Below are 72,089 nucleotides of genomic sequence, written 5' to 3'. Positions count from 1 at the left end.
TCCCGTAACGGGCTTATATTTCTTTACCATTGGGCCGGGCATGCCACGAGGGTGCGTCCTTTTCGCCTGAACAAGGGGTTGGGTGGAAACCGGTGGTTCCCAGCGAGCTGCCTGAGTTTTCCAGGCGCTTTCCATTGTGCAGTACTTGTGTACTATGGTTGCCAAGTCTGCGAAGCGTGATACGCGACGGCGGTTGATGGCGTTGAGGATTCCTTCATCCGTGCAATTGTTGCGGAACGCTGAGACCGCGTCTCCGTCGCGGCAATCTTTAATCTTGTCTTTGACAAGGAGGAATCTAGCCCAGAAGTGGTGGACCGTTTACTGAGACTACTATCGTATGCCCATGAGAGCATTTATATCTGGGTGGGTGGGTGGATTTAAATCTGAATCCTGACCCAACTTGGTATCCGGAGTCTGAAGAACTTCCGAACTTAATAGTTCGGGCTCTGGGATGTCAACTGATTTTTTAGGCTTGTCGTCCGATTCTATGTTCGGAGGACAGGACGTGTCTTTCAGCAGGTAGGTGTCTGGCCCTTCAAGCTCGGAGATCCGAACATAGTTCGTCCTCAGTAGGGAGGAAGAGTTGTCGTCTTGCTCTTCAACTACCGCTATTTGATGGGTGATCGGTGGAGTTTTAATTTCCCTCTGGTCGGGTTTAAGCCCAATCCGATCATAGTCTGTGCCGACCCCCAGGGCGGCGATGCGATCTAGGAGCTCCTTTAAAGACGACAACTCCGCCAGATCCATCTGCTTCGAGTATTTGGAGTCAACATGGAGGAAATTTTTGATGACCTGAGAAGTCATCGCCGGCTTAATGGCCGAACGGGCGGTCATGGTGAAGCTGCCCAGCCGGAGGGTTTGGCCTGGAGCCAGTGCTCCTCCGGAGGTGATATTGTCCTTGAGAACAAGGTGAGCCATCGATCATGTCTTCGACGTCACAGCGGAACTCTCAATGAAAGCACCAATGTCGGTGTCAAAACCGGCGAATCTCGGGTAGGGGGTCCCGAACTATGCGTCTAAGGTCGATGGTAACAGGAGACAGGGGACACAATGTTTACCCAGGTTCGGGCCCTCTCTATGGAGGTAATATTCTACTTCCTGCTTGATTGATCTTGATGAATATGAGTATTACAAGAGTTGATCTACCATGAGATCGTAATGGCTAAAAGACAAAGAAGTTTGAGTCGACTTGACGGGAAAAGCACCGGATAAAAGAGGATGGGCAACGAACGAAAAACACCTGTGTGATCCTAAAGAAAAATTAGAAGGGGAAGAGAAGTAAGTCGAAACACCTACGTCAAGATTTCTCACCAGAGAGACGAAGGGACTGAGGAGTAAAAAGAAGTCCTACTCTCCGTTATAACTAGACTCCGAAAAAGTTTTCTTGTAGACTCGACATCGGCCAAACTATACGATCAATCAAGGGGGCTCCTATGGTCGGTCGAGGCTCAGATACAAACTTGTCACGCCCAATATGCGACCCTATCTGAGAGGAACTCGAAGTTCCCACCAAGGATAGACCCGCATATTGAAACGCTTTTGCAAGGTGGATATCATTACATCGTACCATTACATAATAGTTGGGGATACATACATAAGGCACAAACGCCCCAAGAATACATCAACATCATACAAGAGAACAACATCCGACTACGGATGAAACACAAACAGAAAGTCAAACGACATCCACCCTGCTAGCCCAGGCTGCCGACCAGGAACCTAACCCAAGATCGACGAATAAGAAGAACAACTCCAACACGAGTAAACATCGCTCTCACGTCATGATCATCGCATAACCTGTACCTGCAACTGCTGTTGTAGTAAACTGTGAGCCACGAGGACTCAGCAATCCCATTACCATGGGTATCAAGACTAGCAAAGCTTAATGGGTAGGGAAGGGGTAAAGTGGTGAGGTTGCAGCAGCGACTAAGCAAGTATGGTGGCTAACTTACGAATACAAGAGTAAGATGAGAAGCTACGCAAACAGTCGCAAACTAGAAATGATCAAGAAGTGATCCTGTACTACTTACGTTCAAACATAACCCAAACCGTGTTCACTTCCCGGACTCCGCCAAAAAGAGACCATCACGGTTACGCAACGCGGTTGGTGTATTTTAAAAGGGGTTTACTTCAAGTATTCTACTACTGGATATTAACAAATTCCCATCTGCCACATAACCGCGGGCACGGCTATCGAAAGATCAAACCCTGCAGGGGTGTCCCAACTTAGCCCATTATAAGCTCACGATCCACGGAGACAATCCTCCATCGCGGGACACCCGATCAGACTCGGAATCCCGGTGCACAAGACATTTGGACAATGGTAAAACAAAACCAGCAACACCACCCGGATGTGCTGACAAATCCCGATAGGAGCTGCACATATCTCATTATCAGGGCACACCGGATGAGCAATCCGTACAACTAAAACCAGACCTCAAGTTTCCCCGGGGTGGTGTTGCAAAGGGCTCTAGTTTGGACCAACACTCCGAGGAGCACTGGCCCGGGGGGTAAAATAAAGATGACCCTCGGGTCTGCCGAACCCAAGGGAAAAGGCTTAGGTAGGCAAATGTAAAACCAAGGTTGGGCCTTGCTGGAGGAGTTTTATTCAAAGCAAATTGTCAAGAGGGTCCCATACCCCTCATCGTGTTAGGGATGCAAAATCAAGGAACATAATACCGATATGACGGAAACTAGGGCGGCAAGAGTGGAACAAAACACCAGGCATAAGGCCGAGCCATCCACCCTTTCCCAAGTATATAGATGCATAAATTAAATAAGAGACATTGTGATATCCTAGATAAACAGGTTCCAACATGGAGCAATCTTCAACTTCACCTGCAACTAACAACGATATAAGAGGGGCTGAGCAAAAGCGGTAACATAGCCAAACAACGGTTTGCTAGGAAGGTGGGTTAGAGGCTTGACGTGGCAATATGGGAGGCATGGTAAACAAGTGGTAGGTAGCGCGACATAGCGATAGAGCGAACAACTAGCCAGCAAAGATAGAAGTGATATCGAGGGTAATGGTCATCTTGCCTGAACCGCAAGGAAGAAGAACGAGTCCATGAAGAAGACAAACGGACGTAGTCGAACGGATCCCCACAATCGCAATGTAACCGGAATTAACAAGAAGAAGCATCACCGGAAAGAAGCAAACAACATGGTAAATAACCATCACATAAACATGGCATGATGCACAGTCAAGTATGATGCATGTCCGGTTTAATGGGGCATGGCATGGCAGAGTGCACATACAATACTACAAGTTAAGTGGAGCTCAATATGAAACGAGTTGCATAACGATGAAACCCCACATTCCAAAAGTTTAGTTCGCTCCCGTTTATGTACCCAACAATATTAAATGTTGTTAAACATGCCAAGAGGTGAAGCATAAGTAAACTAACTATTTAGGCAAGTTTAAATGAGGCCGGAACAACAAACAACAATTCCGGAAAATCCTCATATGCATATTTTGGATTTGGTACTGTTCTGCCCTATACACAATTTTAGAGTTATTAAACATGAAAATTAATGCCACCATGTTATACTATGCATTTTTTACCCCGTTTACATATAAAGTTTATTAAATTCAGAGCTACGGTTAATTAGTTATGGAATAAATCATTTAACATGGCATTTGAGCAAAATAATAGCAAACAGCAAGTTACACATTTTTAACATGGATGAAAATAGCATATTATGAAAGTACATGAAAAACTGAGCATCTTACATATATAGTTTACTTAATCCTGATGCAAGGTTTGTGAATTGTTGATGCATGAACATTAAGGGGTTTTCTGAAAAATGCAGTCTCTGGATAATGCTAAATTCGCAGATCTGGGATAAAACCTACACGGGCCGAAACTGGCTGGGCCAAAACAGAGCAGAGGGCTGGAGAGGGGCTGCTCACCCATGGGCTGAGGCCCAGGCCGATGGAGGAGGCAGCTGGGCCTTGGCGAGGCCGTGGTGCTCGTCCACGCTCGTGGGATCGAACGAGGTGGAGGGGCGCGGTCAACGCTCCAGAACGAGCGGGACTTGGCGCTGGTCGTCGTCCCCGCACGCAGAAGCAGGGGAGGCCCGCAGTGACGGCTTGGCGGAGGCAGCGGCAAGGAGAAGGTCTACAGCGAGGGTGATGCTCCTCCTGTGGACGCATCAGAGAGAGAGGGGACGTGTAAGAGATAGAAGGTGAAGGGGAAGGAAGAAATAGGGGCACGGGCGCGGCTTGGCTCACAGGAGCTTCGCCATAGGCGTGCGGGCATGGCGGCGCTGCCGGAGGAGATGCAGGCGACGGGGAGGGTTCGTGGCGACGGCAGGACGCGCAGGAAGGCGGCAGCTGGGCTGCGGCTGCGATGCCCACGTGCACGAAGCAGGGGAGGCGAGCGAGCTATCTGCCTCGTCAACTCCTGACGAACAGGAGCAGCGGTGGCTGCAACAGAAGCTTGGCGCGCGGACAGAGCTTGGCGTCGGCGAGGGACGGCGGGGAAGGCGCGAGGCTGGTCCAGCCCAAGCTCAATGTGGTTGCTGAGGGGAACCAGATCCGATGGCCGGAGCCTTGATCTGAAGAAGAGGACGGCCATGGCGTCCCTGCTCGACGGACTGAGAGAGAGCAGAGAGAGATGTGAGAGAGAGAACAAAAGAGGAAAACAGGAGCGAGAGGGTGGAGACGAGCGACGGGACCTGGGGGTTTCGGGCGATGAAGACAGGCGCCCACGTCCTGGACGAAGCAGAGGACTTGGCGCGGCTACGACGACGAGGAATCGAACAAGGAGGTCGGGGATGGACGGATCCGGCCGTGGGGCACCCATTCCCGGCCGGAGTTGGCGTGCACGACCGACGAAGCGTTGGCACGGGCGCCGGCGGAGCTTGGGGTGGCGGGGTCCTGCAGGAGAGAGAGAGTGTGTGAGGCAGGGGAAAGAGAGGGAGGGGGAGAGGTGGCGCGGCGGCGGGGCTCATCTGCGGCGGCGGGGACATGGTCCGTTAGCCCCTCTAGCGAGGCGGGGCGGCCAACCAGTGCGGGGCGGAGGGCGGCGCTAGGGGGAGCGGGCGGCTCGGACAGGGAGGCGAGCGCTGCGGGCGGCGGCGCAGAGCGGGCCTTGGGGCCCAGATCGGCCCGGGGCGGGCCAGCGATGGGCCTCGGGCGGGCCTGCAGCGGCGGGAGGCGCTGGGGACGCGTGGCAGTGCAGGATTGGAGGAGGAGCGGCGGCTTGGCGACGTGGAGGCCCCGGATTGGCCATGGGCGGCGGCACAGGTGGCGGCTACTCGCTCGGGCGATACCTAGTGGCGGCGGTGGAGCGGCTGCGCACCGATTCCGAGGAGGGAGGTGGGAGGCTAGAGGTAGGGGAAGCTAGGCTTCCAAATCTGGCAAGGGGAGGTGTTTAAATAGGAAAGGGGAGCTAAGGTTAGGGGATTAGCTCCGTTTCGGAGCCGTTCGATCTCGATCGGACGGTCCGGAGCGGAGGGCGTTAGGTAGGTGGGCTAGTGGGCTGTGATGAAGGGGGGCTGGGCTGCAAAGAGAGAGGGGTTTCAGGGTTGCACGGTTAACCGTTAGGGCGTCAAACGAACTCCAAATGGAACGAAAATTTATAGGCGGTCTACCTACTCTAAAAAACACCGCACGCCAAGTTTCATCCCATTCCGAGAACATTTTTATGTCACTCACGAAACGAGGTCTGAGAGGTGCAACGGGTGCGTGTGAAAGTGTCGGAATGTGAAACGGACAACGGGGAAAATGACCGGATGCATGTTTTGAAAATATGAGGATGCAATGCATATGATGACATGGCAAAATGCAACACGCAAGCAAAATACATGGCAGTGTCAGCGAATAACTGGAAGACACCTGGCGCATCGGATCCAGGGCGTTACAACTCTCCTCCACTAACAAGAGATCTCGTACCGAGATCTTAGGACCGAGGCAGAAGGGAAAAGGGATGAGGTGCAACAAGAGCGAAGAGAGACGATGAACAAAGTTGAGAGCACTCGGGTAGAACAGAGGAACTGCGAATGTGACGAGAATCCAAAAGCTCAAGGGATAAGATAGACTCTGAAACCACTCCGGTTAGAATAAGATAGAAACGGAATAAGAACGAAAGAATTTAGGCAGCACTCCGCCTGAACCTGGAAAGAATTGGACCTGGGCTTGACAAGATGGAACGATAGTTGATGAGAGGAACCACACAATGCCTCCGGAAGAATTGAAAGAGTTGAATGAAAAGGAACGGAGAAGAAGATGACAACTTCTACCACGAATGAATTTGAAAAGCATCCTTACGAAGAAAAGATTGAACGAAGTTGTTGAGAAAATCAACAACAAAAGAATAAGCTTCTTGTTGTGGACTTATGGAAAACATATCAAAATTGTGAGGTGATAGCCGACCACAAGCGGAAAAGATTGAATAGCTGAGAAGAATGAAGAAATGCAAAACTCCACTTCAAAAGAATACGGAGAATTAATTGCACTTCGAGAGGCAAGAAGGAAAGATACTTGAGCTCCTCAAAAAGAATCTTGATGAACACTTGAGGAATGAATTAAATCCTTACGAACCACCATAAGAACTCCGGTAACAAAAGGATGACGAGATAAAATTGAAGGATGAAAAGAAATAAGATTAAAGCCTTGCGACGATTAAGATGGAGCTTCGTGACGAGACAAACGAGAAAAACTTGGAAACTCCGGAGAAGAAAGGATTAAGGGTAGATATAGCACAAAACTTGAGAAAGTCTTCATGCACCACCGGTACGATTGGAAAGAACGAATGAATTGATATGATAAGAATAGAAGTGAAATTCTCAAACGAACAACCGTGGCAAAGAAAACGAATGAAGAGAAGAGAACGAATTGCCGGAAAGAATTAGAAACGAACGAAGATACTTGAGTGAAATGAGATGCAAGAGAACGAAGAGATCGCGAACTGATTAAAGAATGCTTGAACGAAGCACCGCTACAAATATAGGCACCAATGGAGCTGAAAACTTGGAAGGAAGAAATCTTCTGAAATGATGGCTTCCGAATGATCGAAATGGAAGACAAATCCTGAGATACTCCAAATGGGTAAGAAAAGAATTTCTGACAAACGGGGTAATTTGCGAGGATAACAAGACGTAGAACCACGAACCCTCGAGTGAACGGGCATGATTTAGAGGAAAAACTCTTCTTCGGTCTTCAAAATTGTTGAGGTACTCCGGGAGAATGAAAAGAGGGAAAGTTGAACCGAACATGAAATAATTAGCAAGCGATCTTACCAAAGGCATATGATTGATGGAATCCATACTTACGTCATACTTCGAAAAGAATTTTAGAATGGCTGCGGGAAAATTAGAAGAGTCAGGTAAGATCCTAGAAAAAGATTTGTGGGTTAGGGCCCACTAAAAAGAAACACCGTTGGAAGGATTGTTTGAATGAGAAATGATGCACCGGAACGATTGAAAGATTTGAATGAGGTGACAACCTCGAAATAATTGAATGCAAACACGAATTTCCTGAGATGTCTTCATCACTCTAGAATGATTAAATGGCGAGAGTTGAACGAGCAAAGGAAGCACTTGAGTTGATGAAAAGAATATGACCAGCAACGAAAACTTGAATTGGATCCACCGGAAAAGAAAACAAGACAAACAATTATGAACTAGACGAGACTTCACCAGTTGACATAATTGAGGAAAGACTGAAGAGGCTCCGCACGAATGAAATAGCTTCTGGAATAGAGGCTCAGACTCCGGGAATTAAAGGGGTGGGAGGGCGGGAAAAGCAAGGTAACTGGAATGACGAATAATTGAATAAAAAGCGTCGGTTGAAATAATTGAGAGAATGCAAAGGCTTCGCACGAGTAAGAAGGATACTCGATTACGGACTCCGGTTCCGAGAAGAAAAAAGGTGGGCGGGTGGGAAAAGAAAACAACTCCCGACGGGGAAAACAACGTCGATTGAAAAGAGCTGAGGATTGATCTCCCAAAAGACAAATAGGTTTGAGTCGACTTGACAGGAAAAGCACCAGATAAAAGAGGATGGACAATGAACGAAAAACACCTGCGTGATCCTAAAGAAAAATTTGAAGGGGAAGAGAAGTATGTCGAAACACCTACGTCAAGATTTCACACCAGAGCGACGAAGGGACTGAAGAGTAAAAAGAAGTCCTACTCTCCGATAGAACTAGACTCCGAAAAAGTTTTCTTCTAGACTCGACATCGGCCAAACTATACAATCAATCAAGGGGGATCCTATGGTCGGTCGAGGCTCTGATACCAACTTGTCACGCCCAATATGCGACCCTATCCGAGAGGAACTCGAAGGTCCCACCGAGGATAGACACGCATATTGAAACGCTTCTGCAAGGTGGATATCGTTACATCATATCATTACATAATAGTTGGGGATACATACATAAGGCAGAAACGCCCCAAGAATACATCAACATCATACAAGAGAACAACATCCGACTACGGATGAAACACAAACAGAAACTCAAACGACATCCACCCTGCTAGCCCAGGCTGCCGACTAGGAACCTAACCCAAGATTGACGAATAAGAAGAAGAACTCCAACACGAGTAAACATCGCTCTCACGTCATGATCATTGCATAACCTGTACCTGCAACTGTTGTTGTAGTAAATTGTGAGCCACGAGGACTCAGCAATCCCATTACCATGGGTATCAAGACTAGCAAAGCTTAATGGGTAAGGAAGGGGTAAAGTGGTGAGGTTGCAGCAGCGACTAAGCAAGTATGGTGGCTAACTTACAAATACAAGAGTAAGATGAGAAGCTACACAAACGGTCGCAAACTAGAAATGATCAAGAAGTGATCCTGTACTACTTACGTTCAAACATAACCCAAACCGTGTTCACTTCCCGGACTCCGCCGAAAAGAGACCATCATGGTTACGCAACACGGTTGGTGTATTTTAAAAGGGGTTTACTTCAAGTATTCTACAACCGGATATTAACAAATTCCCATCTGCCACATAACCGCGGGCACGGCTTTCGAAAGATCAAACCCTGCAGGGGTGTCCCAACTTAGCCCATTATAAGCTCACGATCCGTGGAGACAATCCTCCATCGCGGGACACCTGATCAGACTCGGAATCCCGGTGCACAAAACATTTCGACAATGGTAAAACAAAACCAGCAAGACCATCCGGATGTGCCGACAAATCCTAATAGGAGCTGCACATATCTCGTTCTCAGGGCACACCGGATGAGCAATCCGTACAACTAAAACCAGAACTCAAGTTTCCCCGAGGTGGCGCTGCAAAGGTCTCTAGTTTGGACCAACACTAAGAGGAGCACTGGCCCTGGGGGGTAAAATAAAGATGACCCTCGGGTCTGCAGAACCCAAGGGAAAAGGCTTACGTAGGCAAATGTAAAATCAAGGTTGGGCCTTGCTGGAGGAGTTTTATTCAAAGCGAACTGTCAAGAGGGTCCCATACCCCTCATCGTGTTAGGGACGCAAAATCAAGGAACATTATACCGATATGACGGAAACTAGGGCGGCAAGAGTGTAACAAAACACCAGGCATGAGGCCGAGCCTTCCACCCTTTACCACGTATGTAGATGCATTAATTAAATAAGAGATATTGTGTTATCCCAGATAAACAGGTTCCAACATGGAGCAATCTTCAACTTCACCTGCAACTAACAACGCTATAAGAGGGGCTGAGCAAAAGCGGTAACATAGCCAAACAACGGTTTGCTAGGAAGGTGGGTTAGAGGCTTGACATGGCAATATGGGAGGCATGATAAACAAGTGGTAGGTAGCGCAACATAGCGATAGAGCGAACAACTAGCCAGCAAAGATAGAAGTGATATCGAGGGTAATGGTCATCTTGCCTAAAATCCCGCAAGGAAGAAGAATGAGTCCATGAAGAAGACAAACAAACGTAGTCGAACGGATCCCCACAATCGCAACGTAACCGGAACTAACAAGAAGAAGCATCACCGGAAAGAAGCAAACAACATGGTAAACAACCATCACATAAACATGGCATGATGCACAGTCAAGTATGATGCATGTCCGGTTTAATGAGGCATGGCATGGCAAAGTGCACAAACAATACTACAATTTAAGTGGAGCTCAATATGCAACGAGTTGCATAACAACGAAACCCCACATTCCAAAAGTTTAATTCACTCCCGTTTATGCACCCAACAATATTAAATGTTGCTAAACATGGCAAGAGGTGAAGCATAAGTAAACTAACTATTTAGGCAAGTTTAAATGAGGCCGGAACAACAAACAACAATTCCGAAAAATCCTCATTTGCATATTTTGGATTTGGTACTGTTCTGCCCTATACACAATTTTAGAATTATTAAACATGAAAAGTAATGCCACCATGTTAAACTATGCATTTTTCTACCCCATTTACATATAAAGTTTATTAAATTCAGAGCTACGATTAATTAGTTATGAAATAAATCATTTTAACATGGCATTTGAGCAAAATAATAGCAAACAACAAGTTACACATTTTTAACATGGATGAAAATAGCATATTATGAAAGTACATGAAAAACTGAGCATCTTACATATATAGTTTATTTAATCCTGATGCATGGTTTGTGAATTATTGGTGCATGAACATTAAGGGGTTTTCTGAAAAACTGCAGTCTCTGGATAATGCTAAACTCGCAGATCTGGGAAAAAACCTATGAGGGAGTCCTGGATTAGGGGGTCCTCGGACTGCCAGACTATATACTTTGGCCGGACTGATGGACTATGAAGATACAAGATTGAAGACTTCGTCCCATGTCCGAATGGGACTCTCCTTTGCGTGGAAGGTATGCTTGGCAATTCGGATATGTAGATCTCCTCCCTTGTAACCGACTCTGTGTAATCCTAGCCCCCTCCGGTGTCTATATAAACCGGAGGGTTTAGTCTGTAGGACGAGGAACAATCATAATCATAGGCTAGCTTCTAGGGTTTAGCCTCTACGATCTCATGGTAGATCAACTCTTGTAATACTCATATCATCAAGATCAATCAAGCAGGAAGTAGGGTATTACCTCCATCGAGAGGGCCCGAACCTAGGTAAACATTGTGTCCCCCGCCTCCTGTTACCATCCGCCTTAGACGCATAGTTTGGGACCCCCTACCAGAGATCCGCCGGTTTTGACACCGACATTGGTGCTTTCATTGAGAGTTCCACTGTGCCGTCACCATAAGGCTTGATGGCTCCTTCGATCATCGGCAACGATGCGATCCAGGGTGAGATTTTTCTCCCCGGACAGATCTTCGTATTCGGCGGCTTCGTACTGCGGGCCAACTCCCTTGGCCATCTGGAGCAGATCAAAAGCTACGCCCCTGGCCATCAGGTCAGGTTTGGAAGCTTGAACTATACTGCCGACATCCGTGGAGACTTGATCTTCAACGGATTCGAGCCCATGTCAGGTGCGCCACACAGTCACGACGAGCACGACTTAGCTCTGCCGTCGGACAGTGTTCGGGAGATCACACCTGCGGCTACTCCGGCTCTCAATCCGGAGCAGATCGTGCCATCCGAGGAAGGGTGGATAGACCCCGCCACGGAGGCCGCACACTCAGCGGCGATAGAGCCGAATGCTGACTTCACCCCCTATGAGACTTGTGCTGCCGGACACCTGGATTCGTCCTTGGCCACGGGCTCCGAACCGCCTGCGTTCGTGCCTGTCGAATCTGATTGGGCACCGATCATGGAGTTTTCCTTCGCGGATATCATTGAGCACTCGCCACTGGGCGACGTGCTAAATTCATTAAGGTCTCTCTCCTTGTCTGGAGACCCTTGGCCGAACTATGTCCAGCTTGAGTGGGAAGCGGACGACGAAGAATTTCGTTCCCCACCCACCACCCACTTAATAGCCACTGTCGACGACTTAACCGACATGCTCAATTTTGGCTCCGAAGACATCGATGGTATGGACGACGATGCATGAGACGAACAGGAACCACCGCCCACAGGGCGCTGGACCGCCACCTCATCATATGATATATACATGGTGGACACCCCTAAAGAAGGCGATGGCGATAAGGCAACAGAGGATAATCCCTCCAAGAAGCAATCCAAGCACCGGCGTCAGCGGCGCCGCTCTAAGTCCCGCCATAGCAAAAGGAGCGATACCGGCACAAGAGACAATAACGCTCAGGATAGTGCCGAAGACGATGACAATCCCCTCCAGCCTAGCCTCGAGCGGGAGGATGGGCGAGCTAGCCCTCAGGAACAGGCAGCAGACGGAGAATGAGAGAATGACAATTACATGCCTCTCTCCGAAGACGAGATGAGCCTCGGCAACGAAGAATTTATCGTGCCTGAGGATCCCGTCGAGCAGGAGCGCTTCAAGCGCCGGCTTATAGCCACAGCAAATAGCCTGAAGAAAAAGCAACAACAGCTTCGAGCTGATCAAAATCTGCTAGCAGATAGATGGACCGAGGTCCTGGCGGCCGAGGAATACGAACTCGAGCGCCCAACCAAGAATTACCCAAAGCGCAGGTTGCTACCCCAACTCGAGGAGGAAACATTAAACACCACACTACCAGCATATGATGCGGCTGATCGACCACCCCGTGGCCGAGACAGAACGACATATCAACCCGAAGTCCAGCCCGCACCCCATCGCTAGTCAAACAAAAACACCAACGCCCGGGGCAACACGCAGGACCTGCGAGACATATTGGAAAATAAAGCAGGACATAAAAGATCGATCTACGGATCATGAGGGTGCCCCCCAACGCGCGACGACGACCGTCGCGCCGGATATATTAACAAATCCGGCCGGGCCAAATACAGCAGACAAGACTCGTACGAACTGCGTCGTGATATAGCCCGGCACAGAGGCGCCGCACACCCCCTATGCTTCACCAATGAAGTAATGGATCATGAATTCCCAGAAGGGTTTAAACCCGTGAACATTGAATCATATGATGGTACTACAGACCCCGCGGTACGGATAGAGGACTTCTTCCTCCACATTCACATGGCCCACGGAGATGATCTACACGCCATCAAGTATCTCCCGCTAAAACTCAAAGGGCCGCCCCGGCATTGGCTGAATAGCTTGCCAGCAAACTCCATCGGAAATTGGGAGAACCTGGCAGACGCATTCCTGGACAACTTCCAGGGCACTTATGTGCGACCACCGGATGCTGATGATTTAAGTCACATAACACAACAGCCCGGAGAGTCAGCCAGAAAATTCTGGACTCGGTTCCTAACTAAAAAGAACCAAATTGTCGACTGTCCGGATGCCGAAGCCCTAGCGTACTTTAAACCTAACATACGTGACGAGGGGCTCGCCCGACATCTCGGCCAAGAAAAGCCAAAATCCATGGCAGCCCTGACGACGCTTATGACCCGCTTCTACACGGGCGAAGATAGCTGGTTGGCCCGTAGCAACAGCACACCAAGCAAACCTGGCACATCAGAGGCCAAAGATAGCAATGGCAAACCCCGACGCAACAAACACAAGCGCCGCAAATATGGTGAAAATGCCGAAGATATGGCAGTTAATGCCGGATTCAGTGGCTCTAAGTCCGGTCAGCGGAAAGGGACACTCAAAAATAACAATTCGGGTCCATCCAGTCTGGACCGCATACTCGACCGCCAATGCCAAATTCATGGCACCCCAGGAACGCCAGCCACCCATACCAACAGAGAATGATGGGTCTTCAAACAAGCCGGCAGGGCAGGCGACAAAAACAGAGATGGGGAGTCTCAAAGCGATGATGGCGACGAAGAGCCCAGACCACCAAGCACAGGAGGGCAAAAGAAATTTCCCCCGCAAATCCAAACGGTGAACGTGGTAAACAACACCCACATTCCCAACCCAGACCGGATGCGCACCCTTAGGGATGCAGGCTTAACGGAACTAGTCGTCCCACAATATAAGCTAGGGCCAGTCACCTTCAACTACACGGATCGTCCGGCTAACGTGAATCAGGGAAATCCAGCCGCACTAGTCCTCGACCCAATAATTGATGGGTTCCACCTCACACGACTCCTTATGGACGGAGACAGCAGTCTACACCTGCTTTACCAGGACACAGTGCGCAAGGTGGGCATCGATCATTCGGCGATCAAACCCACTAAAACCACTTTCAGAAGCGTTATACCAGGTGTGGAAGCTAGCTGTACAGGCTCCATCGCCCTTGAGGTAGTCTTCGGATCACCAGACAATTACCGTACCGAAGAGTTAATCTTCGAAATCGTCCCTTTCCGCAGTGATTATCAGGCACTGCTCGGACGAACTGTGTCCGCTCGATTCAACGCGGTGCCACATTATGCCTACCATAAGCTCAAGATGCCTGGTCCACGCGACGTCATCACGGTTAATGGCAAGGCCGAACTTTACTTCGGCACCACTGATTACACCGCTCCCTTAACAGCAAAAGCAACGAGCAGCACCTTGCAGCCGAACCTCGAGTCGATGGCCAGGCTCCCGGACACCGTCAAAGGACTCTGAACTACTTCGCGGCAGCATAGCCCGGCTCGTCCAGAGCTCAATTAAACACTCCGGCGAAGGCCAGGACAGGCCGTACACAGCGGCTCAACCGCTCTCCGGCACACAAACATTTCTTACATTTCCTTTGCAGGTTCACCTTTGCGCCGACCAGGATGGGCAATATGGAGGCAGCTCGAACGCGCAAGGGAATCCTTGGATATTCCCCGCGATGACCATCCGACTATACTCCGGATCCGCACACAACTTCTTCCCCCATGGTCTCAGCAGGTTCCACAGTCATATTTCCTTTTTATCACATGACCTATACTCGTACGCATCAACGTACTATTCAAATACAACACGTGGATTCACATGACGCTTATCTGCTGTTATTTATTATTAAAATTCTTTTGTCAAGTGGCATCCGTACACCGCGATATGCCTTCAAATATGCCAGGGGCTTCATTTTACCCATAATACGGCAATAAAGTCCGAACACCTTCACGGAAGTTCGTCACCCCGAACCTATAGCATTATATGCATCAGCTCCGAATCATGTCTTGGGTCAATAGTTGGGTTTGCCCGGCTCCCATGTTTTGGTACCTTATGTTCCGCTATATCGGCTAAGGTAGCACTGGGAGAACTACTGCGATTGTGTCCCGGTTCTTCCGGACGAGCACCTCAGTAGAGAAAGCCGAAAACTGACTGTCATGATACGGCGAGAGCTGGTCAGCTGTTCGAGAGGTTGTAAAATCTTTAAGGATTTCTCCCGCATAATGCCATAACCAATGCAGCGTGCGATGGATCGGTTTTTCATCCGATCAGGTGCTTATAGAGCCCCTCGTACGGTCTTCCAAACACCAGGGGCTGCGCCTACATTCCTAAAGCTCCTATGGCTAAGTGAGAGTGATAAAGCCCTATAGTCCGATTGCCTCGTTCGTTGCGCTGAACACCTCCTTCGAAGGACCCAAAACTGGGATAAAGAGTGATCAGGTTTATCCCGAACACCCCCGTACTTCTTACGTGAGGGCAGAAGCCGACGACTGGCCAACTCTCAGGATTAATATATAAAACGGCAGCGCAGGAGGATAAACTTTTATATAACAGGCAATAAATAATATAAATGACCTTGTTTCAACATTACAAAGGACAACATGATTTTCATTCATGGAAATATAATGTCCTTGGTGCATAGCTCCGCTGGAAGGTAGGATCCTTTCAGGACACTTCCATAATATAATTCGGGCTTGCGGTTCTCCTTGCCCTCTGGCGGTCCCTCGGTCATCAGCTTTTCAGCATCCATCTTCCCCTAGTGCACCCTTGCGCGGGCGAAGGCCATTCGCGCCCCCTCTATACAGACCGACCGCTTGATGACGTCAAGTCGAGGGCAGGCACTCACAAGCCGCTTCACGAGCCCAAAGTAGCTGGTTGGGATCGGCTCGGCAGGCCATAGCCGGATAATCAAATCCTTCATGGCTAGTTCCGCCGCCTTATGCAGTTCGATCAGCTGTTTCAGTTGATCGGCAAAGGGCACCGGATAATTCGGTGCCAAATACTACGACCAGAAGAGCTTATCCGCAGTGTTCCTTTCTTTGGCTCGGTATAATTGGGCGGCATCCGATATACTGCGGGGCAGCTCCGCAAATACCCCTGGAGAAATCCGAATTCAAAATTAGAAAAATAATTTTCTCCTCAAATACTTGCTTTACATGGAAAAAGCCTTACCCACCGCGATCTTCCTTGCCTCTTGGATCTCCTGCAGGGCGCTTCGGGTTTCCCCCCGGGCATCGCTCGTGGGCTGATGAGCCTTGGTGAGTTCGGATTGCTTCTCCGTTAAACTCTGCTCCAAGGTCTCGCATTTCTTCATGGCCTCTTGAAGCTCCTGCTCAGCTTCAATAACCCTGGCCTCGTGTTTCTCACGAAGAGCCTGCTCTATGGCTGCCTTTTTCTCGGCCTCGGCCACAGCCGTCTTAAGAGCCTCGACTTCGGTCATCATCCCTAGCGCAAATTATGAAACATATTTTATCATATTGAAAAATTCATTCGCAATAAACGCGAACTATCCTTGCGCATACCTTGTTTATCTCCCAACTGCATTTTCAACTGGCCAAGTTCTTCTTTGGCCCACTCCAGACTTTGATTCAGTCCAGATACCTCTGAAGTATGAGAGGCAGCAGCTGCTATAGACGCCTGCTTATAAAAAAAATAGAGATAGATGTCATCAAGTGAGTCTTCCTGCGAACATAAATTTGATCCTCTGTCCGGTTCTTTCTTTCACCGAACAGTGTATTAGGGGCTACTATCCATACCATGACACTCTTCGAAACCTCATAAAACATACCTCAAAACCTTTTATAAGGCTGAGACAGGCTTCATTCAGTCCACTCTCAGCAGACTGAATCTTCTCAATCACCGCACCCATAAGGGCACGGTGTTCATCGACGATGGAGGCGCTCTTCAGCGCCGCCAATAAGGCATCCGACACCTCTGGTTGGACAGAGGTTGCCGGTGGAACAGCAATGCCCCCTCCAGCCGAGGGAGGCCGCCCGCTTGATTCTGGAGCCGTATTGGTCTCTGGAATTACATCCGGCTGGGAGCCGAATTCAAGATGGCCTCCGCCGTCACTCCCATGGGAATCTTCTCCCCCATGTGTCTGGCCCCCGAAGTTTGACCTCTAGGCACCGCCTTCACGATCTTTTCCTCCCCTCCTTGGTTGAGGTCCTTCTGGGACGAAGCCTCAGTGTTATCCACTAGTTTGGGGGAAGGGGCCTTCGGGGGCGTCCCGCTCTCCATAGCATCTGAGCTCAGCAAATCCTCTGATGAGGATTGTCTGGTGCGGGACCTCGCCGGACTACATAAAATATGGCTCAGGTTAGAATATTATGCCATGATGAGTCTGGACGCATAAACATATTCGGACTTTATATACTCACGAGTTCACCAGGGGCTGGGCCCTGGGATCCCACGCTGGGCCCTGGGATCCCACGCTGGGCCGCTGTCGGCGGCGGCAGTGGGCTCTTCCAGAAGAGGAGCTTTTCCCCTTTTAGGCGACTCGGCCTCCAAGTCTGCGGAGTCCATCCTCTTTTTTCTCCCCCCCGGGGATTCATCTTCCTCCTCCTCCTCATCCTCTTCGGAGGCGGAACGGGCATTAGAACCTTCGGATATTGTGTCCGAAGTGCCGCGGCGACGAAGGCCACCCCAGGTCTTTTTGGCCTCCTTCTCGGTCGTCTTCTTCGGCACCTTGTAAGGTGTCAGGACCAGCATCTTCGTCAGAAGTGGACGGCTAGTTCTTCGGGCAGCGGGGCCGGACAGTGGATCCGATCCGCCTTGAAACACATTAAGCATTTCCTTTGGGTTGTGCGGATAAAATATATGATGACTTACCAAGCTTGCAGGGCGGGATAGTTGGTACCCGCGGTCCTCGGCTGAGTCCGGCCATGATTTGTCAGACTTAAAAAGCACCTTCCAGATGTCTTTGTGCGAGGAACCAAAGAGCTCTCACAGGATTTGGTGCTTGGCCAGATCGTATTCCCATAGATTGCAAGTCCGGTGTTGACAAGGCAGGATCGGGCGAACTAACATCACCTGGACTACATTGACAAGTTCGATGTTCTTGTCTTCCATGTCTTTAACGCGCGTCTGGAGCACCGACAGTTCGTCGGAAGAAGACCAGTTCGGGCCCTTTTTGACCCAGGATGTAAGCCGCAGAGGGGCTCCGGATCAAAACTCGGGAGTAGCGGCCCATTCCGTGCCGCGCGGCTCGGTGATGTAAAACCACTGTTGTTGCCACTCCTTGACGGAATCATTAAAGGTGCCTGTTGGCCATGTGATGTTGGGCATCTTGCTCACCATAGCACCCCCGCACTCGGCATGCTCACCGCCCACTACCTTGGGCTTCACATTAAAAATCTTCAGCCATAAGCCGAAATGTGGCGAGATGCGGAGATGTTGAGGAAGGAGTTGGGGGACAGATCGTGAAGATCGATCCCGTAATAATACATGATGCCGTGAACGAACGGGTGGAGGGGAAACCCTAGCCCGCGGACAAAGTGAGGGAGGAATACAACCCTCTCGTGGGGTTCCAGAGTAGGAACGATCTGTCCCGCCGTCGGGAGACGGTGGCTGATTTTCTTGGCCAGATACCCGGCCTCCCGAAGCTTTTTGATATCCTTCTCCCGAACGGTAGAGGCCATCCACTTGCCTCCTGCTCCGGATCCGGACATTTTCGGAAGGCCTTTGTGGGCGGAGAATATGAACGCTTGGGCGCTGGAGCTCGAGCGAAGGGGAATGGATCGGGAAGAAGAAAGCGTGGGTGCGAAAGGGAGTCCTTATACCCTTATAAAGGCAGCAGGGATTCTGCGCCTCCCCACTTGCCTGGTAAACTCGCTTATTCCCCAAGCGCCGTGATTGATGGCACGGTTGGGTTACCCACACCCGTATTGATGAGAATCCCGTGATAAGGGGACACGATCTCTGCTTCGACAAGACGTGCCAAGAAAACTGCCTCGCAATATGTGCAGTAGCTGGTTGAGAAAAACGGTTCGGATAAAGACCGGGCCGTGGCGTGGTGTCATGCTATGAAACTTGTCAGCAGATTAGATTTGTGGAATATTATACTCTCTACGGTGGTATGTGGAATTTGTTTTGCAGAGCCGGACACGATCCTTGTGTTCAAAATCTTCCAGGGAGTATTCGGAGGAGGAACCCGCCTTGCATTGTCGAAGACGATCTGTGCGCCGGACTCATCGTCATTGAAGCCTTGTTCAGGGGCTACTGAGGGAATCCTGGATTAGGAGGTCCTCGGACTGCCGGACTATATACTTTGGCCGGACTGATGGACTATCAAGATACAAGATTGAAGACTTCGTCCCGTGTCCGGATGGGACTCTCCTTTGCGTGGAAGGCAAGCTTGGCAATTCGGATATGTAGATCTCCTCCCTTGTAACCGACTCTGTGTAACCCTAGCCCTCTCCGGTGTCTATATAAAACAGAGGGTTTAGTCCGTAGGACGAGAAACAATCATAATCATAGGCTAGCTTCTAGAGTTTAGTCTCTAGGATCTCGTGGTAGATCAACTCTTGTAATACTCATATCATCAAGATCAATCAAGCAGGAAGTAGGGTATTACCTCCATCAAGAGGGCCTGAACCTGGGTAAACACTGTGTCCTCCGCCTCCTGTTACCATCCGCCTTAGACGCACAGTTCGGGACCCGCTACCCGAGATCCGCCGGTTTTGACACCGACAACCTACACGGGCCGAAACTGGCTGGGCCACAACAGAGCAGAGGGCTGGAGTGGGGCTGCTCACCCATGGGCTTAGGCCCAGGACGAAGGAGGAGGCAGCTAGGCCTTGGCGAGGCCGTGGTGCTCGTCCACGCTGGCGGGATCGAACGTGGTGGAGGGGGCGCGGTCAACGCTCCAGAACAAGCGGGACTTGGCGCTGGTCGTCGTCCCCGCACGCAGAAGCAGGGGAGGCCGGCGATGATGGCTTGGCGGAGGCAGCGGCAAGGAGAAGGTCTACAGCGAGGGTGATGCTCCTCCTGTGGACGCATCAAAGAGAAAGGAGACGTGTGAGAGATAGAAGGTGAAGGGGAAGGAAGAAACAGGGGCACGGGCGCGGCTTGGCTCACCGGAGCTTCGCCATAGGCGTGCGGGCATGGCGGCGCTGCCGGAGGAGATGCAGGCGACGGGGAGGGTCGTGGCGACGGCAGGACACGCAGGAAGGCGGCAGCTGGGCTGCGGCTGCGATGCCCACGTGCACGAAGCAGGGGAGGCGAGCGAGCTGTGTGCCTCGTCAACTCCTGACAAACAGGAGCAGCGGCGGCTGCAACAGAAGCTTAGCGTGCGGACAGAGCTTGGCGTCGGCGAGGGACGGCAGGGAAGGCGCGAGGCTGGACCGGCCGGAGCTCGATGTGGTTGCTGAGCGGAACCGGATCCGACGGCCAAAGCCTTGATCTGAAGAAGAGGACAGCCATGGTGTCCCTACTCGACGGACTGAGAGAGAGCAGAGAGAGATGTGAGCGAGAGAACAAAAGAGGAAAACAGGAGCGAGAGGGTGGAGAGGAGCGACGGGACCTGGGGGTTTCGGGCGATGAAGACAGGCGCCCACGTCCTGGACGAAGCAGAGGACTTGGCGCGGCTACGACGACGAGGAATCAAACGAGGAGGTCGGGGATGGACGGATCCGGATGTGGGGCACCCATTCCCGGCCGGAGTTGTCGTGCACGGCCGATGGGGCACTGGCGCAGGCGCCGGGGGGTCCTGCTGGAGAGAGAGAGTGAGGCAAGGGAAAGAGAGAGAGGGAGAGAGGTGGCATCATGGCGGGGCTCATCTGCGGCGGCGGGGACGTGGTCCGGTGGCCCCTCCGGCGAGGCGGGGCGGCCGACCAGTGCAGGGCGGAGGGCGGCGCTAGGTGCAGCGGGCGGCTCGGACAGGTAGGCGAGCGCTGCAGGCGGCGGCGCAGAGCGGGCCTTGGGGCCCAGATCGGCCCGGGGCGGGCCAGCGATGGGCCTCGGGCGGGCCTGCGGCGGCGAGAGGCGCTGGGGATGCGTGGGAGTGCAGGATTGGAGGAGGAGCGGCGGCTCGGCAACGTGGAGGCCCCGGATTGGCCACGGGTGGCGGCTACCCGCTCGTGCGACGCCAAGTGGCGGTGGTGGAGCGGCTGCGCACGGATTCCGAGGAGGGAGGTAGGAGGCTAGAGGTAGGGGAAGCTAGGCTTCGAAATCTGGCAAGGGGAGGTGTTTAAATAGGAAAGGGGGGCTAGGGTTAGGGGATTAGCTCCGTTTCGGAGCCGTTCGATCTCGATCGGACGGTCCAGAGTGGAGGGGGTTAGGTAGGTGGGCTAGTGGGCTATGATGAAGGGGGGCTGGGCTACAAAGAGAGAGGGGTTTCAAGGTTGCACGGTTAACCGTTAGGGCGACAAACGAACTCCAAATGGAACGAAAATTGATAGGCTGTCTACCTACTCTAAAACACACCGCACGCCAAGTTTCATCCCATTCCGAGAACATTTTTATGCTAATCACGAAACGAGATCTGAGAGGTGCAACGGGTGCGTGTGAGAGTGTCGGAACGCGAAACGGACAACGGGGAAAATGACTGGATGCAAGTTTTGAAAATATGAGGATGCAATGCATATGATGACATGGCAAAATGCAACACGCAAGCAAAAGACATGGCAACGCCGGCGAATAACTGGAAGACACCTGGCGCATCGGATCCGGGGCGTTACAACCCCTTAGTCCAGGACTCCCTCAGACGCCACCGTTGACTGCTACGTCGCAGCGCCACGAGTTGTCGTCCTTCCACGCCGCGCCTGTCGATCGCGCGACGACAATGTCTTTGATTTCCAGGTGAAGAACATTCTGATCTGGCTTGAAGACTTCAAAAACGGTGTCCCGGAGGACGACAACAACAACACCGGCGCAGCACGCCGCCTCTGCCCCCGCCGCAATTAGTATCTCGATCATATGAATATAAAGTCATAGCGTTACTTAATGAAACCTATGGTTTGAATGTACAGACTTATCAAATAACTTCAAAAACATGAATGGTTTTCAAATTTGAAACACTCATCACAAACGATTTAGATAGAACACCCATATGCAAACCGACAACATCCTCAGTAAGCCAAGGGAAAATGTGCCACGTAGGATTTGTGCATCTATTCATCGCAAACATTTTAGATAGAACACCCGTATGGAAAGCGAGAGCTATGGTCCTTCCCCACTAAGCCAAGGGAAAATATGTCATGCAGGATTTGTGCATCTCTGCATCGCAAACAGTTCAGATTGAATATGGTATGCAAAGCGAGAGTTATGGTTCCTTCGCAACTAAGCCAAGAGAAAATGCGGTGCGCATGATTTGTACATCCCTTCAATGCAAACAGTTTTTTCTGATGACCCGTGTGCAACCACGTACAGACAATTTGGTAAGATTTGCATCTGTCATATTGGGTATATTGCCATTTGTTATGCTGGAAAGATTGACATTTGTCGATCTAGTAACATTGCCCTTTGTCAACCTTGTAACCCTGCCATTTGTCAAAATTTGCAGCTAAAAATCACTAGCACTATCTAATTTTTCAACTGAAATTCAGTAAGCATAGATTTCATTCATAGATTAAGCAGTCGTTCTTTATACAAACAGTTCAACTCGGCAGCTGAACTGACCAAACTTTGCCCCAATTGGTGCTAACCACGTACTGAAATAGCTAGTTCAACTATATATACTAGCTAACTTTAAGTACGTAGTACAGTTCAACCACATCTATAGTCAGATGAACTGAACAAAATAGCCCTTAAATACTACTACTACGGAGGGGCTTTGTACTACTTCCAGCAGCCTCTCCTCTGCCAAGCGCGCTCAGTAAGAGGCAGAGGAGGAGGAGCCTACCGACGAGCTGGACAACTAGAATATGGTGCATGTCGCTACCGCACCATTAGCGACGCTCACCTCGAACGACCTCTGCCGCTCCACACGGCCCCTCTCAAAGCGGCAGGACTCCTCGTAGAGCTCCTCATTCCGCGCCTCTGGGGTGGCGTGTGCTGCGGCCACAGAGGAGGTAAGATTGTTTGCGTGCTCGACCAGGCTCTCCTCCTCCTCCTCCCGAAGGAACTCGATGTAGCACGCAAGCTCGCTGACGCACATGCGGTGCTCCACCTCCACCTCCCGACTTTGGGCGGTGGTGGCGGAGTGGGTGATGACCCCGACGGTCGATGATGGGCTGGCGGCCACGGCGCCGGATGGTGGGGTGGCGGCCACGACCGCCACCTCCCGCTTTCGGGCCGCGATAATGGAGCGGGTGATGGCCACGATGTCAGACAGTACGGTGGCGGCCATGACAGGCACCTCCCGACTTCGGGCCGCGGTGGTGGAGCAGGTGATGGCCCTAGCTTTCGACGGTGGTGTGGCTGCCACAGCGGCAAATGGTGGGGTAGCCGCAATAGCGGCCAGCAACAGCTGCCGACGGGCAGCGGCGGCCAGCAACAGCTGCCGACGGGCAGCGGCTGCGGAGCTTGTGGTCTATGTTGCGCGCACACCTAACAGGGACGCCACGCGCACTACGCTACGCCGGGGACTGCGCCGCCGCCGCGGTGTAGCATCCCAACTGGAGCTGTCCTCTAATGACGACGGAGTGGCTGAGCGAGGACTACGGACCGGTGCCGTTGGCGATTGTGGGAGAAGCAGATGAAATAAGCTACAGGGAGGGAGGAGAATATGCAACACAGGACTCACCAGACATGAGGGTTTATATAGCAGGCCGGTAAGCATAGGGATTTTGGGGGATTTCGCTGAGTCGGGCGGGAAGCTTGCACGGCTATGCGCGGGCACCTACGTGGTTGCACGGGAACGGGCTCACTGACAATTCATTGGCACCACTTCAAGCCACCGTTTGGCCAATAGAATGCATGCGCGGTGCTGAAGCTTGCGCTCGAAGTCGTCTGCGGCAGTGGGGTGACAAGACGTGTGAGAGGAGGACGAAACGATACATACACATACGGTTAATAAATAAAAAAATGTTTGCAATTTAATTACCTACTACCTCCGTCCTGCTTTATAAGTCCTGTTTGTATTTTTGTCCCAAATTTTACTAGATATTTAAGTAATAAAATACGAATGCATGTCACCAAAGATTATATACTTGGATTTGTATTGGAACATTGTTTCCAATTATTTAATTTTTTATAACATGCATTAACATTTTGTTAGTTAAATTTAAGGTCAAAATATGGCACAGAATATAAAGGGGACTAATAAACCAGGATGGAGGTAGTAGCACACGGCCGCTCTCTACGCACGCCGGGAACAATTGTTCGATCACCGTGTGATGTGGAACGTGACGTAGTTTCACAATATGCCGATGGCTCGCAACTGCCGGCCGAACTACTCTATGCGTGTGGTTGCTCGCGGTTGAGGCGGCTGCGGTGCACTCTGCTCACATCCCTCCGCGCGCGCTGCTAGTGTTTGGGGCCGACGCACGATCACGTATGTTCGTGCTGCCATTATCCATGTGGTTTCGCCGGGCGCGGCGCGACGATGCAGTTACCCGCTGCAAAACTGCCATGCGGACGTGCCAAGAATCCAGGCCGCCCAGCCCCCATTTATTCTCATGGCCATTTACCTTCATCTCTCGCGCCCCACAACACAATAATCAAGCACACCCACGATGACACATACTGAGAGGATATCCAGCGGCTCCAATGTCGCTCCCCGTGGCTCCAACGGCGCTCCCGTGGCTAAGAATGACAACGGACGGCGGTTCACCTCGCCTCGCGTAGTGGACACCCACGTGAGGGGGAAGGACCTCTTGGTGGTGTACACGAACAAGCCGATCTCGGTGGAGAGCTCCATCCAAACTATGGAGTAGTTGCTTGCCGAGGAAAAGTACCATGTGGTCAGCTTCAACCTCGAGTTCACTGGTGATCGTGCCGGGCGTGATCAGAAGGTTGTCGTCGCTCAGTTGTGCGTGTGCCATCATGTCCTCGTCTACCACTACTACCTGGCCACAAGGCCTTGCGAGCGTTTCGCCATGTTTATCAAGAGCCGTGACTACAGTTTCGCTACGGTGGACATCATCAACGATCTAAAAGCGCTCGAGGTTTTGGGCTCGGCCTGCCAGAACCTTGTCGACATCCGTCACCACTATAGGGTCTAGGGCAGCCCGAAGAACAAGCAGAACTCCCTGGTTGACCCCGCCTCAGCCATCATCGACCCCGACTACAAGAACATGAAGGCTGCGTGCAACAAGGGCAAGATCGTGTGGCACAGTGCCTGGGAGCAGAGACTGGATGAAGAACACATCACCTACGCGGCCAATGATGCGTACACACGCTACAAGATGTACAGGCGGATCATTGACATGAGGAAGTGCCTTTGTCCTGCCCCAGACGAGGGATCGAGCCACGAAGCAGTGGCGACAGCCATAGAAGAAGTAGATGACTAAATGATCATTCCTCCAAGTTTAGAATGCATGTAATTGTTTATTGAGGTGTGTGTGAATGTATTGTATAGTCACTTATGTAATTGGATGGTTATTTTTGGTTATATATGTTGTTCATCTGAAGATAGAGCAAATCACATTGCACAGGAGTAAACTAGGGAACCCGTCGGTGATGATTTCATCAATCACTGACAGTTGCATACCAGCAAGCGTTGCCCACAACAAACATGGGTTATTAGCAGCAATTTTCTGTGTTATTATTAGTCTTCCCACACATTTCTGATTACTGACCTTTTTACCGCGTATCACACACATCTTGTTAAGTTTAACCATTTCTGTTGTCTTGGCTCATTAAAAACAGTTCATCCGAGTAAACTATATGCCTATATCGCACACAGCTTGATCTGGCTAGCCGTTTCTATTGTGTTGCCTAATCACAAACAATTCATCCGAGTGAACTATATGCCGCATATCGCACACACCATCATGTGGCTAACCATTTCTGTTGTTATGCTCATCGCAAACAGTTCATTCGAGTGAACTGTATGCCGCGCATCGCCCACGTAACTATAGTCTGAATCGTGTTTGATGTCTCTGCCATCGCAAACAGTTTGTCTCATTTTTGGTGGTTTTCTTACACCACCGTTTGCGTTTAATGCATCGCACATAGTTTCGTCGAAGGTCTCTGATCGTAGTGTTGCTGTTTTTTCCTTGTTTTTGTCTTCTACAAAAAATCAATACCAAACGAAATGAAACTTTTTGAGGATTTTTCTTGGACCAGAATACAACCGCGAAGCTTCAGGAAGAGGCCAGAAGACCCACGAGGGGGCCACACGCCCTAGGGGCGCCCCCTAGGCTTGTGGGCCCCTCACAGATCTCTTAACCCTAATCTCTGCTCTATGAATACCCAAATATTCCCCTTACATTAGAGGGCAGACCAAAATTACTTTTCCGCCATCGCAAGCTTCCATTCTCGTGAGATCCCATCTTGGGGCCTTTTTCGGCACACCGCCGGAGGGGGATTCGATCACGGTGGGCCTCTACACGAACCTTGCTGCCCTTCTGTCGTGGACTTAACACGACAGATGCCCTAGCAAAAGTACTTAGGTATGGATCCATCGCGACATAGTTAGCTTGAAGGGGTTAAACGAGACAAAGGACATAGAGAATTTACCCAGGTTCGGCCCCTCTCAACGAGGTAAAAGCCTACTCCTACTTTAGGTTGTATTGCTTGGGTTTCGATTACCAGGAAGCGAATACGCTTGACATAGTTCTCGACTAGTTGTCTCTTGAGTTAACCTGCCGTCGGGTCACCCCTTTATATGCATAGGTTGATGCCCGGCGGCTTACTGAGTCCCGGTCGGCTCATACACAACGTGTCCGGCTCGGTGACTAACTAATCTTGCCTTATAATACAGGTTACACATATGGCGGTTCATCCTCTTGGGCCTCAAGTCGCCTCTGGGTCTTGGGCCTTCAATAGGCTTGCTTCATGACCCGCCATATTTATCCTTAAGTTGCCAGTGGTATGATCTGGACCCTCCTGGGCGGGTCATACCCAATAGTTATATCCCCAACATTAGGCCCCAGGTTGATTTGAACTTGTTCACATCAATCTTCATCATCTTGATTTAACAAAATCTGAAGGAAATATACCCTAGAGGCATAAATAAAGTTGTTATTTATATTTCCTTATATCAGGATAAATGTTTATTATTCCTGCTAGAATTGTATTAACCGGAAACTTAGTGCATGTGTGAATACATAGACAAACGGAGTGTCCCTAGTATGCCTCTACTTGATTAGCTCGTTAATCAAAGATGGTTAAGTTTCCTGACCATAGACATGTGTTGTCATTTGATGAACGGGATCACATCATTAGAGAATGATGTGATGGACAAGACCCATCCATTAGCTTAGCATTATGATCGTTTAGTTTTATTGCTATTGCTTTCTGCATGACTTATACATATTCCTCTGACTATGAGATTATGCAACTCCCGAATACCAGAGGAACACCTTGTGTGTTATCAAATGTCACAACGTAACTGGGTGATTATAAAGATGCTCTAGAGGTGTCTTCGAAGGTGTTTGTTGAGTTGGCATAGATCAAGATTAGGATTTGTCACTCCATGTATCTGAGAGGTATCTCTGGGCCCTCTCGGTAATGCACATCACGATAACCCTTGCAAGCAATGTGACTAATGAGTTAGTTACAGGATGATGCATTACGGAACGAGTAAAGAGACTTGCCCATAACGATATTCAACTAGGTATGATGATACCGACAATCGAATCTCGGGCAAGTAACATACCGATGACAAAGGGAATGACGTATGTTGTTATGCGGTTTGACCGATAAAGTTCTTCGTAGAATATGTAGGAGCCAATATGAGCATCTAGGTTCCTCTATTGGTTATTGAGCGGAGATGTGTCTTGGTCATGTCTACATAGTTCTCGAACCCGTAGGGTCCGCACACTTAACGTTCGATGACGATTTATATTATGAGTTATGTGTTTTGGTGACCGAAGTTTGTCTGGAGTACCGGATGAGATCACAGACATGACGAGGAGTCTCAATGGTCGAGAGGTAAAGATTCATATATTGGAAGGTTGTATTCGGACATTGGAATGGTTCCGAGTGATTTGGGTATTTTACCGGACTACCGAGGGGTTACCGGAACCCCCCGGGGAAGTGTTGGGCCAACATGGGCCTAAGGGAGAGAGAGGGAAGCCCGGCGGGGGGGGGGGTGGCCGGCACGCCCCTCCTAGGGAGTCCGAGTAGGACAAGGAGGAGGGGGCACCGCCCCTTCCCTTTCCACTCCCTCTCCTTCCTATTCCCTCCGGTGGAGAAAGGAAAAGGGGGGTCGAATCCTACTTGGACTAGGAGTCCAAGTAGGACTCCCCCCATGGCACGCCCCTCCTGGCCACCGGCCTCTCTCCCCCTCCTTTATATACGTGGGCAGGGGGCACCCCAAAGGGACACCAAGAGTTCTCTTAGCCCTGTGCGGTGCCCCCTCCAAAGTTTACTCCTCCGGTCATAGCATCGTAGTGCTTAGGCGAAGCCCTGCGCGGATCACATCACCATCACCGTCGCCACGCCGTCGTGCCAACGGAACTCTCCCTCGACCCTGTACTAGATCAAGAGCTCGAGGGATGTCATCGAGCTGAACGTGTGCTGAACACGGAGGTGATGTACGTTCGGTACTTGGATCGGTTGGATCGTGAAGACGTTCGACTACATCAACCGTGTTAATCTAACGCTTCCACTTTCTGTCTATGAGGGTACATGGACACGCTCTCCCCGTCTCATTGCTATGCATCTCCTAGATAGATCTTGCGTGATTGTAGGAAAAAAATTGAAATTGCATGCTACGTTCCCGAACAGTGGCATCCGAGCCAGGTCTATGCGTAGATGATATGCATGAGTAGAACACAAAGAGTTGTGGGCGATAATAGTCATACTGCTTACCACCAATGTCTTACTTTGATTCGGCGGTATTGTTGGATGAAGCGGCCCGGACCGACATTACATGACCACATTCATGAGACTGGTTCTACCGACGTGCTTCGCACACAGGTGGCTGGCGGGTGTCTATTTCTCCAACTTTAGTTGAATCGAGTTTGACTACGGCCGGTCCATGTTGAAGGTTAAAACAACACACTTGACGAAAAATCATTGTGGTTTTGATGCGTAGCTATGAACAGTTCTTGCTAGAAGCCCGTAGTAGTCACATAAAACTTGCAACAACAAAGTAGAGGAAGTCTAACTTGTTTTTGCAGGGCATGTCGTGATGTGATATGGTCAAGACGTGATGAGATATAAACTGTTGTATGAGATGATCATGTTTTGTAAAAGTTATCGGCAACTGGCAGGAGCCTTATGGTTGTCGCTTTATTGTATGAAATGCAATCGCCATATAATTGCTTTACTTTATCACTAAGCGGTAGCGATAGTCGTGGAAGCAATAGTTGGCGAGACGACAACGACGCTATGATGGAGATCAAGGTGTCAAGTCGGTGACGATGGAGATCATGACGGTGCTTTGGAGATGGAGATCAAAGGCACAAGATGATGATGGCCATATCATCTCACATATTTTGATTGCATTTGATGTTTATCCTTTATGCATCTTATTTTGCTTAGTACGGCGGTAGCATTATAAGATGATCCCTCACTAAATTTCAAGGTATAAGTGTTCTCCCTGAGTATGCACCATTGCTACAGTTCGTCGTGCCGAGACACCACGTGATGATCGGGTGCGATAAGCTCTACCTTCACATACAACAGGTGTAAGCCAGTTTTGCACATGCAGAATACTCGGGTTAAACTTGACGAGCCTAGCATATGCAGATATGGCCTCGGAACACGGACACCAAAAGATCGAACGTGAATCATATAGTAGATATGATCAACACAGTGATGTTCACCATTGAAAACTACTCCATCTCACGTGATGATCGGACATGGTTTAGTTGATACGGATCACGTGATCATTTAGATGACTAGAGGGATGTCTATCTAAGTGGGAGTTCTTAAGTAATATGATTAATTGAACCTTAAATTTATCATGAACTTAGTACCTGATAGTTTTTGCATGTCTATGTTGTTGTAGATCAATGGCCCGTGCTACCGTTCCCTTGAATTATAATGTGTTCCTAGAGAAAGCTAAGTTTAAAGATGATGGTAGCAACTACACGGAGTGGGTCCGTAACTTGAGGATTATCCTCATTGCTGCAAAGAACAATTACGTCCTGGAAGCACCGCTAGGTGCAAGACCCGCTGTCGGTGTCAAAACCAGCAGATCTCGTGTAGGGGGTCCCGAACTGTGCGTCTAAGGATCGAAGGTAACAGGAGGCGGGGACACGATGTTTACCCAGGTTCGGGCCCTCTTAACGGAGGTAATACCCTACTTCCTGCTTGATTGACTGTGATGAGTATAGGGGTTACAAGAGTTGATCTACCTCGAGATCGTAATGGCTAAACCCTAGATGTCTAGCTTGTATGATTATGATTGCCCCTACGGACTAAACCCTCTGGTTTATAAATACATCGGAGGAGGCTAGGGTTATACAGAGTTGGTTTACAAAGAAAGGAATCTTCATATCCAAACGCCAAGCTTGCCTTCCACGTCAAGGAGAGTCCCATCCGGACTCGGGGGGAAGCCTTCTATTCTCTATCTTCACGGCCCACCAGTCCGTCCCATGTCACATAGCCCGGACGCCCGACGTAATGCCCCGAATTCGATGTGCCAGGTGTCTTCCATTTATTCACCGTCGTTGCCTTGTCATCTGCTTGCATGTTGCATTTTGCCATGTCATCATCTGCATTGCATCCTCTTGTTTTCAAAACTTGCATCCGGTCTTTCCCCCCCGTCCGTTTCGCGATTCGACACTCTCACATGCACCCGTTGCACCCTCTCAGACCGTGTTTCGTGAGTGGCATAAAAATGTTCTCGGAATGGGATGAAACTTGGTGTGCAGTTTTTTTATAGAGTAGGTAGACCGCCTGTCAATTTTCGTTCCATTTGGAGGTCGTTTGACGCCCTAACGGTTAACCGTGTAACCCCGAAACCCCTCTCTCTTTGCAGCCCAGCCCCTCTTCACCACAGCCCATGAGCCCATCCAAACCCCCTCCATGCTCTCGGTCGTTGGATCATGATCGTGTGGGCGAAAACCGCTCCCCATTTGGACACTCCTAGCTCCCTCTACCTATAAATATGCCTTCCCCTTCAATTTTCGTAGTCCAAACCCTAGACCCGCTCCCCTCGCGCCGCCGGACATGTGCGCTCCCTCGTCGGACATGTCCACCGCCGCCAGCAACGTCGCCCGGCCAATCCCCGTGCGCCACCTCACCCCAGCGGCCGCTCCCGGTCAAGCGGAGCGCGCCACGTCGCCCCGCCGCTCCCCTCCACCGCGCGGGCCCGCGAGCCCATCCGCGGCCCGCCGGGCCCGATCGCCGCCGCCGCCTCGTTTTCCATGCCGGGTCAACCCTAGATCCGGAGGCGAGAATCTTCTAAGTCCCCGGATCTGCAACTTTTTCATGCCATGTTCATTGCATCATGTCTCCATGACCGTAGCTCCGTTTTGTGCATATGATATACCAAAATGTTCACTGTGAGATGCTCTTCATTTCATTCCATTATGGCATGCTTGTTTGAGTTCATCTTGATGCCCTAATCATTGTTGCCAAAGTGCTATATGATGTTAACCTGCTGAGACTGTTATCAATTGCTGTTTTGTCATTTTTGTTGCATTTTGTGTGTGCATCCTTTGAGCATGATGTCTACATGTTTTAGGAGCATATTCATGCTATATTTACAATGGTGCCATCCATGTATTTTTGTGTGCCTTGTGGTGACTGCAACAAGCTTGTGAATTGGGCTACTTGTTGTTACTGTTTTTCTAGTCTTGATACCCATGGTAATGGGATTGCTGAGTCCTCGTGGCTCACAGATTACTACAACAACAATTGCAGGTATAGGTTACGCGATGATCATGACGCGAGATCGACGTTCACTCATGTTGGAGTTCTTCTTCTTCGTCGATCTTGGGTTAGGTTCCGGGTCGGCAGCCTGGGCTAGCAGGGTGGATGTCGTTTGAGCTTCTGTTTGTGTTACATCCGTAGTCGGATGTTGATCTTATGTATGATGTATTGATGTATTCTTGCGGCATTTGTATGCCTTGATGTAATGATATCCACCTTGCAAAAGCGTTTCAATATGCGGGTCTATCCTTGGTGGGACCTTCGAGTTCCTCTCGGATAGGGTCGCATATTGGGCGTGACACCCGAGGACACCATAATCCAGACTCCCTCAGTAGCCCCTGAACCAGGCTTCAATGACGATGTGTCCGGCGCGCAGATTGTCTTCGGCATTGCAAGGCGGGTATCTCCTCCGAACACTAAAGTAGTTGATCAAGAGAACTATATCCGGCTCTATACAATAGTTACAACCCTGGACCACAAGGGCATAATATTTAATCAAAAAACATGGTATGTATTTACTGACAGTTTTACTGGTGAGACATTCCGCCTGGCCACTTCATTATTTCGAATCATTTTTCGACTTCATGTCTCGCGTTTCGAGATGCAACTTCGAGTGACACGTCTTGTCAAAGCAGAGATCGTGTCCCCTCATTGCGGGATTCTCATCAATGGGGGCTTGGGTAATCCAACCATGCCATCCACCCGTACCCTTGGGAATAGGCAAATTTTAAGGCTTGTGCGGGGTCGCCTGATATTTGTTGCCTTTATAAAGGGATAAGGACCCATCTTTTTACCCCACGCCTTCTCCTTCCTTAGCCCTCCCATCTTCGAGCTCCATCGCCCAAGTCGCAATCTTTCTCCATCGCCACCACGTTCTCCAGCCATGTCTGGATCCGGTTCTCAAGGCAAGTGGGTGGCCTCTTCCATGACGAAGAAGGATATCCAGGGACTCTGGGAGGCGAGGTACTTAACCGCGGAAATCGCACACAGGCTCCCGGCCAAGGGGCAGATCATCCCTACTCCAGAGCCCGGCGAGAGGGTCGTGCTCATCCCTCACTTCCTCCGTGGGTTAGGGTTTCCCCTTGACCCCTTTGTTCGCGGCCTCATGTTCTACTATGGGCTATATTTTCATGATCTAGCCCCGAACTCCTTCCTCCACATCTCGGCGTTCATCGTCATGTGTGAGGCATTTCTCTGCATCCCCCCACACTTCGGACTATGGCTCAAGGTCTTCAACGTGAAGCCGAAGGTGGTCGACGGGGAGCACGCGGATTGCGGCGGCGCCATGGTGAGCAAGCCTCCCCACGCCAGCTGGCCTCAAGGGGACTTTGTGGATACCGTTAAGACATGGCAGTAGGAATGGTTCTACATCACCGAACCCCACGACACCAAGTGGGCGGCCACTCCTGCATTCAGATCTGGACCCCCGCTATGGCTCGCGTCATGGACCAACAAGGGTCTAGACTGGTGGTCGTCCGATGAGGTGTTGATGCTGCAAAAGCGCATCAAAAGTGTCATAGAGAAGAACACCCACCTCACTAACATGATCCAGGTGATGCTCATCCGCCGAACCCTTCCCTGCCAGCGACGGCCTCCCCGTTTGTGGGAGTTTAATCCGGAAGGGCCGCGAACTCTGCAACAATTCTTCGGCACGACGCACAAAGAGATCTGGAAATTGCTCTTTAAATCTCAAAAGTCATGGTCGGACACGTCCGAAGACGTCAACCTTGACTGCAATCATTCGGCCACCACGGTAAGGGTTAAACTTCCACCTATAGCTTGGCTCGTTGAATCAAGGGGGTACACTGACAATTCCATCTTTTAAACAGGTCTGGACAAAGAAGGCAGAGCAGATCAGGTGTCCGGCTCCCCTCCCCGAAGACTCAGCGTATCCTCTCCTAATGAGGATGCTGGTCCCGGCACCATACCAGGTGCCGGTAAAGAAGGACAAGAATAAAAAGAAAAAGGAGACTAAAAGTGGCCTCCACCAAGAGGGTACTTCGGACTCTGTGTCCGGAGGAACCGAGGCTCCCTCCTCTCAAGAGGGAGACGTAAAAGAGGATGAGGAGGGGGAGGAAGAACATAACCCTCCTCCCAAAGGGAAAAAGAGGGCGGCCTCCGAAGATCCGGAGGCGGGGGCGTCCAAGAGGGGAAAGCAATCCCTTTCGGATGACTCAGCTTCGGGGGCCGAAGATATCGCCAAGCCCCACTCCCGGACCAAGCCCCTTGCCAAATCGTAAGTACCCGGGGATGCTTTACATACATCCACCCCTTTATGAACTGTGAGAATAATATTAAATCATGTGTTTCAGTCCGGCTCGCGATCTGCCTCATCAATCCTCCTTGTCGGGGGATTTGCCGTCGGAGATGATGGAGAGTGAGACACCTCCGCAAATTTCCGTGCCCCCTAGGGCGGATGACATCGAGGTGTCATCCCAGAGGATTTCTCCAGATCGCCGAGAGGTGCAGAGGACTCTCGGCGTTCTAGGAAGGGGGGTCCCCAGACTTGCCTGCCTGCGGCCCATTGCGTGGCTCCACTAGCGGCCTGGTACAGCCCATCTTCACCAGCAAACACTCAAGACCCTCGCGAGGGGCCAAGCCTCGCGAGGCAGACGACACAAGACCTCCTCAAGGGCAGCCTCACTAGGCTGGCTCGCGAGCAGTGGAGAGATCAAGGCGAGGGGCACCTCGTGAGGTTCCCGTGACGTGAGCCATGATGACCAAGGCAAGGCAGGCGCTAGGCGGGCGCTAGTGGGCGGAGAGTACTAGTTTCCTGTTCGGTTCCAGAGGAGCAGGCGCAGGCAAAGAGTCCCGAGGCATCAGGCAAAAGTTTCCATATCAGTGGAACGAGACCAAGACCAGCAGGACGGCAGGACAGATGTCATCGCGGAGCCCACGATGGCGTCACCACCAGAGCCTTTGGCAGGCGAAGACCACCTTTTGTCAGGATAGCTTGTACGAGTTGTCCCCCTTCAAATTGGCCGTTGTGGGATCCCTTCCCGCCTGATATTTGGGAAGAGGACTTGGGCCTCTATAAATAGGACTAGCCACCACCGTAGGAGGCAACTGATTTGGCCCCAACTGATCCGGGATCAGATCCATTCCATCCACACACACAAGCTCACCGAGCTCAAGAATACCTCTGCTCAGGAGATAGTTCTTCCCTTGTACTTGTTCATCCCCAGCCTACAAGGCAATCCACCACACCACACTGGAGTAGGGTATTACACCACATCGGTGGCCCGAACTAGTATAAACTCTTGTGTCGCTTGTTCTTCGGGTTCGGCGAGCTAAGCTTTGACATCGTGGTGACAGCGTGAGCTAGGGGAAGAGAGATCTTCATGCGCACCACAGAGTACGAACCTCAAGGGTTTTGCCAGAACCCGCAATTCGACATTTGGCGCGATAGGTAGGGGTGCGCTGAGGCTTTCCTTCCGTCGATCCATGCTCCACCGCTCCACTGCATCCATGGCAAACGCGCGTCGAGCTCGCGCCGAGCGTCGGGCCGCCCTGGCTGCCCGTGTCCCTCAGACAGCCCCTGTCGGTGGGCCTCCCCACCGTTCTCCATCACCCGCCGCCACCGGCCAGGCAGGAAAAGAGCAGCAAGCATCCTCGCTGCACCCCTCTGTGCGGCGGGACGGCCGCGCTGCTACCACGTCGCTGATTCCGGCTGGCTCGTCGTCCCACGCTCGTCGCGCACCCACGGACGCACAGGCCGCACTACTCATCGCACGCGAGCTCCTGCGCTACCATCCGGTCAACGGCCTTTACGAGGACTGGCTGGACCGCATCGCCGAGCTCGTCAGCGCCACTGGGGGCTCCCCCGCACCGTCCCTCTCGCTTCCTCACCCTCCTCCAGCTATGGACAATGTAGCTCACGGAGCGCCTCCGCCGCCTCCACACCAAGACGGCGCCCTCGCACCAAGACATGCGGCCCCTCGGCGCAACCCGCCGCGCCGGGCGCCCACGCATGAAGAAGGAAGCTGCCAAGAAGTTCCCCGACCGCGAGAAGACGCTCCCGCACTCCTAGCACCACCACATCAAGACCGCGTGCCGCCTGCGACAGCGGTACGCGGGCATCAAGACCAAGATCCACCCCCACGGTTGGCCCCGGTGGCCACAGCAGGCTGTCGTGCCTTCACTCCAGAGCTGTGTAGCGTCGTTTGGACAGGCAAGTTCAAGCCAGACCTGCCTCTGCGCTACGACGGCACCCCCGACCCTGTGGAGTTCTAGTCGCTCTACGAGCTGAGCATCGAGGCGGCCAACGGCGACGAGAAAGTCATGGCGAACTGGTTTCCCATGGCTCCCAAAGATGGTGATCGCTCGTGGCTCCTGAATCTGCCCCCGGGTTCGGTCTCCTGCTGGGGTGAGATGCGCAACCGCTTCATCGCCAACTTCCAGGGCACTCGCGACCGCCCGCCGGCCGCGGGCGACCTACGCCGCATCAAGCAGCAGCTAGGAGAGACCCTGCAGAAGTACATCCAGCGCTTCAACAGCGTTCGCCTCAAGATCCCCAAGGTGACGAACGAAGCCATCATTTCAGCGTTCTCTGATGGCGTCCGCAGCATCAAGATGAAGGAGGAGCTCGCTATCCACAAGGAGCTATGCACGGCATAGGAGATGTTCAACATGGTGACCAAGTGTGCGAGAGCTGAGGAGGGGCGCCTCTCCCTCCTCGAACTCCCTGCTGCCGTCCTAGAACAGAAGAAAGCCAAGGCCAAGGACATGAAGTGCAAGGGGGAAGCCATACTCGCGGCAGAACCAGATACGAAGCGTGGCCGGGACCACCCCGAGTCGTCCAAAAGCAGCCGTCCGTTCTGCACCTTCCACAAAGTACACAGCCATAACACCAATGACTGCCAAGAGCTCAGGGCCATTTGAGATGGACGCTTCGGCCGATGCCCCGAGCGCAACGACTGGGGCTACGACCGATGAGGAGGATGAAGTGGAGGATGCTGGGACGACCGTGGCCCCCGTCAGGAGTGGCGCGACCAGCCCCGCGAGGACCACTGGCAGGACAAGCCTTGTGAGGGCGCCTGGAGGGACCAGCCTCGTGAGGACCGTCCTTAGGGCAATCCTGGCCTCCCTCAGTTGCCGCCACCGCCAAGAAGGAATGACGACCACCATCAGGACAAGGGGGCTGGGGGCTTCCAGGAGTCGCGCGTTATCGCTTGCATCTTGGGCGGTGCTCAGGCCCCAGCTTCCCAGCGCATCTTCAAGCAGTATGCTCACGAGATGAACGCGGCCCTTCCCAAGCTCGAGGCCACGTGCCCGCTCAGGTGGTCCAAGTGTGCCATCACCTTCAGCTCGTCGGACCAGCTCAAGTGCGCAGTGACCGCCGGCGCCCTCCCGATGCTTTGCTCACCCGTCATCAGCAATGTCCAAGTCACCAAGACCCTCATAAACGGTGGTGCAGGGCTCAATGTCCTGTCCGTCGAGACGTTCGACAGCCTCCAAGTGCCATACGATCAGCTACAGCCTACCAAGCCTTTTTCAGGAGTGACCGACGGCTCCACCACCCCGATAGGGCAGGTCTGCCTCCCTGTCACCTTTGGCCAGTGCGACAACTACCGCACCGAGCTCATTGACTTCGACGTCGCCCACATCCGTCTGCCATACAACGCCATCCTTGGGTATCCAGTGTTGGCCAAGTTCATGGCAGTGACCCACCACGGCTACAACGTCCTCAAGATGCCAGGAAGCGGCAGAGTCATCACGGCCCCCTGCGAAGAAAGAGATGTGGTGTGCTCCCTGGAGCGCGCCTTCCAAGCTGCAACAGTCGAAGATCCCGACAATGAAGGCATCGTGTACCTTCCTGAGGCCATCCCCAAGAAGAAGAAGGAGCTACTCCGCCCAGCGCCTCAGGGAAGCGGTGTCTCTAGTGGCACCACCTCAGGATCTCTGCCCGCAGCCGGGGTGCCTCCCTCCCTCGCATAGGAAGGCGCGCCCGACGCCCTCCTCAAGCTAGGCTAGGGGACTCTCTTCTGGAGGGCCTCAGTCCTAGCCAATGTCACGAGGAAGGCGCTCGGGCACCACATGGAGGCGTGCTTCGCTGCACGTTTCCCTCAAGAGGGCACAAGGTGAGGAGCGCCTTGTGCTCAGGAGTTCATCACCCAGGCAGTCCAGGAGCTTCAGGAGGCAAGGAACATACGCGGCGACCGCCGGCCACCACCCGGCGCAGCTCCCCATCCTGGCGAGGACGGCGGGCTGCGTGTCTGCGTCGACATTCCAGGGCTCAACAAGGCTGCATCTCAGGAGCGCTTCTGGCTCTCGCGCATTGGCCGGTGCGAGGGTCCACCTCACAGCTATGTCCGCATGCCGTTTGGCCAGTCGAATGCGGTTGTCACCTACCAGCGTCATCTACGGAGCATCCTGGCAGCTCAGGAGGCCAGGCATCACGCAGTCCTGGTGGAGATGGCAACGGTCCTCATGGGACCACCCCGAGCCCCCAGAGCCTCCTCAGGCTCAGGGCCCTGGTGGCTCATGAGGACTGACCTCTTCAGAGCGTACCTCCAGCTACCTCAACACTCCTTCGACAACGGAACCAGGTGACATTTTCCGGTTTACTCAGCTAGGAGCGCCCCTCGGGCTGCATCATTCCTAGGTCGCACAGGCCTGTCCCGCGACATGTATCTTTTTGCATCTTTAGCGTACTCTGTTGGGGGTGCCCCTCGGGCTGCATCATCCCCAGGCCGCTCGGGCCCGTCCCGGTGGCATGTATCGTTCTTGCATCTATCTAAGCTATCTTATCTCCCTGCGTGTTTTTCCTACGACTATCACTTGTTTGATTACATCTTGCAGCATCCCGCGTTGCTGACTGATCTCTTGTTTACCCTGCGGCGAGAGATCCACACATCAGCATGGCACTTGTGCTCGGGTCCGTCCCTGCAACGCTGGTAAACCTGAGAGATCGAGCTCTGGCTCGCGGCCCACTCCGCGCACGTCACCTCATCAGATCCTTAGTGCCTTCGCCTTCTTGTGGAACAATCAATAGCTGGGTAACCAATGCGATCACGGGCTATGTTCCCTCTCCAACTAACTCGCAGGAATCTCTGGAGCACCAGCTATTGATGGCCCGTCAGCTCGTTCCTTCTCTCGTGCCACCCGCTTGCGCGTGAAAGGGGGCTCCTGAGCATCGCGCCTCAGAATCTCTTACTGACTCTCTAGCCCTCACCCGCTGGCCTTGACCACGGCATCGCGAGCTGGCATACCAGCGGCGGCTGAGCCTTGCTCGAGGGTCGGGACCCGAGAACGCGCTGCACTTAGGAGGGCACGAGATGAGGAGGGATCTAACGTGAGCCTGACCTAGTAGCACCACCACCGACGCACTAATCTGGCGTTGCGCAAGGAATCGACTCTGGACCGGTAAGATAAGTTTCGCACTCAGGTTGGCCAAGCCCTGCGGCATAGGATTCCCATCTCTTGCAGCCTTGCTATGGCGACGCCGCCTTCCTTTCCTACCTTTAGGTAGCTGCTTGCACGCTAAAGGGGACCTCTTGAGTGTCGCGCCTCAGGAGCTCTTATTGGACCTCGGGCCGCTCACCACCTGGCCTTGACCACGCCATCGCGACCTGGCATACCAGCGATGGCTGCAGCCTGCCTAGGGACCGGGACCTGTCGGAGTAGAGCACCAAGCTACCGCGAGGTTGGAAAGGGGAGACTGAGCCGAAGCAAGACATGCAGTCGTAAATCTTCATAATAAGGACAATATTAACAGAAGGCACTACAAATCCTTTACACGCCCCCATGGGGTTCGTCTCGATTCCTTGCAGGGAACAAAAGAAGAAGGTTTCTAGGAGCCCTATCTACAAGCGTCGACGCCGCCGACACCATCATCAACAGTGGGCTGCGGGAGGCCAACGCCAACCCCATCCAGTTCAACGACGGCGGCGGGCGGACGCCGCTGCTGCGCTCCGGGCACGGCGAGAACTCGGGGCACGTAGCTATTGTCGCTCGTCTCCGGAGTCTCGTAGAGCTCGGGAGAGTCGCTGGACTCCCAAGAGCTGTCGCTGCTATCGAACAGGCTGCCGGCGCGGCCAGTGGCAGGGCCGTCTCCTACCGCTGTGCCGTCCCGACGACCTCCTCCGGGGCAGCACTCGAGGCGGCGGCCTTCCTCGTCGAAGACCTTGAAGAACATTGTGGAGGCGCCATCGTATTCGAAGTGGATGGTGAGGGCGCCTTCCGCATGGCAAACCCGGGCAACCTCACCCCATCCGCGGGTCATGAAGATCTTGCCCGGGGAGACGACCTCAACCTCCGCCCCCGTCGCCGGGGCATCACACTCGGTGTGCTGCAGCCACAGCTCGAGGGGACCCCTCGGCGGCATCTCGGCGGAGAAGAACTGCGGGAAGCGAATCCAAGAGCGCGGAGGCATCGCCGCCCACACCACCAGTTCGCGCGAGGAGCCCACGGCGTGGGTTCCTGGGGCGGGGGCGGGCGCCACCGAGGCGCAAGCACCACGGCCGCGGTGCGGTCGGCGTTGATTGTCGCCTCCTCCTCCGGAGCCCTCTGCCTGGGCGTACAAAGGCAGCGGATATCCGGGAGGAGGCCGCTCATGCCAAGGCCTCGTCACCTCCGGCCTCACGGTGATGTCGCGGCTGCGGGACAGCCTCTTCTTCGGTGGGAGCGGCCCCTACTCTTCGCGGGGGGCTTTTCCCTTCTCGGCGGCCCAAAATCTCCGTATCAACGCCATGGGTGTCGCTGCTAGCAGCGAAACGAGGAGCAAGGAAGAAGAAGCAAGCGGAGCGGAGGAAGAGATGGGCAACAGGGGCTCCGCCCCCTCCCCATTTATAGCAGGAGTAGGCCAACCGCGGGCCTCCATGATCGCAGGTAATGATGCCTTTTCTGCATGCACCTGGGACTCGTCAAGTTGGGCAGTTGCTGAGGCAGCGTGGGGAAGTGGAGACGCCCACATCCCATCAGTCACCACGTGTCATTCAAGGCCGCAGGCTGTTGGGGCCCGCGATGCTCCGCACTTGCCCCTTGGCTTCGCCGTGAGGCCAAGTCCGAGCGCGCCTTGGGCCCCGGGGCTACTGTTGGCATTCTGAGAACAGGGGTCCCCAGACTTGCCTGCTTGTGGCTCCACTAGCGGCCTGGTACGGCCCATCTTCACCAGCAAACACTCAAGACCCTCGCGAGGGGCCAAGCCTCGCGAGGCGGATGACACAAGACCTCCTCAGGGGCAGCCTCACTAGGCTGGCTCGCGAGGAGCAGAGAGATCAAGGCGAGGGGCACCTCATGAGGTTCCCGTGACGTGAGCCGTGACGACCAAGGCCAGGCAGGCGCCAGCGGGCCCAGAGTACTGGTTTCCTCTTTGGTGCTAAAGGAGCAGGTGCAGGCAAGGAGTCCCAAGGCATCAGGCAAAGGTTTCCATATCTGTGCAACGAGACCAAGATCTGCAGGACGGCAGGACGGAGGTCATCGCGGAGCCCACGACGGCGTCACCACCAGAGCATTTGGCAGGTGAAGACCACCTTTTGTCAGGATAGCTTGTACTAGTTGTATCCCTTCAAATTGGCCGTTGTGGGATCCCTTCCCACCAGATATTTGGGAAGAGGACCCGGGCCCCTATAAATAGGACTAGCCACCACCGTATGAGGCAACTGATTTGGCCCCAACTGATCCGGGATCAGATCCATTCCATCCACACACACAAGCTCACCGAGCTCAAGAACACCTTTCCTCGGGAGATAGTTCTTCCCATGTACTTGTTCATCCCCAGCCTACAAGGCAATCCACCACACCACACTGGAGTAGGGTATTACACCACATCGGTGGCCCGAACCACTATAAACTCTTGTGTCCCTTTTTCTTCGGGTTCGGCGAGCTAAGCTTTGAGATCGTGGTGAGAGCGTGAGCTAGGGGAAGAGACATCTTCGTGCGCACCCTACAGTTCGAACCTCAAGCGTTTTGCCGGAACCCGCAATCCGACAGGGACAATTAACACAGCGCCAGAGGGTAACACCTTGGCCGTCAGGGGCATGGAGGGCGCGACCCTCGTAAAGACCGGTGATGGGGCTCTGGATTGTTCAGCCCTCAGCCGAATGCCTCTCCGGAGAAGGATCCGGAGTCGAGGTAGCGGCCCCCTTCGAGGGAGGGGAGAGCGCCTATTCCTACGGCGACCTCTGTCGGTGTCAAAACCGGCGGATCTCGGGTAGGAGGTCCCAAGCTATGTGTCATGGATCGATGGGTAACAGGAGACAGGGGACATGATGTTTACCTAGGTTCAGGCCCTCTCTATCGAGGTAATACCCTACTTCCTGCTTGATTGATCTTGATGAATATAGGGTTACAAGAGTTGATCTACCTCGAGATCATATGTTGTGGTCTAAGACCTAAGGGTATGACGAGTAATGTCATAATGATCTAGCGACTAGCCTGGCCTCGGCTTATATAATGTACCGGAGGCCTAGGATAATAAGAGCCCTAGCCGAATATGTTGGTGGAGAGGAGTCCTTGTCTTGATCACCAAGTCTTGTGGAATACTCCTTGTATGCGGCATGGGCTGCCTGAAGTGGCCCATGAGTGAACCGCCATGGGGGTCCTTGGCCCAATCCACCTGGTCGGGAGACGATGTTGTGAGTACCCCCTAGTCCAGGACACCGTCAGTAGCCCCCTGAACTGGTCTTCAAGTTGGGGACGCTCCTCGATCCTTCTGAACTGTTCTTCATTTTCGGTCATGGGTCTTGAAAACTGGTTCAACAAATCTTCTCATCTTCGATCTTGAGGATCGCCGAAGTAAATCCGAAGAGTTCACACATCGGGTATCTGAGGAGCCCCTTTAAGTTTCCGGCCTTTATCAATGCCTTGTTATTTTTATGCCACACCTCGGGTTCGAAGTTGTTCCTGGGTGGCTGTGTCCTCTTGCGTCCGAGCTCCAACGCCGGACTGTATTCGAGGTATCTTTTGTAGTCGAGCACCAACGCCGGACCGCTTCCGAGATCCAACGCCGAAATGTATCCGAGCTCCAACGCCGGACTATGTCCAAGCTCCAACACCGGACTATATCCGAGGTGTCATATATCACCTTGGTTCACAAAAGTTGAAGGAGTTTAGCCGAGCTTAATGCCGTAAATGCCCTCTATGGAGCCAGCCACTGGCGACCGAGCTTTATGCCGGACTGCTTCCGAGGTGGTGCACCACCCCGACTGCGGGCAGATTTTTTGTCAATATTTTTTATTGGTGCAATTTATTCTATGCCGAGAAATATAGCCAGTAGCCCTCAAGGTGTGTATCGGTCTAAAACCCGAGATTCACCTGAAGGATGACATAAGACCGCTGATCCCTATAGCCCCTGAGACTCAGGTTGATTCGCAAAATCGGCCTGAGGATCAACTCCTAGCTCGGCAGAATACTTCGGGACACAAAAAGCGGTGTGCGAAGTCCTTGAGACACAGGTTGTGTGCGGCCGACCAACCTCAGGATCAGAATCTCCTCGAAAACTATATTGCACTTAAATTTTTTGCACTGGATTGCCAATGCAGTAGCCCCCGAGACACTAGTCGGCTGGGAACACCAGATTGGGGGATCGATGTGCCCCTTTAATATTAGTAAATAATGAGCACAAAGCCCAGTAGCCTCCGAGCCTTAATGTGGGCACGGGTGGCAAAATTAAGGATCGATATCCGTTTGACAGGAAAAATTTGTTGTGTTTAACACAAACTTCTCAAAAAGAGAATAAAGATCTCTTAAAGGAGCTAGAGCCAGCGAAAGTTGGGCTCACCAAGGTTGGCCCCAAGGTACTTAATAGATAGGAAATCGATGCCACTTGGGATTTAGGAGAGCTGTAAGTTGTTCGGTTGTCTCAGCGAGATTGTGCCCCTTGATCTTTAAAAGATGGGCTGCAATAAATCGACTTTACTCACATTTTATGATCCTATGTATCCAAGTATTTTACATCATTAATGCTCGGATCCGCATTGTACAAAACTTTGTTGACCGACCATCGGCTTCAACCTCCTCGGCCAGCAGCCAGGGAGTGTTTGTCCTTCTTTATAAAGCCATTATAAGGGCAAGGATTTATGGAAAACAAGGCAATTCGGCCATACGGTTTTATAAACAAAGGTACACGGAGAGATATGTTATATTACGTTTTAACGTAAGAAACATCTTCCAAAGAAAATAGTCCCGCTATCGGTTCCTTGCTTTGGGTCGTCATGCTTATCATGATCATGAAACCTCACCTCCGATCAATGTGGGAGGAAAATATTGAGGATTTAGTTTGGGGAAAGTTCCCGAACTCTATGGTATTAATGAACCAAAATTTTCACTTCTGTCGTTGCCGACCAATGTGATCCTTTGAGATTGCTAGCTTTCGGCTTCACTCAGTCTAAGGTACTTACTCGGATGACCCGGTAGTAACAATCACAGAAGTGCTCCCTTTACCACCTAGACGAACAATCGGGAACGTAGGGGTAAGCACAGGAGCCAGACAACCCAGCTTGGCCAAAATCTTAAGTCAAATTGATGCATATTTATGGCTTTATAACGATGGTTACGGAAGGCAGCCCTCATATATTAAATACAAACGCCAATGATATGTTTATTTTGACTCCATTGCGACCGTTTATCAGTTAAAAGTGGCCCATCGTCGGCTTCCACCCCCTTGTAGATGCTGCAAAGGTTGTTTCCATAATAACAAAACAACCCTTAGCCAACGTCTCGGTGCCCGAAGGCGGTTGTGTTAGCGGAAACGAGGCAATCAGATATGCGGGCTTTATAATTTTCACTTAGTCATAGGATCTTTAAACTGGGGAAGCTAGCTATGAGCCCCCGGTTAGTGTTCGGTGACAGCCGAGGTCAAGCCGTAAACACTTTTGCCAATGTTATGAACGGCCCGGCATAAGAACACTTATTATAAAATGGCTCATACTAATTTAAGAGCCCCCAAGTGACTTGGGTAAAATAATTTTATGTATAATGATTGTATGTACCGAAGTACTTACATCATATTTGTGTTCACCCGAACTTTAAACGCGTCTTAACCGACCATCGGCTTCTCCCTCTTCGGTCAAGGGCCGAAAAGTGTTATGTACTCCACCTGTCGAGAATATCGATGATGTTTCCGATAACCAGGCAATCGGGCCATAAGGCTGTAACAGACAAAGCGCGCTCAGGGAACTTATGCTATATTACTGACGAAGTGTAAGAAGCATCTTCGAAGAAAATAGTACCCCTGCCGATACCTTTCTTCGGTTGCTCATTATTACTATGAGACTTGTGCAATAGATTTTTTGTACTCATGAGTTCCGTTGTGTGCCGACCATGATTGAAAACAATAAGAGCGCTAGCTTTCGGCTTCACCCAGTCTGAGGTCCGAGCTCGGATGACCCGATCGTGACAATCGCAGAGGTACTCCCTTTACTCCCTAGCCGAACAATCGGGAACGTAGGCGTAAACACAGGAGCAAGGCAAACCAGCTTGTGGAACACTTAAGTCAACATGGTGCATATTGTGGCGTAATACACGAACAAGGAACGAAGCCATACAAGTATAATCATATGCAAAAGGAAAAGCTTCATAAAGGAAGCCCCCAAGTAGACGGCGTATTTGAATTTGTGTGTTAGAAACAAAGTTTTGACAAAGAAGTTTTTCACATACAACTTTTTGCCAAAAATTATAATGCTTTGGTCAAACCGAACAAAATTTAAAATTGAAAATTCTGAGCATAAAAGTGAATTCGCTAGTTAATGTGCTCCGTGTCGATGCACGGCCCGAGCTAACGGCGGGACAAGGTCCCAGCCCTCATGCCGGTCCCGAGGTGGCGGAGCGAAGAGCTCGGCACTCCGAAGTGGCGACATAGCACGACCAATGCAGGCCGGCAGTGTGACGCCGAAGTCCCCGACGTGGGTTAATTAAGTGATGACGAAGCCCTCGGTCTAGCTGAGGTGACGTGGTACGTCGGTACGCCGAGGTGACAGCGCTGCCCGACCCGGATCCTTTACCTGTGCACAGAAAATAGTGCAAGCCGGAGATAATAGGAATAATAATAAATTAAAAAAAAGATTGTTGCATAATTAACAATTTATGCAAAGTGTGTAATAAACGAAATATGGCCCGTGTGCCGAACACTCGATGAGGTAGAGCTCTCTCGGCGATGCTTAAGTCCCCGAGGCAACCGAACATGTCGGTATGGCGATTCGACCAACAAGGTGATCACGCGAGCCGATTTATGCCGATTGGGACAATGACGTCGGCATGCCGAAGTGACCCCGTGACGCAGTCGAAGTCGATTACCTACACACATAAAATAGTGTGATGCAAAAAGGATAATTGCTTTTCGCAAAAATAATTTATTTAAAGAGATGTGGCCTGGCGCCGAAGTCAATGTCGATGCAGGGCATCGGGGTGACGCGGTGAAGGCATGGCAAAGCCTAAATTCACAGGCCGGTCCGAGTTCCGGATGCGGCATTCGCCGAACTGTATACGGAAACTGACTGAACCACCACGCGACTGTCGTTAATACGGCCACCATTTGGTAGACCTGTGTACAGATGATGAAACAAACCAGAGTAATAATTCCTTGGGAAAAATAAACCCAAGCAAGAAAAAATACTAGGATTAATAGCACCTGGTTTATCTGTAGTAGCAATCTGAAGAAAGGTTACTCCCAAAATTGGGACTCGATCCGCACACCCATTGCCTGATGGGCGATAAAGCGACGACATGGCGATGCTGGCAAAGGTGGGCTCGTCGACGCAAAGCCCCCGGTCCAGCTAACGTGACGAAGCTGGTCGACTGGTGACGCTGAAGTCACCGGAGTATGTTGATGAATAATAGCAAAGTCCCCAGTCCAGCCGAGGTGTCGAAGCCTCCATGTCAGCCGATGAGTCGAAGCAGGTCGGCTGGTGACGCCGAAGTCACTGGAGTAGGTTGATGAAAAAATAGCAAAGTCCCTGGTCTAGCCAAGATGATAGAGCAGTTCGGTAAGGAGACGTTGCAGCTGCCATGTCAGCCGAGGTGTTGAAGCAGTTCGGCGTGATGGACATCGGCTTGAAGAAGCAACAGTGCGACCATGCCGACGGTGGTCATAACTTGTGACGCGGTCAATGCCGGATTGATGAAGTGACCGAGTGGCGATGTCGGCGCGCCTGACCCGTGCAATCCGTGGGGCGATGTTGTTGGTGATGATTTATCCTTCGCGATGCCGAACTCTTGTTTGGCTTGCCGAGCTAATGATCTGATAAGGTTAGGCTCAGCTCGACGAAGCGATAATCTGTCTAGCGCAAGTCGGCAGACGTGGAGCAATGTTACCGGACTGGTTTGATACCAGTGTGGTGGTGAAGAGTGCCTCAGAGAAGGCATAAAATTTTATGGGCACGTGTTAAGAACAACGCACAATACCCTAGAAGAAAATTCCTTTAAAAGGTTGTCCAATATCACGTTCATAAAGAAACATGAATTCTGGTCGGGTCCGTATTCGCGCAGAAAACAGATCCGAAAAGTGATGCACTAATCGGAAGGTTCCCGGAGTTTGGACTGTCGTATCGAGCTAAAATTTTGAGGGGTGGTAGATATAGGAATTCCGCAGCCGATCAACGGTTGGATCTTCCAAAGGACATCTGAGCTAGTTGCTGGAGACCACGCCCTAAACGTGTCCAGATTCCCGTCCAGATTTGACAGGGCTCCGGTATATCGTAGAATGCCGGAGATTCCTCCATCGGAACTCGACGAAATTTTGCATGGTTGTTGTAGACTTAATTCCGCTCAATTCCACCAAAGGAATCGTCAAAGCGATGCTCGAGGAGGTGGTGGCAGCGAATACAAGTTTGTTGTTGGGAAAAACAGCACGGTCGCCCGAGGGCAATGTCGACGTTGAGCCCCCGAGCTCCAAGTATGATTTCTCCATGATCTTGATAGGGATCGGAGTTGATGTTGATGGAGGCCCACGTCCGAATATGATGATCGGAGACAGGACACAGTTCTTGAGTCGAGCCAGCGATGAAGATGCCGACGTCGAAGTCGATCTGTAGACGAGCCATTGACCCTTTGCCGATCACACAGTGGAACTCTCAATGGAAGCACCATTGTCGGTGTCAAAACCGGCGGATCTCGGGTAGGGGGTCCCAAGCTGTGTGTCATGGATCAATGGGTAACAGGAGACAGGGGACACGATGTTTACCCAGGTTCGGGCCCTCTCTATTGAGGTAATACCCTACTTCCTGCTTGATTGATCTTGATGAATATAGGGTTACAAGAGTTGATCTACCTCGAGATCATATGTTGTGTTCTAAGACCTAAGGGTATGATGAGTAATGTCATAATGATCTAGCGACTAGCCTGGCCTCGGCTTATGTAATGTACCGGAGGCCTAGGATAACAAGAGTCCTAGCCGAATACGTTGGTGGAGAGGAGTCCTTGTCTTGATCACCAAGTCTTGTGGAATACTCCTTGTATGCGGCATGGGCTGCCCGAAGTGGCCCACGAGTGAACCGCCATGGGGGTCCTTGGCCCGATCCACCTGGTCGGGAGACGATGTGGTGAGTACCCCCTAGTCAAGGACACCATCAACCTCCATGAGTCTGAAGGCGCCGAACACTCTGAGGGACGAATTGCAGAGTGCTTCCATCTTGGGGGAGCACCGTACCCTGATGGGTATGGTGGTTGAGAAGATTCAGTCCGCTAAAAGCGGGCTGAATGAAGCTTTTACGAGCCTACTAACAGGCTTCGAGGTACGCGATGTAATGTCTTTAGCCACTTTCCATATGAAAAATATGCCTGTATATAGATAGTAGCCCCTGAGACTCTGGTCGGCCCATGAAGAAGGGCGAACAGAGAATCTATAGATATCTGCAGGAAGTAACATACTAATTTGATTGGAAAAACAGGCTTCACTGTTAGCGGCAACTGCCCAGGCCGCGGAGGTTTCTGAACTGAAGCGGCAACTGAAGCTGCCCGATGAGGACATTGCCCTTATTAACAAGCGGCTCGACGAGGCGCAAGGTGTGTTGCGAACATCCTGTTTGTGCCTATACGAATTTGTGAACACTGAGTTAAAACTTAGACGCTGCTATGTGTATAATTGCAGATGGTGCTACTGAGGTCGAGACCCTCATGGGTGAACTTGCCCAGGCCAAGGAGCAGGCGAGGTTGAGCAATGCGGCTGCTGATAAAGCAGCTGCAGATTTGATGGCCGAACAGGCAACCTGGCGCCAGCTCGAGGAGCAGATATCTACATTAGAGCAAGAGCTCAAGGAAGCCTCCCGTAAGTGCGAGTCCCTTGAGGAGGAGAATAAAGCCAAGGCAACTGAACTTACCAAGGCCCTTCAGGAGGCCAAAGAGGCGCGGTCCAAATTTAGGGCGGCTCACGAGGAGATCAGACATGCTGGACAGATAGCGGCTGGTAAGCCCTTTCTTTTACAGACTAAGTTTGGCGGTCAAAGATATGCCTTTCTTAATCGACTGTGGAGTTCTCCAAATGCTTTTGCGGATCTTCTGAAGAGTGCCGCCGACGCTGCGCAATTCTTCCGAGCTCAGGAGAGACATGCGACGGAGAAGCTGTTCTGGTCACAGTTCGCCATGCAGGAGCGCCCGGCGCTGCTAAACAACCAAATGGTGCAGTGGGCTGAGCCGCATAATATGTCCGGAGCGGCCATGAAGGATGTCATAGTTGGGTTGTGGCCAGCCGAACCCATTCTGAGTGGCTATTTCGGCCTGGTGTGGCATCTCGGCGATGCACTGCCCGGAATTGACGCAATCAAGCGGTCCGTGTGCATAGAAGGTGCACGGATGGCCTTCGCCCACGTCAAGATGCACTGGGCGAAGATGAAGGCTGCCGATGTGGCAGTCGAGGGCCCGCCCGGAGGCAAGGACCACTGAACGCCAGAGCGCTATTTAGAGGGCGCCCTAGAGGGTTCCCGCTTAATAGAGGGTCAATGCTCCAATGACATTATGTTCAAATGAATGTACCTGAACTGCCCGAACGTTTTTATTATGTATGAAGGCTTTGTAATATATTTGTGCCATTGTCTGAAAAAAATTCCTCCTGTGCAGCCGTTTTCATATTCCTGAGAGTTTTCCAGTCGTCGGCTTCAGCCCCCAGGTAGATACTACGGCGGTGTTTGGAATAGCACATGATTACACTTGACCAAACGTCTTGGTCCCTAAAGGAGGTATTAGTGCGGCGAACCAGGCAAACGGACTAAGTGGCTTTACCACTCTCACTTAGCCATAGGAGTTTGACGATGGGGCTACAAAATAGCCCCTGGTATGTACGCGCCTATCCGAATGCGGATGCGTTACGCGCGTGACCGGAAAAACCAGTCCTTCGTGTAATACGGGAAAAATTTCTAGAGATTTAGTAAGTCACCGGATGGCTGACCAGCTCTCGCCGCATCATGACAGTTAGTTTTCGGCTTTCTCTACTGAGGTGTTTGACCGGATGAACCAGAAACACAATCGCAGTAGTTCTCCCTTTACTACCCTAGCCGAACAAGTGGAACGTAAGGTAGCAAACACAGGAGCCGGGTAACCCAACTATTGACCAAGACATTATTCAGAGCCTGTCGGCGTTCTGGGAACGAGGGTCCCTAGACTTGCCTGCCTGTGGCCCACGGCGTGGCTCCTCCAGCGGCCTGGTACGGCCCATCTTCACAAGCAAACACTCAAGACCTTCGCGAGGGGCCGAGCCTCGCGAGGGGCCGAGCCTCGCGAGGGGCCGAGCCTCGCGAGGCGGACGACACAAGACCACCTCAGGGGCGGCCTCACTAGATTGGCTCGCGAGGAGTGGAGAGATCAAGGCGAGGGGCACCTCGTGAGGTTCCCGTGACGTGAGCCGTGACGACCAAGGCCAGGCGGGCGCCAGTGGACGCAGAGTACCCGTTGCCTCGTTGGTACTAAAGGGGCAAGCGCAGGCGAGGAGTCCCGAGGAATCAGGCAAAGGTTTCCATATCGGTGCAACGAGACCAAGACCAGCAGGATGGCAGGACGGAGGTCATCGTGGAGCCCACGACGGCGTCACCACTAGAGCCTTTGGCAGGCGAAGACCACCTTTTGTCAGGATAGCTTGTACTAGTTGTCGCCCTTCAAATTGGCCGTTGTGGGATCCCTTCCCGCCTAACATTTGGGGTCAGGACCCAGGCCTCTATAAATAGGACTAGCCACCACCTTAGCCAAGGACGGATCATTCAGATCATCCTCAACCACACAAGCTCATCGAGCTCAAGAACACCTCTCCTCAGGAGGCTGTTCTTCTCTGGTACTTGTTCATCCCCAGCCTACAAGGCAATCCACCACACCACACTGGAGTAGGGTATTACACCACATCAGTGGCCCGAACCAGTATAAACTCTTGTGTCCCCTGTTCTTCGAGTTCGACGTGTTGAGCTTTGAGATCGTGGTGAGTGAGCAAGCTAGGGGGAGGGAGAGATCTTCGTGTGCACCCCAGTGTTCGAACCTTAAGGGTTTTGCCGGAACCCAAAATCCGACATTTGGCGCGCCAGGTAGGGGTGCGCTGAAGTTTTCCCTTCATCGATCCACGCTCCACCGCTCCACCACGTCCATGGCAGACGCGCGCCGAGCTCACACTGAGCGCCGAGCCGCCATGGCCACCTGTGTCGCTCAGACGGCCCCTGTCGGCGGGCCTCCCCATCGTTCTCCATCACCCGCCGCCAACGCCGCCACCGGCCCAGTGGGAAACGAGCAGCAAGCATCTTCATTGCACCCTCGGTGCGGCGGGACAGCCGCACCGCCACCCCGTCACTGACTCCGGCCAGCTCATCGTCCCATGCTCGTCGCGCGCCCACGGACATGTAGGCCGCGCTACTCATGGCACGCGAGCTCCTGCGCTACCGCCCGGTCGACGACCTCTCCGAGGACTGGCTGGACCGCATCGCCGAGCTTGTCAGCACCGCCGAGGGCTCACCTGTCCTGTCTCTTTCGCTACCTCACCCTGCTCCGGCCGCGGGTGACATAGCCCACGGAGCGCCTCCACCACCTCCGCACCAAGACGACACCTTGGCGCCAAGACGCGCGGCCACTCGGCGCGACCCACCGCGTCGGGCGCCCGCGCGAGAAGAAGGAAGCTGCCAAGAAGTTCTCCGGCCACAAGAAAACGCTCCTGCGCTCCCAGCGCCACCACGAGAGGACTGTGTGCCGCCTGCGGTGGCGGTGCGCGGACATCAAGGGCAGGCTCCGCCTCTACAAAGGGCCCTAGTGGCCACAGTAGGCTGTCGCGCCTTCACTCCAGAGCTGCGTAGCATCGTCTGGCCAGGCAAGTTCAAGCCAGACCTGCCTCCTCGCTATGACGGCACCCCCGACCCTGCAGAGTTCTTGCAGCTCTACAAGCTGAGCATTGAGGCGGCCAACGGCGACGAGAAAGTCATGGCGAATTGGTTCCCCATGGCTCTCAAGGATGGTGCTCGCTCGTGGCTCCTGAACTTGCCCCCGGGGTCAATCTCTTCCTGGGGTGAGATGCGCGACCGTTTCGTCGCCAAATTCCAGGGCACTCGTGACCACCCTCCAGCCGCGGGTGACCTGCGCCGCATCAAGCAGCAGCCAGGAGAGACCGTGCAGAAGTACATCCAGCGCTTCAACAGTGTTTGCCTAAAGACCCCCAAGGTGACGGACGAGGCCATCATTTCAGCGTTTTCCGATGGCGTCTGCGACGTCAAGATGAAGGAGGAGCTCGCCATCCACGAGGAGCTATGCACACCTCTGGAGATGTTCAACATGGTGACCAAGTGCGCAAGAACTGAGGAAGGGCGCCTTTCCTTCCTCGAGCTCCCTACTACCCACCCAGAGGATAAGAAAGCCAAGGCCAAGGACGTGAAGCAAAAGGGGGTGGTCGTGCTCGCAGCGGAGCCAGACACGAAGCGCAGTCGGGACCACCCCGAGTCGTCCAAGGGCAGCCATCCATTCTGCGCCTTCCACAATGTACACAGCCACAACACCAACGATTGTGAGGAGCTCAGGGCCATCCGAGATAGACGCTTAGGTCGACGCCCCGAGCACAACGACCGGGGCTACGGCCGAGGAGGAGGACGAGGTGGCGGACGCTGGCACGACCGCGGCCCTCACGAGGAGTGGCGCGACAAGCCTCGTGAGGACCGCTGGTAGGACCAGCCTCGTGAGGGCGCCTGGAGGGACCAGCCGCATGAGGTTCGCCCTCAGGGTAATGCTGGTCTCCCTCCATTGCCGCCACCACCAAGAAGAAACGACGACCACCATCAGGACGAGGGGGCTGGGGGCTTCCAGGAACCACGCGCTATCGCGTGTATCTTGGGCGGAGCTCAGGCCCAAGCATCCCAGTGCGTCTTCAAGCAGTTTGCTCGTGAGGTGAACGCGGCTCTTCCCAGGCTCAAGGCCACGCGCCCGCTCTGGTGGTCCAAATGCGCCATCACCTTCAGCTCGTCGGACCAGCTCAAGTGCGTGGCGACCGCCGGCGCCCTCCCGATGCTCTGCTCGCCCGTCATCAGCAACGTCCAAGTCACCAAGACCCTCATCGATGGCTGCGCGGGGCTCAGCGTCCTGTCCGTCGAGACATTCGATAGCCTCCAAGTGCCATATGATCAGCTGCAGCCTACCAAACCCTTCTCAGGAGTGACCGATGGCTCCACCACCCCGATAGGGCAGGTCCGCCTCCCTGTCACCTTCGGCCAGTGTGACAACTACCGCACCGAGCTCATCGACTTCGACGTCGCCCACATCCGTCTGCCGTACAATGCCATCCTTGGGTATCTAGCATTAGCCAAGTTCATGGCAGTGACCCACCATGGCTACATGTCCTCAAGATGCTAGGAAGCGGCGGAATCATCACAGTCCTCTGTGAAGAAAGAGATGTGGTGTGCTCCCTGGAGCGCGCCTTCCAAGCCGTAGCATTCGAAGACCCCGACAACGAGGGCATCCAGTACCCTCCTGACGCCATCCCCAAGAAGAAGAAGCAACTACTCCGTGCAGGGCCTCAGGAGAGCAGCGTCTCCAGCGGTGCCACCTGAGGATCAGCGCCCGCACCTGGGGCGCCTCCCTCCCTCGCATAGGAAGGCGCGCCTGGCGCCCTCCTCGGGCAAGGCTCGGGGGCTTTGTTCTGGAGGGCCTCAGACCTAGCCAACATCACGAGGGAGGTGCTCGAGCACCATGTGGAGGCATGCTTTGCCGCATGTTTTCCTCAAGAGGGCGCTGGGCGAGGAACGCCTTGTGCTCAGGAGTTCATCGTCAAGGCCACCCAGGAGCTTCAGAAGCAAGGACCATGCGCGGCAACCGCCGCCCAGTTGGCGCAGCTCCCCATCCTGGCGATGATGGTGGGCTGCACATCTGCATCGACATTCCAGGTCTCAACAGAGCCGCGTCTCAGGAGCGCTTCTGGCCTTCGCGCGTTGGGCGCTGCGAGGGTCCACCTCGTAGCTACGTCTGCATGCCATTTGGCTTGCCGAATGTGGCGGCCCCCTACCAGCGTCATCTACGGAGCATCTTGGTGGCTCAGGAAGCCAGGCATCACGCAGTCCTGGCGGAGATGGAGGCGGTCTTCAAGGAACCGCCCGAGCCCCAGAGCCTCCCGAGGCTCAAGGTCCTGGCGGCTCATGAGGAGTGGCCCCTTCATCGCGCGCCTTCGGCTACCTCAACCCTCCTTCGACAACGGAACCAGGTGACATTTTCCAAGTTTACTCAGCTGGGAGCGCCCCTCGGGCTGCACGATTCCCAAGTCGCACGGGCATGTCCCTGCGGCATGTATCCTTTTGCATCTTTAGCTTGCTTTGTCGGGGGCGCCCTCGGGCTGCATCATCCCCAGGCCGCTCGGGTCCGTACCGGTGGCATGTATCATTCTTGCATCTATCTAAGTTAGCTTGTGTTCCCCGCATGAGTTACCTACGATTACCACCTGCCTGCCCGGCACTACGATGCCATGAACGTCGCACACCCTAGCAAACCTACTCACGACCGCCTCATGATGGAGGACTGGCACGGCGTCTGTGCTGGGGTCCGTCCCTGCAGCATCGCCAAACCCAAGAGGCTGAGCTCTGGCTCGCGGGCCCGCTCCCGTGTACGTCACCTCCCGTGGCCCTTGGTGCCTTGTTCTCGCATGAGCTGGTCATGGATGGACAGGCTAGGGCGCGCAACCCGGTTCCTTGCCACCACGGGAGCCGCGCGCTGGTCCTCTTTCTTCAAGATTGTTCGCATGAGAAGACGAGGCACAGCGTCTGTGCTCGGGTCTGTCCCTGCAGCGTCGATAAACCCAACGACTGAGATCTGTCTGGCGGGTCGGCCCCGCTCACGTCACCTCCTGACGTCATTGGTGTCTGGCCTTCTCATGTGATCGCCTCAGGAGATTCGCTCGGCTCAGGTTGCCTAACCATCTCGTAGGGCCGTCGCTGCCATCAGGAATCAAGACCAGACGCAACCCGCCTTGAGGTAGGGCCTCGTGAGTCCCGCGCTGGCTCACGAGTGCCCAGACACACCTCGTCCAGCCCTGTCGTGCAAGCCCCGTGTCAGGGCGGGGCTGTACACGCCCCGGGGCTCCACTCAGAGGGAGCCCTCACCCACGCACCAGTGGAAACACCATGCTCCGCGCTGGCAGTCGACACGGTGGAGGAGCGGCTATGCCCATGCAAGTGCGGAAGCGCTATGCTCCGCGCTGGTAATAAACAACTGAGGGAGGCCCCATGGCCGTACCAACCTCAGGGAGCCACCCGGCTCAGTGTCCAGCCTCACTGCAACGCTTTCCCCTCGGGAGAGCCGCGCGAGGAGCTGGGCACGGGGGCTGCATTCGGGTCACGCCCAAGCGTACGCTGCCCTGCCAGGTCTCTCGGACCTGGTGGTCAGGCGCCCTCCCAAGCGGAGCCAAGGTATGAAGGTCATTTGGATGTCAAGGGGGACTCCTGAGCATCGCGTCTTAGGAGCCTAACTGGCCACATAGCCCCTCACCCCTTGGTCTCGTCCTGGTGATCCGGATGATCCCACGGCGACTGAGGTATGCGCGGGGTCGGGCCCCGCCGACGTAGAACACTAGGTCTACTCCTGCATCTCCTTTGTGTAAGCTGTTTGTGCGTCAAGGGGGACTCCTGAGCATCGCAACTCAGGAGCCTAACTAGCCACGTAGCCCCTCAACCCTTGGTCTCATCCTGGCGATCCGGACGATCCAACGGCGGCTGAGGTATGCGCGGGTTCGGGCCCTGCAGACGTAGAACACCAAGCAAGCAAGAAGCAAATCGCGGAATCTCAAACAAATATTACAAGACATATTGTTCTCCCAATACCAAACACAAGTTTAAATGCCTCCATGAGGCATGGTGCATGTTACAGAAGCAAAACAGGAAAGGAGCCGCCAGCAAGCCATCTCTGTCGGCGTTCTGGGAACGGGGGTCCCCAGACTTGCCTGCCTGCGACCCATGGTGTGGCTCTGCTAGCAGGCCCGTACGGCCCATCTTCGCCCACAAGCTTTCATGACCCTTGCGAGGGGCCAAGCCTCGCGAGGCGGACGACACAAGACCTCCTCGGGAGCGGCCTCACCAGGCTGGCTCGCGAGGGGTGGAGACATCAAGGCAAGACAAACCTCGCGAGGTTCTCGTGACGTGAGCCATGACGACCAAGGCCAGGCGGGCGCCAGCACGCACAGTGTCCTTGTTTCCCCTTTGGTGCTAAGGGGGCAAGCGCAGGCGAGGACTACCGAGGCGTTGAGCAAAGGTTTCCCTATCGGTGCAACGAGACCAAGACCAGCAGGACGGCAAGACGGAGGTCACCGTGGAGCCCAAGGCGGCGTCACCACCAGAGCCTTTGGCAGGCGAAGACTACTTTTGTCAGGATAAGTTGTACTAGCTGTCCCCTTTCAAATTGGCTGTGTGGGATCCCTTCCCGCTCAATATTTGGGAAGAGGACCAGGGCCTCTATAAATAGGACTAGCCACCAAAGTAGGCGATGGATCTCATTGGGATCGATCAATCTCATATTGAGCAATCCTCACCCACACAAGTTCACCAAGCACAAGAACACCTCTCCTCAGGAGGCTGTTCTTCTCCTTGTACTGTTCATCCTCAGCCCAAGAGGCAATCCACCACCACACACTGGAGTAGGGTATTACACCACAACGGTGGCCCGAACCAGTATAAATCTTGTGTCCCTTGTGTTGCGAGTTCATCGAGCTAGCCTAGAGATCGCGAAGCATGTGAGGGCGTGATCTGTGAGTGAGAGATCTTCGCACACCCCAGAGTTCGAACCTTAAGGGTTTTGCTGGAACCCGAGATCTGACATTTGGTGCACCAAGTAGGGGTGCGCCATAGCTTTCCTTCCGTCGAACCGCGCTCTGCCACCACCGTGCTTCGCCCCCATGGCAGGTGTCTCGCTACCGGCTCTAACGACTGATACCGACGACGGGGCCAGGGGGCTCCAAGCCTTGGCCCCCGCCCTACGGCAAGTGCAGTGGCCGCCCAAGTTCAAGCAGGAGATGCCGCTGCGCTACGACGGCGCGGCGGACCCGTCGGCTTTCCTGCTGGCGTACGAGGAGGCCGTCCATAAGGCCGGGGGCGACGACAAGGTCATGGCCAACTGGCTGCCCATGGCCCTCGCAGGTGCACCGCGCGCCTGGCTGCTCAACCTCCCCAGATCCACGGTGGCATCTTGGGAGGAGCTGCGCGGTCTCTTCGTCGCACGCTTCGCGGCACCGGCACCCCACGCGGTCGTGGCCCTCCTCGGTGGCTCGCAGGCACCACCATCGGATCGTCACATCAAGTCGTTCCTTCACCAGGTCGGCGCGGCCTCCAAGCGGCCGGGGGTTCCCCCGGGCTAGGCCGCGCCTGAGGCCGACCTTACCTTCGACTCAGCGGACCACCCCATCACCACCGCCGGCTCGGGTATGCTCCCAATGCTTTGCACGCCCACCATCTGCAACGTGGCCGTCACCAAGACCCTCATCGATGGCGGCGCCGGCCTCAACGTGCTTTCCGTGGAGGCCTTCGGCCTTCTTCACGTACCGCTCGAGCGGCTCTGCCTCAGCAAGTCTTTCTCAGCAGTTGGGGCGGCATCGCCCACTCCCTGGGACAGATCCGCCTTCCTGTCACCTTCGGCACGCGCGACAACTATCGCACCGAGCTGGTCGACTTCGACATCGCCCGCATCGGCCTCCCGTACAACGCCATCCTCGGGTACCCAGCTCTGGCCCAGTTCATGGCAGCAACCCATCCGGCTTACAACCTCATAAAGATGCCTGGGAGCAAGGGCGTCCTCACCATCGAGGGGGACACCAAGGAGGCTCTACTGGCGCTCAAACTTGCTTTCAAGACCGCCGTGGTGGCGCAGCCCGCCGGCGTGGGCGCCTTCGAGGCCAAGGGAGCAGCGCCAACACAGAAGAAGCAGCTGTTCACCCAGGACAAGGCAGAAACCAAGAAGGTGCCGGTCGATGAGGATGGGACCTCAAGAGCCACCTTTACCATAGGTGCCGAGCTCGACCCAGACCAAGAGGCAGCGTTGGTGAAGTTCTTGCGGCAAACAAGGAGATATTCGCATGGGAACCCAAGCAGCTGGTGGGGGTCCCGAGAGAGGTGATTCAGCATCACTTAAGGGTGTGCCCCAACGTACGCCCTGTGAAGCAGCGGGCGAGACGACAGTCCACGGAGCAGGCCTTCATCGTCCAAGAAACCCGCAAGCTGGAGGCGGCGGGTGCCATTCGCGAAGTTCGGTACCCCGAGTGGGTGGCAAACCCCGTTGTTGTGCCGAAGAAAGGCGGGAAGGAGCGCATGTGTGTCGACTTGACCAACCTCAACAAAGCCTGCCCCCAAGATCTGTTCCCACTTCCACGCATCGACCAGATCGTCGACTCCACCGTAGAGTGCGATTTGCTGTGCTTCCTAGATGCGTTCTCAGGCTACCACTAGATCAAGATGGCGGTAGAATATGTGGAGAAGACCGCCTTCCTGACCCCGTGTGGGGTGTACTGCTATACTTGCATGCCTTTCGGACTACGCAACATGGGCGCGACCTTTCAGCGGCTGATGCACATTGCCTTAGGGCGGCATCTCGGGAGAAATGCGGAGGCCTACATCGACGACATCGTGGTGAAGTCTCAGGAGGCGAGAACCTTGGTCCAAGATCTGGAGGAGACTTTCGCAAGCCTATGCCAGGTGAACTTACGGCTCAACCTGGAGAAGTGCATGTTTGGTGTCCCTTCCGGCAAGCTGCTGGGTTTCCTTGTATCCCACAGAGGGATTGAGGCGAACCCAGAGAAGGTCAAGGCAATCGAAGACATGAGCCCGCCGCATACCCTCAAGGAGATGCAGAAGCTTACTGGTCGTGCGACTGCATTGGGCCGCTTTATCTCCAAGCTGGGAGAGCGTGCCCTACCGTTCTTCAAGCTGATGAAGAAAAGGGGCCCATTCGAGTGGACTCCGGAAGCCAACCAAACGTTTCAAGACCTCAAGAGATACCTAACCAGCCCGCCAGTGATGGTGGCGCCTCGACCCCTCGAGCCCTTGGTACTCTACCTGTCTGCCACACCCCACTCTGCCAGCGCAGCGCTAGTGGCCCTCAGAGAAGAGCGTTAGATCAAGGGCCCGCCAGGGGGAACCACCAGGCCGGGTGAAGCGGCGCGACACCAAGGCGAAGCTCCTGAAGCAACAGTTGCTTCAGCGGACCACCAAGCCCCTGAAGCCAAAGCCCTCGCAGAGACACCTCAGCTCCCGGAAGCCGAAGACTTCGTCAGCTCTCCCGCCCTCGTCGAGCACCCGGTGTACTTCATCGGCACAGTGCTGCGGGATGCGACTGCACGGTACCCCATGCCTCAGAAGATCTTGCTCGCGCTCCTGGTGGCCTCGCGCAAGCTGCGCCACTACTTCCAGGGTCACCTCATCAAGGTCGTCTCGGCTTACCCACTGGAAAGAGTGCTCAGGAGCCCAAATGCTACCGGGCGAGTCGCTGCAAGCGTTTGACTTGGAGTTCAGCACAACCAGGGTCATCAAGGGGGCTGCGTGCTACCTCTTGAGCACTGCATTGGTTTTGCCTTCAAGAGGAAAGGGTGATGCAGTAAAGTAGCGTAAGTATTTCCCTCGGTTTTTGAGAACCAAGGTATCAATCCAGTAGGAGGCCACGCTCAAGTCCCTCGCACCTACACAAACAAATAAAAACCTCGCAACCAACGCAGTAAAGGGGTTGTCAATTACTTCACGGTCACTTACAAAAGTGAGATCTGATAGATATGATAAGATAATATTTTTGGTATTTTTATAATAAAGATGCAAAGTAAAATAAAAGGCAATAAAAATAGCTAAGTGTTGGAAGATTAATATGATAGAAAATAGACCCGGGGGCCATAGATTTCACTAGTGGCTTCTCTCAAGAGCATAAGTATTACGGTGGGTGAACAAATTAATGTTGAGCAATTGATAGAATTGAGCATAGTTATGAAAATATCTAGGTATGATCATGTATATAGGCATCACGTCCGTGACAAGTAGACCGACTCCTGCCTGCATCTACTACTATTACTCCACACATCGACCGCTATCCAGCATGCATCTAGAGTATTAAGTTCAAAAGAACAGAGTAACGCTTTAAGTAAGATGACATGATGTAGAGAGATAAACTCATGCAATATGATATAAACCCCATCTTGTTATCCTCGATGGCAACAATACAATACGTGCCTTGCTGCCCCTGCTGTCACTGGGAAAGGACACCGCAAGATTGAACCCAAAGCTAAGCACTTCTCCCATTGCAAGAAAGATCAATCTAATAGGCCAATCCAAACTGATAATTCGAAGAGACTTGCAAAGACAACCAATCATACACAAAATAATCCAGAGGAGATTCAAATATTGTTCATAGATAAACTTGATCATAAACCCACAATTCATCGGTCTCAACAAACACACCGCAAAAGAAGATTACATCGAATAGATCTCCACGAGAATCGTGGAGAACTTTGTATTGAGATCCAAAAAGAGAGAAGAAGCCATCTAGCTAATAACTATGGACCCGAAGGTCTGAGGTAAACTACTCACACATCATCAGAGAGGCTATGGTGTTGATGTAGAAGCCCTCCATGATCAATGGCCCCTCCGGCAGGACGCCGGAAAAGGCCCCAAGATGGGATCTCACGGGTACAAAAGGTTGCGGCGGTGGAATTAGGTTTTCATGGATGCTTCTGTTGGTTTGGGGATGCGTAGGTATATATAGGAGGAAGAAGTACGTCGGTGGAGCAACGTGGGCCCCACAAGGGCGGAGGGCGCACCCAGGGGGTAGGCACGCCCCCTGCCTCGTGCTCTCCTGGTTGATTTCTTGACTTAGAATCCAAGTCCTCTGGATCACGTTTGTTTCGAAAATTACGTTCCCGAAATTTTCATTCCGTTTGGACTCCGTTTGATATTCTTTTTCTTCGAAACTCTGAAATAGGCAAAAAACAGCAATTTGGGATGCGCCTCCGGTTAATAGGTTAATCCCAAACATAATATAAAAGTGTATAACAAAGCCCATTAATCATCCAAAACAGAATATAATATAGCATGAAGCAATCAGAAATTATAGATACGTTGGAGACGTATCAAGCATCCCCAAGCTTAATACCTGCTCGTCCTCGAGTAGGTAAATGATAAAAACAGAATTTTTGATGCGGAATGCTACTTGGCATAATTTTTTAATGTAACCCTCTTAATTGTGGTATGAATATTCAGATCCAAAAGATTCGAGATAAAAGTTTAATATTGACATAAAAGTAATAATACTTCAAGCATACTAACTAAGCAATTATGTCTTCTCAAAATAACATGGCCAAAGAAAGTTCATCCCTACAAAATCATATAGTTTAGTCATGCTCCATTTTCTTCACACAAGAATGCTCTCATCATGCACAACCCCGATGACAAGCCAAGCAATTGTTTCATACTTTAGTAATCTCAAACTTTTTCAACCTTCACGCAATACATGAGCGTGAGCCATGGATATAGCACTATGGGTGGAATAGAATATAATGATGGGGGTTATGTGGAGAAGACAAAAAAGGAGAAAGTCTCACATCAACGCGGCTAATCAACGGGCTATGGAGATGCCCATCTATTGATGTTAATGCAAGGAGTAGGGATTGCCATGCAACGGATGCACTAGAGCTATAAATGCATGAAAGCTCAACAAAAGAAACTAAGTGGGTGTGCATCCAACTTGCTTGCTCACGAAGACCTAGGGCATTTGAGGAAGCCCATTGTTGGAATATACAAGCCAAGTTCTATAATGAAAAATTCTCACTAGTATATGAAAGTGACAAAACAAGAGACTCTCTATCATGAAAATCATGGTGCTACTTTGAAGCACAAGTGTGGAAAAAAAGGATAGTAGCATTGTCCCTTTTATAGTATTTTTTTGGGCCTCCCTTTTTTTTATTTGTCCTTTCTTTTCTTTTCTTTTTTTCTTTTTTTTGTTGGGACAATGCTCTATGAATGATGATCATCACACTTCTATTTATTTACAACTCAATGATTACAACTCGATACTAGAACAAGGTATGACTCTATATGAATGCCTCCGGCGATATACCGGGATAGGCAATGAATCAAGAGTGACATGTATGAAAAATTATGAACGCTGGCTTTGCCACAAATACGATGTCAACTACATGATCATGCAAAGCAATATGACAATGATGAACGTGTCATGATAAACGAAACGGTGGAAAGTTGCATGGCAATATATCTCAGAAGGGCTATGGAAATGCCATAATAGGTAGGTATGGTGGCTATTTTGAGGAAGATATAAGGAGGTTTATGTGTGACAGAGCGTATCATATCACGGGGTTTGGATGCACCGGCGAAGTTTGCACCAACTCTCAATGTGAGAAAGGGCAATGCACGGTACCGAAGAGGCTAGCAATGATGGAAGGGTAAGAGTGCGTATAATCCATGGACTCAACATTAGTCATAAAGAAATCACATACTTATTGCAAAAATCTACAAGTCATCAAAAACCAAGCACTACGCGCATGCTCCTAGGGGGATAGATTGGTAGGAAAAGACCATCGCTCGTCCCCGACCGCCACTCATAAGGAAGACAATCAAATAACACCTCATGTTTCAAATTTGTTACATAACGTTTACCATACGTGCATGCTACAGGACTTGCAAACTTCAACACAAGTATTTCTCAATTTCACAACTACTCAACTAGCACAACTTTAATATCACTACCTCCATATCTCAAAACAATCATCAAGCATCAAACTTCTCTTAGTATTCAGCACACTCATAAGAAAGTTTTTACTAGTCTTGAATATTTAGCATATTAGGATTAATTTTCCTATTTAAGCCAATAACCATGCTCTTTAGGACTCTCAAAATAATATAAGTGAAGAATGAGAGAATAATAGTTTCCATAAAACAAAACCACCGCCGTGCTCTAAAAGATATAAGTGAAGCACTAGAGCAAAAACTATATAGCTCAAACGATATAAGTGAAGCGTATAGAGTATTCTAATAAATTCCGAATCATGTGTGTCTCTCTCAAAAGGTGTGTACAGAAAAGATGATTGTGGTAAACTAAAAAGCAAAGACTCAAATCATACAATACGCTCCAAGCAAAACACATATCATGTGGTGAAAAAAAATATAGCTCCAAGTAAAGTTACCGATGGAAGTAGACGAAAGAGGGGATGCCTTCCGGGGCATTCCCAAGCTTTGGCTTTTTGGTGTCCTTAGATTATCTTGGGGTGCCATGGGCATCCCCAAGCTTAGGCTCTTGCCACTCCTTGTTCCATAATCCATCAAATCTTTTACCCAAAACTTGAAAACTTCACAACACAAAACTTAACAGAAAATCTCGTGAGCTCCGTTAGCGAAAGAAAACAAAACACCACTTCAAGGTACTGTAATGAAATCATTATTTATTTATATTGGTGTTAAACCTACTGTATTCCAAATTCTCTATGGTTTATAAACTATTTTACTAGCCATAGATTCATCAAAATAAGCAAACAACACACGAAAAACAGAATCTGTCAAAAACAGAACAGTCTGTAGTAATCTGTAACTAACGCAAACTTCTGGAACTCCAAAAATTCAGCAAAAATAGGACGACCTAGACAATTTGTTTATTGATCAGCAGCAATTGAAATCAATATTTTATAACGTTCTGGTGATTTTTAATAATTGTTTTCGTGAACAGAAAGTTTCTGCAATTTTCAGCAAGATCAAATAATTATCATCCAAGAAGATCCTATAGGTTTAACTTGGCACAACCACTACATAAAAACAAATCTAACCAGAGGCTTGATCAAAGATTTATTCCTAAACAGAAGCAAAAAGCAAAAAACTAAAAATAAAATTGGGTTGCCTCCCAACAAGCGCTATCGTTTAACGCCCCTAGCTAGGCATTGATAAATCTGACGATGCTCACAAGAAAGACAAGAATCGAAGCGCAAAGAGAGCATCAACAAACACATCTAAGTCTAACATACTTCCTATGCATAGGCATCTTATAGGCAAACAAATTATCAAGGCAAGCAAAAACTAGCATATGCAAGGAAGCGGAAAGAAACAATAGCAATCTCAACATAACGAGAGGTAATTTAGTAACATGAAAATTTCTACAACCATATTTTCCTCCCTCATAATAACTACATGTAGGATCATAAGAAAATTCAACAATATAGCTATCACAAAACATATTCTTAACACGATCCACATGTATGCAAAGTTGACACTCTTCCAAATTAGTGGGATTAACATTAACTAAAGTCATGAACTCTCCAAACCCACTTTTATCAAAAATTTCATAAGATTGAACATTCTCCAAATATGTGGGATTTAAAGTTGACACTCTTCCAAACCCAGTTCAATACCATTGCAAACACTATTATCAATCTCATATTTGTCATGGGGCTTAAATAAATTTTCAAGATCATAAGAAGAACCACCCCAATCATGATCATTGCAACAACTAGTAGACATAGCAAAACTAGCATCCCCAAGCTTAGGGTTTTGCATATAATTAGCACAATTGACGTCAAGAGAATTTATAGTAAAATCATTGCAATCATGCTTTTTATCAAAGGAGCCACCAAGTATGTGTGCAATAGCAACGATCGCATGTTTAACGTAAGGAACTATAGCAAATTCCTATTCATAAATATTGGAATCATGGCCACAAGGATATCAAGCATCATGTTCATCAAGGGATATTTCAATCAAATCATCGGAATCATAATTATCTATAGATTCGTGCATATCATTATTTCCTTTAGAAGCAACGGTCATTCTTTCAATAAATTCTTTGACATAGACATTATGAGCATAGTTTTCATAGCAATATTCAAGTATGTCAAAATTTTCAGATTCGTAAAGAGTAATATCATACTTTTCAATCAAATAAGCAACTTCAAAAGAACCCTTAAAAGCAACAAATTCTTCAGTTTGTTCGATATCATAGTAGCTATAAACACCCTTTGCATAACAAGATAAGATTTCATTTTCATTAAACTCACATAGGTAGGGAAGGTGTTTTTTAGCGTTCTTAGAGCAACAAGTAATATCACAAATTTCACAAAGATTCCAAGCATGACACAGCAATTTGTTTATTTGATTCCATAAGAGCTTCCCTTTTTCAGACAAATGGTGACGCAAAAAATGAGCATGCTCATCTAAAGATTTCCCATCAACTAGGCTAGTTGGGGTTTCAGCACGAGCGCATAAGGATCGAAGATGATCCAAGTAGAACACTTTAAGTGGATCCATAGCAATAGAATTTTAGCAAGAAAAGATGCAAGCAAATAGAAGGCACGTGGAAACACAAACAAAAAGGCATACGGGAAGAAGGCGAATAAAACGACAAGGGTGAAGTGGGGGAGAGGAAAACGAGAGGTAAATGGCAAATAATGTAATGCGGGAGATAAGAGTTTGTGATGGGTACTTGGTATGTTGACTTTTGCGTAGACTCCCCGGCAACGGCGCCAGAAATCCTTCTTGCTACCTCTTGAGCACTGCGTTGGTTTTCCCTTGAAGAGGAAAGGGTGATGCAGTAAAGTAGCGTAAGTATTTCCCTCAGTTTTTGAGAACCAAGGTATCAATACAGTAGGAGGCCACGCTCAAGTCCCGCGCACCTACACAAACAAATAAAAACCTCGCAACCAACGCAATAAAGGGGTTGTCAATCCCTTCACGGTCACTTACAAACGTGAGATGTGATAGATATGATAAGATAATATTTTTGGTATTTTTATAATCAAGATGCAAAGTAAAATGAAAGGCAATAAAAATAGCTAAGTGTTGGAAGACTAATATGATGGAAAATAGACCTAGGGGCCATAGGTTTCACTAGTGGCTTCTCTCAAGAGCATAAGTATTACGGTGGGTGAACAAATTAATGTTGAGCAATTGATAGAATTGAGCATAGTTATGAGAATATCTAGGCATGATCATGTATATAGGCATCATGTCCATGACAAGTAGACCGACTCCTGCCTGCATCTACTACTATTACTCCACACGTCGACCGCTATCCAGCATGCATCTAGAGTATTAAGTTCAAAAGAACAGAGTAACGCTTTAAGTAAGATGACATGATGTAGAGGGATAGCTCATGCAATATGGTATAAACCCCATCTTGTTATCCTCGATGGCAACAATACAATACGTGCCTTGCTGCTCCTGCTGTCACTGGGAAAGGACACCGCAAGATTGAACCCAAAGCTAAGCACTTCTCCCATTGCAAGAAAGATCAATCTAGTAGGCCAAACCAAACTGATAAGTCGAAGAGACTTGCAAAGATAACCAACCATACATAAAATAATTCAGAGGAGATTCAAATATTGTTCATAGATAAACTTGATCATAAACCCACAATTCATCGGTCTCAACAAAAACACCGCAAAAGAAGATTGCATCGAATAGATCTCCACGAGAATCGTGGAGAACTTTGTATTGAGATCCAAAAAGAGAGAAGAAGCCATCTAGCTAATAACTATGGACCCGAAGGTCTGAGGTAAACAACTCACACATCATCGGAGAGGCTATGGTGTTGATGTAGAAGCCCTCCGTGATCAATGGCCCCTCCGGCAGGACGCCGGAAAAGGCCCCAAGATGGGATCTCACGGGTACAAAAGGTTGCGGCGGTGGAATTAGGTTTTCGTGGATGCTTCTGTTGGTTTGGGGATGCGTAGGTATATATAGGAGGAAGAAGTACGTCGGTGGAGCAACGTGGGCCCCACGAGGGCGGAGGGCGCGCCCAGGGGGTAGGCACGCCCCCTGCCTCGTGCTCTCCTGGTTGATTTCTTGACTTAGAATCCAAGTCCTCTGGATCACGTTTGTTCCGAAAATTACGTTCCCGAAATTTTCATTCCGTTTGGACTCCGTTTGATATTCTTTTTCTTCGAAACTCTGAAATAGGCAAAAAACAGCAATTTGGGCTGGGCCTCCGGTTAATAGGTTAATCCCAAACATAATATAAAAGTGTATAACAAAGCCCATTAATCATCCAAAACAGAATATAATATAGCATGAAGCAATCAGAAATTATAGATACGTTGGAGACGTATCAAGCATCCCCAAGCTTAATACCTGCTCGTCCTCGAGTAGGTAAATGATAAAAACAGAATTTTTGATGCGGAATGCTACTTGGCATAATTTTTTAATGTAACCCTCTTAATTGTGGTATGAATATTCAGATCCAAAAGATTCGAGATAAAAGTTTAATATTGACATAAAAGTAATAATACTTCAAGCATACTAACTAAGCAATTATGTCTTCTCAAAATAACATGGCCAAAGAAAGTTTATCCCTACAAAATCATATAGTTTAGTCATGCTCCATTTTCTTCACACAAGAATGCTCTCATCATGCACAACCCCGATGACAAGCCAAGCAATTGTTTCATACTTTAGTAATCTCAAACTTTTTCAACCTTCACGCAATACATGAGCGTGAGCCATGGATATAGCACTATGGGTGGAATAGAATATAATGATGGGGGTTATGTGGAGAAGACAAAAAAGGAGAAAGTCTCACATCAACGCGGCTAATCAACGGGCTATGGAGATGCCCATCGATTGATGTTAATGCAAGGAGTAGGGATTGCCATGCAACGGATGCACTAGAGCTATAAATGCATGAAAGCTCAACAAAAGAAACTAAGTGGGTGTGCATCCAACTTGCTTGCTCATGAAGACCTAGGGCATTTGAGGAAGCCCATTGTTGGAATATACAAGCCAAGTTCTATAATGAAAAATTCCCACTAGTATATGAAAGTGACAAAACAAGAGACTCTCTATCATGAAAATCATGGTGCTACTTTGAAGCACAAGTGTGGAAAAAAGGATAGTAGCATTGTCCCTTTTATAGTATTTGTTTGGGCCTCCCTTTTTTTATTTGTCCTTTATTTTCTTTTCTTTTTTTCTTTTTTTTTTGTTGGGACAATGCTCTATGAATGATGATCATCACACTTCTATTTATTTACAACTCAATGATTACAACTCGATACTAGAACAAGGTATGACTCTATATGAATGCCTCCGGCGATATACCGGGATAGGCAATGAATCAAGAGTGACATGTATGAAAAATTATGAACGGTGGCTTTGCCACAAATACGATGTCAACTACATGATCATGCAAAGCAATATGACAATGATGAACGTGTCATGATAAACGAAACGGTGGAAAGTTGCATGGCAATATATCTCGGAATGGCTATGGAAATGCCATAATAGGTAGGTATGGTGGCTATTTTGAGGAAGATATAAGGAGGTTTATGTGTGATAGAGCGTATCATATCACGGGGTTTGGATGCACCGGCGAAGTTTGCACCAACTCTCAATGTGAGAAAGGGCAATGCACTGTACCGAAGAGGCTAGCAATGATGGAAGGGTAAGAGTGCGTATAATCCATGGACTCAACATTAGTCATAAAGAACTCACATACTTATTGCAAAAATCTACAAGTCATCAAAAACCAAGCACTACGCGCATGCTCCTAGGGGGATAGATTGGTAGGAAAAGACCATCGCTCGTCCCCGACCGCCACTCATAAGGAAGACAATCAAAGAACACCTCATGTTTCAAATTTGTTACATAACGTTTACCAAACGTGCATGCTATAGGACTTGCAAACTTCAACACAAGTATTTCTCAATTTCACAACTACTCAACTAGCACAACTTTAATATCACTACCTCCATATCTCAAAACAATCATCAAGCATCAAACTTCTCTTAGTATTCAGCACACTCATAAGAAAGTTTTTACTAGTTTTGAATATTTAGCATATTAGGATTAATTTTCCTATTTAAGCAAATAACCATGCTCTTTAAGACTCTAAAAATAATATAAGTGAAGAATGAGAGAATAATAGTTTCCATAAAACAAAACCACCGCCGTGCTCTAAAAGATATAAGTGAAGCACTAGAGCAAAAACTATATAGCTCAAACGATATAAGCGAAGCGTATAGAGTATTCTAATAAATTCCGAATCATGTGTGTCTCTCTCAAAAGGTGTGTACAGAAAAGATGATTGTGGTAAACTAAAAAGCAAAGACGCAAATCATACAAGACACTCCAAGCAAAACACATATCATGTGGTGAAAAAAATATAGCTCCAAGTAAAGTTACCGATGGAAGTAGACGAAAGAGGGGATGCCTTCCGGGGCATTCCCAAGCTTTGGCTTTTTGGTGTCCTTATATTATCTTGGGGTGCCATGGGCATCCCCAAGCTTAGGCTCTTTCCACTCCTTGTTCCATAATCCATCAAATCTTTTACCCAAAACTTGAAAACTTCACAACACAAAACTTAACAGAAAATCTCGTGAGCTCCGTTAGCGAAAGAAAACAAAACACCACTTCAAGGTACTGTAATGAAATCATTCTTTACTTATATTGGTGTTAAACCTACTGTATTCCAACTTCTCTATGGTTTATAAACTATTTTACTAGCCATAGAATCATCAAAATAAGCAAACAACACACGAAAAACAGAATCTGTCAAAAACAGAACAGTCTGTAGTAATCTGTAACTAACGCAAACTTCTGCAACTCCAAAAATTCAGCAAAAATAGGAAGACCTAGACAATTTGTTTATTGATCAGCAGCAATTGGAATCAATATTTTATAACGGTCTGGTGATTTTTAATAATTGTTTTCATGAACAGAAAGTTTCTGGAATTTTCAGCAAGATCAAATAATTATCATCCAAGAAGATCCTATAGGTTTAACTTGGCACAACCACTACATAAAAACAAATCTAACCAGAGGCTAGATCAAAGATTTATTCCTAAACAGAAGCAAAAAGCAAAAAACTAAAAATAAAATTGGGTTGCCTCCCAACAAGCGCTATCGTTTAACGCCCCTAGCTAGGCATTGATAAATCTAACGATGCTCACAAGAAAGACAAGAATCGAAGCGCAAAAAGAGCATCAACAAACACATCTAAGTCTAACATACTTCCTATGCATAGGCATCTTATAGGCAAACAAATTATCAAGGCAAGCAAAAACTAGCTTATGCAAGGAAGCGGAAAGAAACAATAGCAATCTCAACATAACGAGAGGTAATTTAGTAACATGAAAATTTCTACAACCATATTTTCCTCTCTCATAATAACTACATGTAGGATCATAAGAAAATTCAACAATATAGCCATCACAAAACATATTCTTAACACGATCCACATGTATGCAAAGTTGACACTCTTCCAAATTAGTGGGATTAACATTAACTAAAGTCATGACCTCTCCAAACCCACTTTTATCAAAAATTTCATAAGATTGAACATTCTCCAAATATGTGGGATGTAAAGTTGACACTCTTCCAAACCCAGTTTCAATACCATTGCAAACACTATTATCAATCTCATATTCGTCATGGGGCTTAAATAAATTTTCAAGATCATATGAAGAACCACCCCAATCATGATCATTGCAACAACTAGTAGACATAGCAAAACTAGCATCCCCAAGCTTAGGGTTTTGCATATAATTAGCACAATTGACATCAAGAGAATTTATAGTAAAATCATTGTAATCATGCTTTTTATCAAAGGAGCTACCAAGTATGGGTGCAATAGCAACGATCGCATGTTTAACGTAAGGAACTATAGCAAATTCCTCTTCATAAATATTGGCATCATGGCCACAAGGATAGCAAGCATCATGTTCATCATGGGATATTTCAATCAAATCATCGGAATCATAATTATCTATAGATTCGTGCATATCATTATTTCCTTTAGAAGCAACGGTCATTCTTTCAATAAATTCTTTGACATAGACATTATGAGCATAGTTTTCATAGCAATATTCAAGTATGTCAAAATTTTCAGCTTCGTAAAGAGTAATATCATACTTTTCAATCAAATAAGCAACTTCAAAAGAACCCTTAAAAGCAACAAATTCTTCAATTTGTTCCATATCATAGTAGCTATAAACACCCTTTGCATAACAAGATAAGATTTCATTTTCATTAAACTCACATAGCTAGGGAAGGTGTTTTTTAGGGTTCTTAGAGCAACAAGTAATATCACAAATTTCACAAAGATTCCAAGCATAACACAGCAATTTGTTTATTTGATTCCATAAGAGCTTCCCTTTTTCAGACAAATGGTGATGCACAAAATGAGCATGCTCATCTAAAGATTTCCCATCAACTAGGCTAGTTGGGGTTTCAGCACGAGCGCATAAGGATCAAAGATGATCCAAGTAGAACACTTTAAGTGGATCCATATCAATAGATTTTTAGCAAGCAAAGATGCAAGCAAATAGAAGGCACGTGGAAACACAAACAAAAAGGCATACGGGAAGAAGGCGAATAAAACGACAAGGGTGAAGTGGGGGAGAGGAAAACGAGAGGTAAATGGCAAATAATGTAATGCGGGAGATAAGAGTTTGTGATGGGTACTTGGTATGTTGACTTATGCGTAGACTCCCCGGCAACGGCGCCAGAAATCCTTCTTGCTACCTCTTGAGCACTGCGTTGGTTTTCCCTTGAAGAGGAAAGGGTGATGCAGTAAAGTAGCGTAAGTATTTCCCTTAGTTTTTGAGAACCAAGGTATCAATACAGTAGGAGGCCACGCTCAAGTCCCTCTCACCTACACAAACAAATAAAAACCTCGCAACCAACGCAATAAAGGGGTTGTCAATCCCTTCACGGTCACTTACAAAAGTGAGATCTGATAGATATGATAAGATAATATTTTTGGTATTTTTATAATAAAGATGCAAAGTAAAATGAAAGGCAATAAAAATAGCTAAGTGTTGGAAGACTAATATGATGGAAAATAGACCCAGGGGCCATAGGTTTCACTAGTGGCTTCTCTCAAGAGCATAAGTATTACGGTGGGTGAACAAATTAATGTTGAGCAATTG

The sequence above is a fragment of the Triticum aestivum genome, chromosome 2D, assembly GCF_018294505.1.
Source record: "Triticum aestivum cultivar Chinese Spring chromosome 2D, IWGSC CS RefSeq v2.1, whole genome shotgun sequence".
Classification (NCBI taxonomy): domain Eukaryota; kingdom Viridiplantae; phylum Streptophyta; class Magnoliopsida; order Poales; family Poaceae; genus Triticum; species Triticum aestivum.
Note: the sequence above shows the minus strand (reverse complement) of the source record.